This window comes from Gossypium arboreum, chromosome 8 (genome assembly GCF_025698485.1).
Source record: "Gossypium arboreum isolate Shixiya-1 chromosome 8, ASM2569848v2, whole genome shotgun sequence".
Classification (NCBI taxonomy): Eukaryota; Viridiplantae; Streptophyta; class Magnoliopsida; order Malvales; family Malvaceae; genus Gossypium; species Gossypium arboreum.
In genome coordinates this window covers 123,080,285-123,152,373 of record NC_069077.1, presented here as the reverse complement: position 1 = coordinate 123,152,373, position 72,089 = coordinate 123,080,285, and the positions used below count along the sequence as shown (strand labels likewise).

The 72,089-nt window shown below is 33.5% G+C and overlaps 1 protein-coding gene, 1 non-coding gene and 2 pseudogenes across 6 annotated transcripts; 2 read left to right on the top strand and 2 right to left on the bottom strand.

Annotated features, from left to right (window-relative positions):
* Positions 1-14,395: 14,395 nt before the first annotated feature.
* On the bottom strand, positions 14,396-55,425 carry LOC108473997 (linoleate 13S-lipoxygenase 2-1, chloroplastic-like; annotated as a pseudogene).
* LOC108457446 (cell division cycle 20.1, cofactor of APC complex-like) lies at positions 55,004-58,079 on the bottom strand. 5 transcript variants are annotated; one of them, XM_053018449.1, is made up of 6 exons: positions 57,710-58,079; positions 57,528-57,632; positions 57,020-57,244; positions 56,202-56,477; positions 55,827-56,096; positions 55,004-55,734 (listed from the first exon to the last, which is right to left on the bottom strand). In XM_053018449.1, the coding sequence occupies exons 4-6, from the start codon at positions 56,445-56,447 to the stop codon at positions 55,708-55,710; spliced, it is 543 nt and encodes a 180-aa protein (XP_052874409.1). In that variant the 5' UTR covers positions 56,448-56,477; positions 57,020-57,244; positions 57,528-57,632; positions 57,710-58,079; the 3' UTR covers positions 55,004-55,707. The 5 variants fall into 5 exon arrangements, with proteins under 5 accessions (XP_052874409.1, XP_052874410.1, XP_052874407.1 ...); XM_053018450.1 differs by having other exon boundaries at positions 57,186-57,244; XM_053018447.1 differs by having other exon boundaries at positions 56,202-57,244.
* Positions 58,080-61,755: 3,676 nt separating this feature from the next.
* LOC128279616 (small nucleolar RNA R71) lies at positions 61,756-61,862 on the top strand. The gene has a single exon (XR_008269815.1). It is a non-coding gene; the product is annotated as a small nucleolar RNA R71 (small nucleolar RNA).
* A 4,602-nt stretch (positions 61,863-66,464) lies between these two features.
* LOC128296647 (uncharacterized) lies at positions 66,465-70,682 on the top strand (annotated as a pseudogene).
* The last annotated feature ends 1,407 nt before the right edge of the window (positions 70,683-72,089 follow it).

Below are 72,089 nucleotides of genomic sequence, written 5' to 3'. Positions count from 1 at the left end.
GAGGAGGTTGTTGTGCCCGACTTCTTCCTTGTATTGTTTCATGATACCACCGATTCATTAATCCGTAAATCATATTTTTAAGTTCTTCCTCTATCATCAAAGAAATCAGGACATTACCACTTGTTCCCTGCTCAGAAGTCTGAATTCTACAATTAACTTCCTCTTCCTGACTAGCACCATCGGGTCTATCAGACATCTTTACAATCTATAACAAAAATTAGTAATTAGATCGGATCATTCACATCACACTATCACAGATTTATATGGCATGTATTTTTAAACACTTTACACATCAAATTCGTTCCGAGAATCGACTAAACCTGGCTCTGATACAAATAAATGTAACGCCCCCTTTACCCGAGACCGTCGCCGGAGTCGAGCACGAGGCATTACTAAACTTATTTGAGCACTTAAACAAATTCAAACAATTTATATCACACTTTCCAGACAAGCTGTCCAACTGTGTCATAGTTGCTAAATAATTCATATCTCGAGTTATAAAACTCGAAATCCAAATCCATAAATTTTCTCAGAATTTATACTCATATATCTACTTACCAATTTTTTTCTAGAATTTTTGGTCAAGCCAATTAGTACAGTTTATTATTTAAAATCTCCCTGTTTCAGGGTTTGACTACTCTGACCTTTGTGTATTACGAATCAGATATCTCTCTGTACAGAGCTTCAATGACTATGCCGTTTGTCTCTAATAAAACTAGACTCAATAAAGAATCTGTAAATATAAAGTATGACTTCTAATTATCTTTGTAAAATTTATGGTGAATTTCCAAAGTCAGAATAGGGGATCCAGAAATTGCTCTGGCCCTGTTTCACAAAAATTTAAACATCTCATAAAATATAGCTCATATACCTGTTTTGCTTCTTCCATATGAAAATAGACTCATCAAGATTCGATTCCATAATTTATTCATTATTTAATTCCATTTCTACTATTTTTAGTGATTTTTCAAAGTCAAACTACTGCTACTTACGAAAACTATTTTAGTACAAATATTGTTAACTAGTTTATAACATCTTTACTTCAATTCATTCAAACTCTATACATGCCATATAAATCTTCAAACATAAAACAAAAGCTACCGGAATTGATGCGGATAGTGTGCTTTGTTGTGTTGATCCGATCTACCCACTTCACTTCAAGTCAATCTACATAAAAATATTAAACACACACAAGTAAGCTTATTGAAGCTTAGTAAGTTCATAGGTTAAAAGTAATGCTTACCAAACATAATATTTCCAAACAATACCAAAACATTTACTAAAGTTTCCTGCGATTCACAACCATTGTTATAATAATTCACATAGTTGAGCTCAACAAGAACAACTACTCAATCTCTTTCATTTGGATCACTTCTCTTTTATTTCTTATAATCAAATTAGGAAAGCGGCTTACGAAATTGAGTACGTCGTTGCTCAATGCTACGATTCACAACTCAGTATGGTTTTCCTCATTGAAATGCCATACCTACATTTTTAACTCGGTATGGGAAATGCCATACCTACATTTCTTAACTCAAGTATGGATTTGATAATACCATACCTACATTTTCACATTTCAGTATGGATAATACCATACCTACATTTCACAACTCAGTATGGATGATACCATACCTACATTTCACACTTTGCCATGGAACAACCATGGTCTTATCCGTCAATTCATCACACGTCACGATACTGAGCGTACTCAATCCTGCGTTTTTCCTAATTTGCATTTCCACATTTATTCTTTCATTAACAAAATCTACACAATCCCACAACAAATTAGTATATAATAACACATTATATACTTCAATCGTTCACAAATAAACATCTAATTTCAACCATATGAACTTACCCGGCTAACTTGTAGAAGATATTGAAATTTAGGGACTATTCGCAACTTTTTCTTTTCCTCGTTCTTCTTTGGATTCTTGATCTATAATATAAAATATTTCTACTCATTAGCATTTATTTGATTTCTATTTCACTTCACAATTTATGCTGTTCAAATTTCGAAATTGCACTTTTACCCCAAAATTTCAGTTTTCACAATTTAGTCCCTACTCAATTCACCCATCAATTGAACTAATTTTTCTCAATTAACACTTTATTTTATCATTATAAACTATTTCAAAACCTTTTATATTCTGAATTTCAACAGCAACCTTCAATTCACAACTTTTTCACAATTAGGTCCTAAATATCATTTCCTATCAAAATCACTTAATTAAACCACCTTAATATGAAATTAGAACTTAAATTTCATAATAATTCATCATAAAATTCCCTTATCCATCCAGGGTAACTTCCAATTTCACCCATAAAATCAAAAACTAATGAATTCTACAAGTGGACCTAATTGTAAAAGTCATAAAAACATAAAATTATCAAGAAAAAGCAAAATTAGACTCACATGATGTAAAAATATGAAAACCAGCTTTCTCCAGACCTTCTATGGCGTTTTGGCTGAGAAATTATGAAGAAAATGTCTAGATTTTTCAATTACATCATTATTTAACTATTAACTTTTATCTATTTCCAATTTTGCCCTTGTTCACATTGTTTTCTTGCTTATTTCATACCCAAACCGTCCAGCCATTAACCTTTGGGTCTAATTGCTCTTTAAATCCATCTTTTAAATACTTAAGCTATTTACTCACAATTTAACAAATTTTGTGCTATTTTCAATTTAATCCTTTTCAATTAATTAGCCATCCAAGCGTTAAAATTTTCTAACGAAACTTTAATACTAACTCAATGACACTCCATAAATATTTATAAAAATATTTATAGCTCGATTTTCAACTTTGAGGTCTCAATACCTCATTTTGACCCGTTTGACCTAATAAATTCTTTTAATTCACTAATTTCACCATTTCACAAATTCTTCTAAATTCTTACTTGACTCATAAATATTAAATTACTATCTTGTTCAATCTTATTTGTCGAATTTAGTGATCTCAAATCACCATTTCCGACACCACTGAAAATTAGGCCGTTACAATTTGCTTGTCACAATTTCACTATGTATGCAAAATATGAGCACATTTCCCAACATGGAGAAAGTGAGTACATAAGGGATGTGACACTTGAGAGGAGGATAATATTTAAAGAAAAATAAGAAAAAATAATAAATAAATGAAGAGAGGAAGATGGAAAAATCAGTAGTGATGCAAGGTGGTGGCCACGGTAGTGATAGGGTAGCATTGGAGCAAAACAAAGAAGAGGAGCGACAACAAGGAGAAGGTTCGGTGGTGTGATGATGGTGGTTCAATGCAAAGGACTGGTGGAGGAGAAAAGAAGAACTAAAAGCAAAGGTGGAGGAAGGGTGACCAAAACAAAGATGAAAGATGAAACAAAAAGGTGTTTACTCATCTTGTCTCGGTTCAATGAACATCATATAATGTAAGGGTGGTGAAGAAGGTATATTGAGGGGAAAAAGGATCAAAAAGGGGATCATGCTTTAAAAATTAAGGCATGTTGACTTGACAAAAAGGGAAAGAATCTTCTCCATGCAAGGCAACATGTGTGGACGGCAAGAGGGGTTGACACATGCTAAAATTGTCAAAAAAAAATTAAATTAAAAAGTGGAGAGTTTGGAGACTTGAACCTTAGACCCTTAGGATATTTTTAAAACTCCTAAACACTAGGCCATATTTATTCCCTATTCTCAACTTAACAGAAAAAAAAAACAAAATAAAACATGGGATGTGACAAAGAATGAGAATGACAAGATAAAGAGAATTGCAACTTTGAACATGGTGTTGGATATAATGCTTTAAGTGTAGCACATTTATTTTGTATACTTATATTTTTTGAATAAGTTGGTTTATTAATAACATTCATTAATTACATTAATACCCATTGTATATTATACTCAATGTTTTTGCATGTGAAGCAAAATGGAAGAAAATATTGGTTCCTTAGTTATCTAATGTTTAACTGATACTAAATGGTATAGATGATTAGATCGTAATATAAAAAATACAAATTATATTAGTAGATAAATCTAAACATGTCCTTAGTCTAATTGGAAATGAGCAAAACTATTGAAACACTAATATGTCATCTATCAAGTCAAATTGGGGAAATACTTTATCTTGAGTGTTGAAGCAGATGACTCCTAAAAGGCAGAGACATAGATGTGATTGACTGGACTGACTATATATCGGGCAAGACCCAAGTAGAATGGATCCTAAATCCATTTATAGATTTATTCACTTGTGACATTTATAGTGTGTCATACCTTAACCCTGAATGGATGATGGACTGTAGCAACCCGTTTTTAGTTAAATCAAAATAGTAGTTTCGAGACCACAAATTCAAAGTCAAAAATTTATTTTATTATTATTTTATTTCCTACAGTATGATAGTGATACCGTATAAAAATTTCGTTAAGAAATTTTACCGTTTACATGCTCAATCTGATAAAAAGGACTAAGTAGCGTAAAGTGCAAAAGTTGAGTTCTAATAGCTAAATGTATTAAATAGCTATAGAACTTTAAAGTGGAAGTCCGTATATGGTAATTAGACCATTAATATTAATAGTGGACAAAGATGATCATCTTTTTAATGGTTTAAAAGTTAATTACTAAGGTTAATTTTGTAATTTAATAAAACAACTTATAATAAAATAAGTAAAAGAAAGATATCATCTATCTTTCTTTCATCATTGCCAAAATTTCACCTAAGGAAGCCATTAAAAAGCTTCAACATTCGGCCAATATTCATTCCTTTGCATGTGAGTATTTTTCGTCCCGTTTTTAATGATTTTTATGTTTTTGGAGTCGTTGTAGCTCAATCTAGCTAGTTCGGGAACTAATTTGTGAAACTGTTAAAGTATTAGGGTCTTACCATTAATGAATGTGTATGATTTTTGATTATTTTTGGAATAAAATGATTGGTTGTTGTTAGATAAACAACTTTAGTTAAGTGATTTTTGATTAAATTGTCAATTAGAAATTAAATTGAAAAATGTGATATATTCATGGCATAATTTGTGAATTTATGAAATATGTGGGCTGCTATAAGTTTGTATTATAATCAGCTAGGCTTGGGTAAGGGTAAAATTGCATGAATTTCATTTCCCGAGCCTAGGGATTAAATTGCAAAGAAAATAAAAGTATAGGGGTAAAATAGTAATTTTAAAAAAATATTTTGGATTGACTTGAATGAATTATATGTTGAATTGAGTGAAATTTATCCATATAGATCCAGTTAGACCTCGTACGAAGTTAGATAGGGGCAAAGAGAAAATCTCGAATTAGTCGCCTCTGTATCTACGTATACTCGTTGAGGTAAGTTCGTGTGATTAAACTATGCTTAGATGTTTTGTATTGAATTATTTATGAATTGTGAATTGTTATAAATTTACATGGTTGCATATCTAACGAAGTTCGAAAAATTTCGAGTCCTGTTTGAACCTTAGGAATCCGTAAGATACAAATGACATGTCGTTATGGTTACCAATTTAGCTGAGGTCGTGCATATGTTGCGAATACTCAATAGCTCATGAGAACATACCGATTTATAGCTCGTGAGAGCATATCGATCTATAGCTCAAATGAGCATACCGATTTACAGCTCGTAGGAGCATACATGTACACGAATTGACGAATTACAGTTATATGAGCTAGCACACTATGTGTGAGGTATCCTGGGTATCCAACAATATTCTAAATGATTCAACGGGAAATATTTTGATACGAAATGGTAAGATTGCAATACAGACCATTACTGAGACACATGAATTACATGGAAATCTTATTACATGATATATAGAAACATGAAATGGATGATACATGTATATAGAAATTGATAAATTCTTGTGTTCATCCATGTGTATTGGCTTATATATGTATTTCCATGGCTAACATGGTTGGTATATATGTGCTTAGGCAATTGGCCAAATTTGTGTTGGGATATGCTTTGTTTACTTACCAAGTTATATTCTATATTATACAAACTTACTAAGCTTAAATGCTTACTCTGTGTTTTTTCTGTTTTTTTTAGTAAATCAAAAGCTCGTTCGGGTTGAAAGCTTATCAGAGCTATATCACACTATCCATCGGCTCTTTTGGTACATTCGGATGATTGATTTTTGTTATAATGGCATGTATAGGTATTTATAATGGCATGTATAGGTATTTTGGCTAATGTTGGCCTATATGTTTCGTTGTGAATATGGCCATTTGGTTTGGCTTGTGATTTGGCACTTGATGGTGTTATAAGCTTAGTTTTGGCATGTAAATATTAGCCTTAATATGGTTGATAATTTGCTTAATGTGTTGGAATGATGAAAAGGGAAATGATAGTTGAATGTGCATATTATATATGTCTTATAATTTGTTATGGATTGGTATTTTGCTATAGAAAACATAGATGTATGTTAAGGCTAGTAGTTGATTGGTTATTTGTACCACTTGGTATGCGTTGGTAATGGTAACCAAATATAATGTATTGATGCTAATGTTTCTATAAGTTAGTTGAGTGTTTTGGATAAATAGAGTGCATGATTGAACATATTTACATGTTGTCATTTGAGGTGCCTAAGGGCATATTGGTTATATGAAACTATATCATATGTATATATCTTGTTTATGCTTGATTTGGTTGCCTTATTATGGCTTGGTTATTTATGCAAAGTTGGTTATAAGTACATGACAAATTGGGTAAGAAAAATGTCTTGTAAAATGGCCTATGTTCATCCACACGGGCAGAGACACGGGTGTGTGTCTCAGCCATGTGTCTTCTATAACTTTCAAAGGGGTACAAGTCCGGCTGTTACATGGCCTAGCACATGGCCTGATACATAGCCGTGTGATCCAAGTCAGTGAGTTACACGAGCACAGACACAGGCTAGGACATGGCCGTATGTCCCTATTTCAAATGCCCACACGGCCTGGCCACACAGCTGTTTGATCTTTGCAGTATTGAAAATTTTTACTATTTTCTAAAAAATTCTCTAAGTTCCCAATTTAGTCCTGACTTGTTTCTAACACGTATTTAGGGCCTCGAAGGCTCGTATAAAGGACAATATGTATGATTTGACTTGGTTTTAATACGCTTATTGATATGTTATGAAATGTTTGAATTTTTCTGTTGGTTTAAATTGTAAACATTGGTAGTGCTCCGTAACTCTATTTTGGTGATGGATACAGGTTAGGGGTGTTACATGGACTATATATGCTTGACTCGTATACTTTAATTTAAGTAAAAGCCTGAGTTCAAATAGATAAAGAACCAAAAGTTGGTTTGTTAGGTATATGACTTCTAAAGTATGTAGTATCATTCACAATAGTATAATTCATAGCTCAACTAATAGGTAAATGATATCCTCTCATCAACATTACGTGATAGATGAAAAGTAAATATGGCTATGGGTCGTTTGTCTTTGTGATAAATGACTTAATTATTATTTGGTAGTAATTGACTTTTTGTGAAGGCAGATGCAATGGTTACCATAAGATAAAATAGGAGCATATTAGGAGAACAAATGTATACCAAAAAGATTAAGGATATTTAGGGTATCACACTAATGACAAGGTCATTGGACGAATAGTGATTAAGTAGCTTTCATAATTGTATGTAATTAGGGAGAGCTCAATCACGATATTATAGTGGAATGACTTTATGACTAAATAAGTTTATAATTAATAGGCAAAAAACTGGAACTTAATTAAAAATTATTTAAGTCCTAATTATTTATGTCTAGGTGGTCCCTCCGCTAGCTTGTTGAAACCATAAATGAATTACATGTAGAACCAAATGAACAGAAATGATGAAGTTAGAGAAATGGGTCGTATTCACAAATGAATGCGTTTTTTCACTAAGTATAGAAATGACTTGAGAATTAATTTAAGGTTTCAAATTATTAATTATAATTAAATAATTACATTTTAAAATGGAATTAAATTAATTAGTCATTATGAATTCATTGAATATGAAAATTAAATATATTCCTTCATCGATTTTTTACGATAAAGTCATCATGACTTTAATGTAATTAGAATTTGGATAAGAAAATTATTTAATTAGAAAATTAATTTAGTTAGTTTAATTAATTGATTAAATAATATTTATTTTGGGAATAGAAAACAAATATTGGGTTGGATTAATTTATAAAGTTCTGGGTTAAAAGTCTTGGAAATACATATAGTTGGACTCAATATGTAACACCTCACACCTGACTTGATGTCGGATCCAGGTATGAAGCGCCACAGGTCGACCCATTGGAAACACGCTATTCCTCATTTTAATATAACTATTCATTTTGGCAGGTACCCTTTTTTACTAGCACGGTGTTCCGTTAATTTAAAACTATATTTATTTGGGAGAAAAATTATAAAATGGTATCCTGTTACACTTAAGGGTTTAAAGATACAAGAAATAGCCTTTGGCAGCTGCTTAAATAACATTTATAAAACACAAATAACGATATGCCAAAGAGGCTACCGATCAACATTCAAAATATTCAAAATAACATTTCAAGTACATATTAATAGTTTCAAAATAACGGTATCTAAAAGTTGTCATAGCACCCCCATCAAATACATGTTAACCATTAAAATAGGAGGCTCACAAATGACCCTAAATCTGGCTATATCCCTTTGATCACCACGCTCAACCTGAGAACCAGAAAGTAAGAAGAAACTGGGTAAGTTTGTGAGAACTTAGTGAGTTCCTGAAAAAAAATCCCACTATAATTACTATCAAACATTAATAAATGGGACTTAATGTGACAGATTAGTTTGTCATATTTGGCGGATAGATTACTTGAATTCGTAGATCATGTAACGGATACTATTGTGATCAAACTCAATCTTTTGGCAGATAACATTGGTTTCTAAACTCAAATATGACAGGCACGGGTATAACTGCTCCGCGGATATGCCTCCGGCATGGACTACTCTTTCATGAATGAAAGGCTTACTATTTACTTTTCATGCAACGTGCATTACCACATGCACCTTTTTTCTCACGTACTCCCTTTCTTATGCTAGCTTCTAATCCTGGTTCCAAAGAGCCCATTTTTCCTGTATCTTCATATCCACTCATCAGAGCTATTTAATAAACATCACCTCCGTATGCTCATAACTTACCTCCTTGTTTGAACACATAGGTGTTCTCCCGCAAGGAAGAGTTTTCACCAATCACAATTTGCATCAAAATGTCATACTAGAGGGAAAACATTTTATCATATGTTTTCTTTATCATTATACACAACATCCCTCAATTGCCTCCTTACACCAGTCTGGATACGAAGCTTGTACACCAAGGAAAGAGTATTCATACCATGTATATATCAGGTTTTCTTGGTCTGTTTAATCGTATATAACCATCCATGCATTGACTCTTTGAATATGTTTTCTAAGATGAGAACACTAGAAACAAAGGACAAAGCCACTTACCTGATTGTACTGTGAAAAGGATTAAAACAAATTAACACAGATACCAAACTCAATGTACGAAGAAACTCACAAAAATACTTTACTTAGAGCTTTATCTACTCTACTGGTTCATTCCATTTACTACTGTGAATTCCCCTATTTATTTAACTAAAACAATAAAACAACAAAACAACTTCTTTAAACATAAAAAATGACCAAAACTTTGTGATATAGCAAGAATCTATAGACATGAAAACAATTTTTGGATAGAAGTTTCTTTTTTACCTAGTATCCAAAGAAATCCTACCAAACCTCTATTAAGTTAGCTCCTATCTATCTGGTAAAGTTCAAAGAAACATTTAATAATTTACCAGTAGACAACTAGCACAGAAGCTCTCTTAAGCTTTAACAGTCAACACCTTCATTAGCAAAGAAAAACTCTCCTAGTTTCTTCAATGATAACAATGTCTAATAGAGAACATGAATCAGAAATCTTCTCTCCATTATCACATTATCCTATTTATAGATAACTCACGTCCAAATCTCTATCAGGATTATCTCAATTATTACTCATTCTCACACATTTCCACTAATTAATCACATCCTACGAGGCTCTCCAAGTGTCCAAATTTCTGACATGTTGCCTTCACTAAAATACCAAGTGACTTAAATGTATCCCACAAGCTATCATATTTACTTTAGTAGCGACACTAAAAACACAAGTGTCGATCTTATTAGTGAGAAAGTCCGCCTAATCAGGTTATTGCCATAGTTAGAACTCGTTAACCCACAAAGTGGAATTTCATAGTGTTGGCGAAGTTTTACGAAGAACTTTACCATCTGGTCTAAGTTTCGCAACTTAGACAATGTTTGTCAGTGTAGTCTCTAGAACCAATCTAGTTCGTCGAACCAAGGTGTGACACAATACACGAATATCCAAATGGTTTTTTTCCGTAAACTTGAGCCCATACGCAAAACTTTTAGTTATGAAAGGGATTCTGAATGAGACAATACAATTGTTGATGATTCTATTTGCTCTTAGAGGAAAAGGGAAAGAATGGTTGGATATGTTACCTCCGAACACCATCACTTCTTAGGAAGAATTTTTTTCAACTATTTTAGAAGTGGAATATTCCGATGACTATTGTGTTTATTGCTTATGAGAGGTTGTTCGAATTTAAACAAGCATGGTGATACTTAGTCAAGTTTAGGAGAGGTTCAAGAGAATATTGTGAAGTTTGATTGGAAATTGTGTTGAGAGTGCAGCCCAGTTCAATACATCTGTAACACCCCTAACCCATATCCATCCCCGGAACAGGATTTCAGAGCTTTACCAGAACATTCAGAACATTTTCCCATTAATCTATGTAAGTTACTATTCATTTATCGAGACCAACCATAACGTCCCTTGATCGGGCCTTCAAGGCCCAATATGAGCATTAGAATCGAGTTGGGACTTAATCGGGTCCTCTAAGATTTTCGCGAAATTATAAAAATTTTCCAAGGTGTAGGGCTCACACACCAGTGTGGTCCATGGGACACGCCCGTATTGGAGGCTGTGTTCGACCTCGTGTAACTCTTTAACTTGCACACATGGCTATGCCACATGCTCGTGTGCTTGGCCGTGTGGTTAATTAATTTAATTCGAAATTAGGTGTAGGTTTCACTCGGCCAAAACACATACTCGTGTACTACACGGCTGAGACACACGCCCTTGTTCTAGGTCGTGTGGTACACACGGCTGAGACACACACCCGTGTCTCTACCCGTGTGCCCAATTCTGAGCATTCTGTTTCTCAAAATTAAGTTGCAAGGGACACACAGCCTAACCACATGTCCATGTAACCAGGCCGTGTGTCACACACGGTCTAAACACAGGCCGGTGTGTCTACCCTTGTGTCATCATAGTATACAATTAAAGTACATCAATATAAATCACATTACATACAAACACAACATTCAATTAACATAAGTACATGCTCGATTAAGTTACACGAACTTACCTCGACACTTATTCGCGTTAGAAATCTACTAATCCAAAACCTTTTCTTTTCCTCGATCTAACCTCGAATTAGTGTTGTAGGAATTTATATAAATGAATTTAACCATCAATTCACACATTTCATATTTAAATGGACTCAATTTATGTCCTAGGCAAAATTACCATTTTGCCCTTAACTTTTCTATAAATTTCAATTTTGTCCCTAGTCTGGAAAATAAAAATTGTGCAAATTACTCCCTATTCCAAGCCTAACCAAGGCCCCATTACAAATTTTCCAACACATGTATTCATAAAATTTCAAAATTTTTCATCAAATTTTACAACTTTTCATTTTAGTCCCTAAATCATGTTTTCATCAAAAATTATGTTGTAAAAGTTGTTTATCTATCAATAATCTTTCATTTTCTACCATAAATTTCTAATTTTTAGCATATTCACCCATGACCCATTTTCATACCTTGATAACTTTTCAAATTAATCCCTCAAATAGAGAGATTGAGCTATCCTAGTTTTAAAAATACCAAAATTACTAAAAACGGGACAAGAGAACTTACCCAATTAGGCCTTGAAAGTTTTTTTTTTCTCTCCTAGGGTTTCCATGTGTTTTAGGTTGAAGATGACATAAAAAAATATGATTTCTTTTATCATCTTTTTAATTAATTAAGTATTTTGTTATTTTCAATTTAGTCCTTGCCCTTTTTCTATAATTCCATGGATGAGTCACGAAGAAAAATCTACATACTTTTTTTAATGGTCTAATTACCATATAAGGACCTTAGGCTTTAAATTTCATAGCTATTTGATCCTTATAACTACTAGAATTTAACTTTTGCATTTTATGCAATTTAGTCATTCTCGTAATTAAACACTTTATGGATAAAATTTTCCTATAAACAATTTCACACGACATGCCTATTATAATAAGGACCATATAATAAAATAAAAATAAATAATATTTTTGGGTCGAATTTGTGGTCCAAAAACCATTGTTCCGATTTTAGTGAAAAATAGGTTGTTACAACTCTCCCCCATTTAGGGATTTTTATCCTTGAAAATCTTAACAGTAAAAAGATTCGGGTATTGCTTCATTATAGTATTCTTGAGCTCCCATGTAGCCTCTTCTATACCGTGTCATTGCCAAAGAACTTTTACTAAAACTACCTTTTTATTTCTTAAGTCTTTTGTTTCCCGAGCTAAGATTTTGATTGGTTCTTCACTGTATGTCATATCAGGCTGGATATCTACCTCTGTCGGAGAGATAACATGTGAAGGATCAGATCGATACCACCATAGCATAGACACATGAAAAACATTATGAATCTGATAAAGCTCTGGCGGTAAAGCTAACCGATATGCAACTGGTCTAATTCTTTCAGTAATCTCATATGGTCCAATGAACCGTAGACTCAGTTTTCCTTTGCGACCAAACCAGAGACATTTCCTCCAAGGTGACACTTTCAAGAATACTTTGCCACTGACTTGAAATACTATTTCTTTTCGCTTCAAATCAGCATAAGACTTTTGACGATCAGAGGCAGCTTTCAAGCTGTCTCGAATTACTCACTTTTTCCTTGATCTCTTGGACCAAGTCAATTCCGTGTAACTTCTTCTCACTGAGTTCTATCTACTACAATGGAGTACTACATTTACGACCATATAAGGCTTTATACAGTGCCATTTTAATACTAGACTGATAACTGTTATTATAAACAAATTCAACCAAAGGCAAATACCTTTCCCAATTGCCTTCAAACTCAAGTATACAATACCAAAGCATATCTTCCAAGATTTGTATTACCCATTCAGATTGACCATCTGTTTGAGAATAAAATGCAATACTAAAGTGTAACTAAGTACCCAGAGCTTCTTGCAATTTACTCTAGAATCGAGATGTAAACTGAGGATCTTTATCTAAAATAATGGAGACAGGCACTCCACTCAATTTGATAATCTCAGAAGCTTACAATTTAGCCAATCTATCCAAGGAATAATCCATACATATCGAAATAAAGTGTGCAGACTTTGTCAACCAATTAACAATTACCCAAGTGACATCTTTCCTCTTTGGAGATAGGGGTAGTCCCGTTACAAAGTCCATAGTAATTTTTTCCCATTTCCATTCCGGTATTGTAACTGGCTATAATAGTCTAGAAGGCAACTAGTGTTCAACTTTTACTTGTCGACATATCAAACATTTAGATACAGACTTAGAAATATCTCGTTTCATTCCCGACCACTAATACATATTTTTCAAATCATTATACATTTTATTACTACCAGGATGAATAGACATGTTACCACTGTAAGCTTCATTCAAAATTTTCTGTACTAGTTCTAAACTTTGCGGTACACATACTCTACCTCTGAATAATAAACAACCATCAGTCCCGATCTAAAATTCTAAGTCAAGAGTCAATTCACTTTGTACCTGTTTTGCTTACAACTAATTATCATTTTTCTAAGCTTCAGAGATCTGTCACAAATACGTTGGTCTAGCTTTTAACTCAGCTAAGATTGAACCATCATCAGACAACGATAATCGGGTATTCATTGCTCGCAAAGTACACAGAGATTTTATGCTTAAAGCATCCGCCACTACGTTGGCTTTTCTCGGATGGTAGTCAATAACAAGACCATAATCTTTCAATAACTCAAGCCATCTGTGCTGTCTCAAATTTAAATCTTTATGTGACATCAAGTATTTCAGATTTTTATGATCAGTAAATATGTGATATTTTTCCCCAAACAAGTAATGCCGTCGGATTTTCAATGCAAACACTATGGCTGCCAATTCAAGATCATGTGTCGGGTAGTTCCTTTCATGTGGTTTTAGCTGTCGTGAAGCATAGGCTACTACCTTACCGTCTTGCATCAAAGCACGGCCTAAACCTTTCAATGACGCATCACTGTAAACAGTAAATTCCTTACTGATTCTGGCTGAACTAACACTAGTGCTTCTATCAATAAAGCTTTTAATCTAACAAAACTCTGCTGGCATTTATCAATGCACTTGAACTTTACATCTATTTGTAGCAAACGAGTCATCGGGGAAGCTATCATTGAAAAACTTTTTACAAATTTTCGATAATAACTTCCATTCTTGGTCTGAAGGGCCCTCGCTCGGCATTTTGGTTCTAGCAATGGTAGGTTTGTTAGGGAAATAGCCTGCATATGCATATTGCCCAAAATTCACTGCTACGTGGTGTCCCGATGCTACCCAAATTATAGTTGTGATAATATCAATAAGGTCTTGGTGGGTTCGGAGAGTAGGCCACCATGGTTCATTTTTTTTGTCACCATGACCCACTGTAAGAATTTCTTCCCACCATTCTTGAAGCACTTTATCCGACTCCACAACACTTGAATTTGGATAATAATGGGTGACATAAGCAGAAACCCATTTCTTGAGGGCATCCCATATAAGTAGACCATCATTGGCGAAAGGGTAGTCGTTGATGGTTAGTCTTAGACCATGAGGAGCATTTGGATCTTCCTCAGCCATCCCTCTACCATCAACGAAACGATTATGATGAGATAAATAAACATTTGAGAAATATTGTTAGGCACCTGAATTTGCAATTGATTACCTGCTAATTAGATCTGCCGGTAGAGCTTGATGATCAAATCGCCACTCCAAGTCATAGGCAACAGCACAAAGCTCCAACGGGTACTTGCCGGGCGAGAATGAGTTCTCAATCATCCCATCAACATTGATCAGTGATTCTCGAGCTAGTGCATTAATCTCTATTGTGTATCGAAAGTGAGGATGTAACAGCCTGTATATTGGGTGCATTACGCTGAGTTGCCTATTGGATGCAATAATATAAGGCTTGGTAACACAATGAGTCCTTAACCTGCATATAGATACCTAAAGACTTGCAATTCCGTGAGTAGATAAAGATATCCCATTCAAAGGAAAGAAATATACCTACCAATGACTAACAAGTTGATGATAGCATGCATCATGTGCAAGGACATGTGTTTTCGCAAGCCGCCAGAGCCAACGGGTTGTGGAATCCCAAGACGGTACATACACTTGCTTCCACTGCGGTTTTCCATCCATTGGTGGCCGAGTCTTGTCTTGCACCAGTTCCACCGTCATGATACCTCCGATTTCTTGATTGACATTTCATTGGTGATTGCAGACTCTACCGGGTCATAAATTGAAGGATACCCAGTTTTCTCTTCAATGGCCATTCCTACAACAAGTGAAGATGTGTTGAAAGAGCAATGTATGTATGCATCACAGAAGACTGTCGTACATATACAATGTTTTGTAGTCATACCGTAACTAGTTGAATGCTATGTGAATTTGTCCCTGCAACAACAAACAACATATTAGCTCTGCAATCAATATAACTAGTCTATGAAGATATACATGAGTAGTAGAGAGAGTTCTCACTAGCCATGGTATCAGGAGCCTTAAACGGTAGCACATCTTCACTTCCCTCAGTGATAGCCGTGAAAAGTCTAGGAAGGACAGTATTCCAAAGGCGTTGTTCCTTGAGAGGAGGCAAGTTTATTACGTCGCTGAAAAGTGAGTCGACTGCCCCAATGTGTGGAAATGGCTTATTGGGGTTAGCAATTGTGCTCTGAACTGTTGGTATCAAGCAATGCATCAATGAGTATACAGTCTTTGCTGAAAAGGTTAACTGCTTTATCTCTGAGAAGCATTCATCGGCACATAGAAATGACCATTTCTTTTCTCTGAAAATGGATCTGCATCATCACCCTTGTAGTATTAGTTTATACATGGCTACAATGTAACATCAAAAAGTTTAATTAGTTAACCTTCTTAGCCTTTCAAGTCCAGCTCTAACTTAGCAGGTATCCATGAATATAACAAAATAATTTTAAAGTTGAGAACGGATAAATTGACAGAATTTCTTGAAACAAAATGATAATATGGATGCGAATGATTAATTAATTTATATTGAATGATGAAAATTCTTTAAGAAGAAAAAAAAAAATCAAAGGTGTTATGTATATAAACACGAAAATAGAATAAAAAAAAATGTAGGAGTGGGACAAAGGAATACAAGTGGAAAAGAAGATATTAAGGCGAAGTTTTCATTATATGATAATCGAATGTCAAATTTGTTAATTTATTTTAATTTTATTGAAACCTACCATTGAGCTCTTTTCTATGAAAATATACAATAAATTTATGTTACGCTACTTCTCCAAATTTCTTGGATTTCATCATTTATATTCTACTATTCAAATATATATAATTTCTTCAATGAATAAGATTTATTAAAAATATATATACTAAGGATAAAAGAAAATATAAATCACACCAACCGATCAAGTATTCTCATTTCTTTCCCGTTAAAATTTTGTCACCCAAACCTATCTCCCTAAGACCTACTACATACGAGTCTATTTTACAACACTAATATCATATAAAGGAAGTTATGGGTACTATTGTTTAGACTTTTTTTTTCTTTTCTTTTCTTTTTTAATTCATGCTCCATATTTAGTGTTTGGCACATAAATGTGAAAATATAACCTTTCAAAATTTCACAAATAAATGAAAAAGATTAAAAAAAAGCTAACCATACATGTTCATATAAAATATGAAGCCGAGGAATATAGGTTATGGGTGCTCAAAGAAAATAGTTCCACATTGTGAGCATGAAACCACATAATACGCGTGCAGATATGTGATTTACAAGTTGGTTGGTGGCTTGTACAATTTTACTAGTATTGGTATGTGTTTGTTACCTGTTTCACAACGGGATCTTCCAGTTCTACAGCGTCGAGGGTAGGGAAAATGTTTACCACCCAGAACAAATCTTTTATGCTTGAGGTTATGATCCGGGTCACCCAAATCATTGTAAACATCGTAATCATATATCCTTTCAAATTTTTTGCATTCTTCCGTGCCATTGCCTCGTAAATACATAAGTTCTTTCTCTCTTAGTTTCTTCAATCCATTTAAAGTCTCCGATAGTAAATATGACTGCTTCACACATAATTAAAGTAGCTTCACATGGTTTAATATCTTATTGTATGATTAAGATAAAAATTTTAACAACCTGATTGTTATATTTCATGTTTTACTAACATAAATCATATAAATCTGAGTAAATTATTTCTTTAATATAAAATACTTTCAATTGTTATGTATTGATAATGATGCTATTATTAATTGATATGATAAATATATCATAACTTTGTGTATATAACAATAAATTCAAGTTAAATTATTAAAATATTTCAGGAAGTCATGAAATGTTTTAGTTTTACACTATAATTAATGAAACCCCAAATGTTACCTTATCATACAACTGCGTTTTTGATCTATGAAAGCATTTTTAATAGTTACAACTATAAATATGCATGGTTAATTACTCAAATAAAACAGATAAACAAGAAATATTTAACAAGATAAAACCAATATAAAATGGATAAAATCTAGTAATAACACCTGCGGTTCAACTTAATAATAACAAGTTTGTCGATGTTTATGGCTAAAATCGGGTTGAATTTATACATGATATCAATATTATGTATAACTATTTAAATTGATTCAATTTGAAATATGGATCTCAAATTTCACTGAAGTTCATTTATATTTTTAAATGATTAATCCAAATTATGTTATATTATTTTTAAATATAATTTTTATTTAATATTTAGTAATTATGTTATATTATTGACGCTATATTTTTTTTCTTTTATTAGATCTAAATATACACAATTTAAAATTATTTTTAATATTTATATTTAATTTTCAGAGAATATATTACATAAATATATAAAATAAAATAAAATAATATATCATAAACTTGAAAACTAATTAGTTTGGGCTGTGTTCAGGCTTTGAATATTGAGCTTAAATTAGTTATATTTTAAGTAAGTCTAATTTTTTTGTTTAAATTCATTATTCAGTTATAATATTTTTATCCGAACTCTTACAAGTTTCGAACAAACCTTTAATTCTTAATTTGAATTTACAAAATTCCAAATTAGGATCCACTCCATATATATTGTGTAGTGTATTTTTTTCCTTTTTGGGCGAAAGCACTTAACAGGTTTAGGTGTTTGAATTGTTTTATTTTTGAGTTTTTTTCCTAAAAGTTACAATTATATTAATTTCAATTAAAACTAATTACAAGTACTAAACTAAATAATTAATTCAATAATTAATGAACTAGCCATAATTTAAATAAATTTAAAGGAGTACTCATACCTTTACATTGGATGAATCTCATATTTTCAAAATATCCCAATCTTACTATTAATCCAAAGCCTTCTTATTTTGAAAAAACAACTTAGCCTTTTGGGGTGTATAGATGAGGTTTAGATGTTTGGTGTTTGTCAGAATTAATTGATGTTTTGTTGGAGCCATGAGCGGTGGTGTTTAAGCGTTAAGGTCGGGGTGTGGGGATTCATCTTAACCATGGAAATTATAGATATATTTAATGTGACAAATAGATTGAATATAGGTTTGATTGTTTGGATATACTCATGGTTTGGTGGTTTTTAAATTTTTTAAGAGGGATTTGATTGCCTCCAATGAGGTGAAAATAGGTCTTATTTTATTTTTAGCTGAGAAAAAAAATAGGGGTTATTATAATATTTGGATATGTGGATATTAGAAAAAATTGTATGAAACTGTGATTTCACGTTATTCTTATCCCTTTTTAATAGGAGAATGACAAATTAGATTTTTCCTCCCGATTTTTAATATTTTTAGTTGGCTTTGAAATTTTTCAGGAGGAAAAGGAAATCAAGAGGAAAAATCTGATTTTCCTCCTGGGTTTTAATATTTTTAGTTGGATTTAAATTTTTTCAGGAAGAAAAAAAAATCAAGAGAAAAAATCTAATTTGTCATTCTCCTATTAGAAAAGGATAGGAATGACGTGGAATCACAGTTTCATACAATCCATTCTCGTGTGGTTATATATTACTTTATTAATTTTATATAATAATCATGTATTAAACTAGGGATATAATTTTGTCCATCAATCTTGATCAAATTTTATTGGATTCATTTTCTGACTTTGAAATGGAATTCAACATAAAGATGAACTATTAGAGACCATACCACAAACTAAAAAAAATAAAAACTCAATTTTATGCTCAACTTCAAGTTCAGATTCAATTCCAAATTTACATAAAAGATTTTAATTTAATTAAAAAGAAATAAATATATATTATAAATAAAAATTTTAATTAAAAATATGAAGCATTCAATTAAGTATTAAGATATTACAACGTGAATTTGAGTGCATTAAAGCGCATTATTCTCCTATTTAAAGGATGGAGGATTATGAATAATTTTATGTGTCGTATCAAAAGAATAGATGTTATAAGAATATTAACTAGATTAATGTTAAAAAATATTGAAATTTTGAATTGGAAAAGAAAAGGAAGTTTAAGAACATGTTTACTTGAATGGGAAAATATATGGATAAGAAAAAAATGTAAAAGAGAACTGGAAAAATAAAATAAAATTAAATAAATAAAATTTGAGGGCGGGATAAGAACTAATAATGAGAGGGGAAATCATTAAAATAGTTAATAAATTTTAAAAATTAATAATTAATTCGATAATTTTAATATATTAAAACTATAATTAATTTTATTGTACACACATAAATTAAAATAAACGTTGATATCAATTTTCAAATTTTTTTTATTTTTGAAATTTATTTTAATATATTTACATAAAGGATAATATAAATTTTTTGTCTATTAACTTGGCAATTAGGTCCACATTGGTACTTGTACTTTTCTTTAGGTCCACTTTGATCCTTAAACTTGACAACTAGATCTATTTTGGCCCCTAAACTTGGATTATATCAAGATTTGATGATGTGATCAGCGTTACTAGAACCAGATCGAAGCAAATGGATCAAGAACCGATCGATATGACGGTTCAAACGAAGGGGTTGAACCTACTAAATCAAAAACTGGTTGAAATTGGTAAAAATAGAAAACTGGGATGAAAAAAGATAGTTGAACTGATATAATAATTTTTGTATTTTAAATTATTTTAATATTTTTATGAATTTTAAATTATTTATTTAATTATTGTTGGTCTAACGGTCAAACCGATCTAACTAGTTGAAAAATGAATCAGTGGTCTAACTTATTCAACAATCAGTTCAGTTATTAAAACATTGAATGTAACACGTTAAGACTGTGCCACATCATCACTTGAAAATTAAAAAAAATATATGAATTTTGAAGTAATGATGTGGTACGATCTTTAACTTTTATATTTTTTCAAGTTCAATGTGTCGAAACCATTTTTTTTTTGAAAAACGGGATCGACTTTGATTTTGAAAATGAAAACGAAAATTGGAGTCGCCACCAATCCTTTTTGATGAGGTGTGATTGAGTCACCTCGTAAAGTGGTTGGTTTTAATAAATGATTTTGATATATTAAAACAATGCTTTTGGTCTATGAAATTCAGAAAGACAGGTTCCGGAGTCGGTTACACACGAGGAAGGATTAGCACCCTCATAACGCCCAAAATTGGTACCTAGTTGATTAGTTAATGTCTTAATGTCGAAAATTGAAAACCTGAAAAGAATTTAAAAATATGATCCCTCTTTGTACTAATATTAATTTTACGAAAAATTTGCTTGGATAAATCATAGCGAGTATTTAGGACACGTCACATTGAACCTTTGAGAATAAGCTTGTCTTTATTATTTTTTATTTTTGAAATCTCACGTGTTTTAATTTAGAAGAATATTCGGTTATTTAGATCCAATGAGAAAAATCGAAACCCCGTAAGTTAGGGCACGACTTTTTTGAGTTTCTAAATACAAAATATTGGCTTTATTTTTATTTAAAATTCATGTATTTTAAAATTTAAAAGAATATTTGGCTATTTAGGTTCGACGAGAAAAATTGAAAACCTGTAAGTTAGGGTACGATTCTATCGTATTACCAAAATTCAAACATTTTCTTATTTTTGAAAATTTTATTTTGAATAATAATAGGTGTAATATTTAAATGATGTGTATTTATCTTATTTAAAGTATATCATAAAGACAACTAATTATCTAAACATAATGCATGATGTAGTGATGACGAATCAATATAAAATGACCATATAGACGGAATATTGAAATATTAAAATATAAATGAAGAAGAGTATATTTTAATGATAATGCCACATCCAAATAAATAGATAAAATAATGTAAAATAAAATAAACGAGAAAAACATGATTAAAAAGACACGACTTTAAAAAAAGAGTAATGAAAGAATAATAAAATAAGAGATAAAATAAAAAATAAAATAAAAAGAGATGACAATATAACAATATGTACCAATATAAACAATATAGATTTTAAAATGAAAGTTAAACAATAATAAATAAATAAATAAATAAAATTAAAATAAAATAAGCTTATGAAAAGGCTAAAACTAAATAAAGGATTAAATCGAACTAAAACGAAATCGTGAGTCTAAATCATAATAAATAAATAAATAACAAAAAAATGAAAATAAGCAAATAAGTAAAGAATAAAGAAATATTAAATAAAACAATTTTTTTAAAAAAAGATGATAATAATAATAATAATAATAATAATAATAATAATAATAATAATAATAGACTAGATAAAAAAATTTTAATAGGATTTAGGGGATAGATTTTTAAAATAACAAAAGGTAGGACTAAAATAAAACGCATGGCAAGAAGAAGGGGCTAAAAGGAAAATTACTCCTAAAATTCTGAACGCGCCTTTCCCTTTTGACCAATCGAGGGACCAAATTGCGCAAAAAATAAGATAAAAGGGTCAAATTAAAAACAAAAAGTAACAGGACGAAATTGAATAGTAACAAAAATGAGGAAGGATTAAAGCAGCAAATAGTCCAATTTTCTTGAAAGCACGCAGATCCTAAGCTTTAGGTCGGGTCGAAATTAGGTCATAAGCAAAACGATGTCGTTTGGAGGGGCTATATAAGTCAAAAAGTTTAAAAAAATCATTTTTCCTTGTTTCTCCAAAAAAAAAAAAACAATCCAAACCTCTCTCAAATTCTCTCCTTCCCCTTCGAGTTTGGCCATTGCTCTAGCGTCGGACCACCGTGGCGGCTGCCGGTCACCGATGACGGTGCTGCCGCCCACGGTGGCAGGAAAAATAAAAAAAAGCCATTTTTCTGAGCTTTCGACTTCCCGAGCCTATTAATCGTTATTTTCATCGGAATCAACGGACCTTAACAGCCTACGGCGGCGCAAATGCAAAAAAATGTAAGATTTGATTCCTTTCTTTTTTTATTTTCCTTAAAAACTAGTAGAAAATCAGTAGAAAAGAAAAAAATAAGTAAATATAAAAACAAAAGAACTACCTTTTCCAAATTTTGTTTCTGATTGCTCTTTTTTTATTGATTTCGTGTGTATTAAATTCTGTGTTGTAAAAAAAACATTGATTCTTCATGAATTTTATAGCTGAAAAAGAAAGAAAAAAAATTACAAAATTTTGCCATCGTTTTTTTTGCTTGCTATCTTGCTGCTGTCCTTTTTTATCCTTTTGCAGGTGTAAGCGGCCAGCTGTGTACGAAAGCTGACGTGAAGACTTGCAGCTAGGGTTTCTTTTTCTCTTTTTTTTCTAAAAGTTAAGGTTGTGGTTAAAGAAATTGGGTTACGGGTTTTATTTTTGGGCCTCTATTTTTGTTGTGTTTGGCCCGTTAATATATTGTGGACTGTTCAATTTATTTTGGTTTTAATTGTTTTTGGGTTATGTTTCTGGTTTTGGGCCCCGAGCAAAATGCGCCTACTACAGTTGCCCCCTTTTTACTCATTATCGTGTAACGGGAATAGAGCAAAGACTTTTAAGAAGGGCCAATTTTGCCCGGTCTCGCCGAATCTTGACTTTTTGGTGCTCATCTTCTTAAAGTAGCCTCGTTTTAACCCTCTGCAATTTCAAGGGTATAGGAATTGTCGCTTCGATCCACTCCACTGCAACTTCAGGGAGATTAGGCTTGTAACTTTAATCTGCTCCACTGTAACTTCAGGGAGATCTGATTTGTAATTTCTAGCTTTAATCTGTTCCACTACAACTTTAGGGAAATGAGATTTGCTATCTTTAGTCTACTCCTACTACAACTTCAAGGAGATAAGACTCGCAACTTTTAGCTTCAATCTGCTCCACTGTAACTTTAGGGAAATAAGATCTGATATCTTTAGTCTGCTCCTCTGCAACTTCAGGGAGATAAGGCTGGTGGCTTCAATCTGCTCCACTGCAACTTTAGGAAGATAAGATCTACCATAATTTGTAGCTTTAATCTATTCCACTGCAACGTCAAGGAAATAAGATTCGCTGTTTTTAGTCTGCTCCGCTATAAATTTAGGGAGATAAGGCTGGTGGTTTCAATCTGCTCCAATACAACTTCAAGAAGATAAGATCCACCATAATTTGTAGCTTTAATCTGTTCCACTGCAACGTCAGGGAAATAAGATTCGCTGTCTTCAGTCTGCTTCGCTGCAACTTTAGGGAGATAAGGTTGGTGGCTTCAATCTGCTCCACTACAACTTCAGGAAGATAAGATCTGTCATAATTTGTAGCTTCAATCTGTTCCACTGTAACTTCAGGGAAATAAGATTTGCTGTCTTCAATCTGTTCCACTGTAATTTCAGGGAGATAAGACTGGTGACTTCAATATGCTCCAATACAACTTCAGGAAGATAGGATTCGGCATAAATTGTAGCTTTAATCTGTTCCACTACAACGTCAGGTAAATAAGATTCTCTGTCTTCAGTCTGCTCCACAGTAACTTCAGGGAGATAAGGCTAGTGGCTTCAATCTGCTCCATTGCAACTTCAGAAAGATAAGATCTACCATAATTTGTAGCTTCAATCTGTTCCACTACAACTTCAGGGAAATAAGATTTGCTGTCTTCAGTCTACTCCGCTGCAACTTCAGAGAGATAAGGCTTATGACTTTGACCTACTCTACTGCTACTTCAGAGAGATAAGATTTGTGGATTCACCGATCTTGCTACACTGTCCTCTAGGGGACATGTAATATCTTGATTTTGGGCCTAGTCGGAATAGTGGTTTCGTGACCACAAAATCCGAGATAGAAATAATTATTTTATGATTATTTTGAGGTCTATGATATGATTGCATGATTGTGTGAAAATTTTGTGAAGAAATTTTATGCATAAAGTGCTTAAATTGAAATTAGGGACTAAATCGAATAATTTGTAAAACTTGCATTCTAGAAGTTTCTAGTAAATTGTTTTGAAATATTAATTAGGAGGTCTTAAATGGAAATTTTACCAATTTCTAAGTCTATGGACAAAAATTGGACATGGATGGAATTTTTGGAAAGTTTAGTAGTAAGGGCATTTTGGTCATTTAGGGGTAAAATGAATTAAAATACAAAATTAAAAGCCAATTTTGCTCATCTTCAACCCCATGGCCGAATATATCAAGGAGAAACCATGGCTAGGGTTTTTCAAGCTTCCAAGCTCAATTGTAAGTCCGTTTTAGCCTCGCTTTTAATGATTTTTACGTTTTTGGAGTCCCGGTAGCTCAATTAAGCTTATGCTAGCAATTATTCAACCTAGGGTTCATATTTGGAAAAATACCCATAAGTGAAATTTGTGTATTTTGGTGTTTTATGATAGAATATGAGGTTTTAAATTATGTTAGACAACTTGTGCTACTCGGTTTTAAGCGAAAACTAGCAAAAGGGCTTAATCGGTAAAAATACCTAATAGTCATAAGTACATGTTAGAGTGAGAATTTGATGTTGCCATAGAAGGTAAAAATGATCAGCATGTCATAAAACATAAGAAAATAGGCTGAAGTTTAATTTACGAGCTTTGGGGTAAAAGTGTAAATATGCAAAAGTTTAGGGGCAAAATTGTAATTTTTCCAAAATATGATTTTGGGTCAATTTGAATAATGTGAGTCCTAATTAGACTATATTTTAAATGATAGAGCAAGGAAAACTGAAATTCAGGCTAAAATGGAAAAATACCAAGTTGTGGACGAAATGGTAAAAGTAGCCATTTTCGTATACGAGGTAAGTTCATGTGTAAATAATGTATCATAATTGTTATTTTTAAGTTATTAATGTTAATTATATGATATGATGATTTTTTTTATCGTGAAATATTATGCTTTGTGGTTAATGTTGAGTAATATGCAAATTATGTTTACTACTTGATAAATATGAATTGCTATCGAGTATCGGTTCCGATATTCCATGGAAGACGACAAATGTGAGATCGAGGGAAAAAGCCCGTTTGAACATTAGGAATAGATTAGGATACAAGTGACATGTCACTAGGATGGTTGAGCATCCAAACTCGTTGAGTTGAGTCCGAGTTCACTTATGGTTGCGAATGTCCGAACTCGTTGAGTTGAGTCCGAGTTCGAGAGATGTAACTAGGCATCCGAGCTAGTTGAGTTGAGTCCGAGTTCACTTATGGGCGGGTTACATGGTAGCTTGGCTACATATGTGGCACTTATGTGCAAACTTTCCATGTATCCGGATTATATTTCGATGTGTTCAACGGGTAAAGTTCTACTCAAATGGAGGAATACTCAAGATGAAAGGGACGTATTGGTAAGTGTTGTGAAATGGATACTTTGAACAGGTATGTACTTAACCCTCGGGTTGAAAACTCGATATAACAACAATATGGTAAGATGATAAATGAAAATGTGATATGAATGTCTTGGTGATGATTATGCAAATGATGTTTTATGTTTGCTTATATGGTTATGTTACTTGCTATTTGCATGTGAACTTACTAAGCATTTATGCTTACTCCTCCTTTTCATTCCTTGTAGTGTTGACAAGCCACTCGAAAATCGGAAACGGTCGGAGGCACGCCACACTATCCGTATACCATCTTGGCATAATGGCTTGTATATTTTGAGTATGGCATGTATAGCATTATAATCATTTTGTGTATATAGTCTTATGATATGGTCATTGAGTGGTATGGAAATGCTTGGTAATGATTAGCCATTGGAATGGCTAATCATGATCATATTTGGTGTTATGTATGCTAAATTGCTAGCTAATCCATGGAAACCATGAAATAGGTAAAATTTACCATAAAATAGATTCAGACAGCAGCAGTGACGTGAGTTTGAAAAATCACTAAAAATAGTAGAGATACAATTAGATGATGAATAATATATGGAATTGAAGAATTATGAGTCTATTTTCATATGGATGGAACAAAACAGGTATATGAGTTATATTTTATGAGATGTTTAAATTTTTGTGAAACAGGGCTAGTGCAATTTCTGGATCCCCTGTTATGACTTTGGAAATTCACCATAAATTTTTCAAAAATAATTAGAAGTCATGATTTATATGACAGATTCCTTATTTAGTCTAGTTTTATTAGAAAGAAACGGAATAGTTATTGAAACTCTGTAAAGGGAGATATCTGATTCGTAATACACAAAGGTCAGAGCAGTCAAACTCTGAAACATGGGAGACTTTAACTAATAAACTGTACTAATTTGCTTGACCAAAAATTCTATAAAAAAATTCGTAAATATATATGTGATTCTAGTATCAGGTAAAATTTACAGAATTGGATTTTGAGTTTTGTAACTCGAGATATGAATTTTTAAGCGACTATGACGCAGATTGTTAGCTTGACTAAAAATTTTAAAAATAAATTGTTTGAACTGTTTAAGTAATGAATTAAGTCTATTAACACCTCGTGTTCGACTCCGGCGATGGTCTCGGGTATGGGGCGTTACATTTAGTGGTATCAGAGTAGGTTTAGTCGGTTCTCGGACTAACCTAGCATGTGTAAAAGTTTAGCTATACATGCCACTGATCTGTGATAGTGTGATGTCTTCCGACGCGTATGAGTACCGTCTTATTTAGACAAGGTACTCTCCAACCAAGCTGCGCTGACCATGTTCAATGTTATACGAAGGTATTTGAGTAAGGTTATGATTATGATAAGTCTCGGTTCAGAAAAGTATGAATAAAAGTTTATGATACATATGTGATAATATGTGAGATGAAAGTTCATGTTGTGATAAATATCCATATTTGCTTAATGCTCATACGATGTAGTGTATGTGGCTTACTTGATAAGATGAACGGAATAAATAGAAAGTAGTAGAGGTATGAATAAAGGTCATAATATCATAATACGAATGAAAATGTCCTTGTCTTGATTGGACGTTGAATGTTGATGAATGTTAATGATATACAATTTTTTATGAGATAAAGGATTATAATGAAATGAACTTATCTATGTTAAATTGTTGGACTAAATTATATGATTGTAATGATATGTACACGATGATGCACGAAATGAAAGTTGTGATTGTGATACAAATATTTATGTTTGTTTGGCCTTATATGATGTCATGAGCATGAATTAAATTAATTAAATGAATGGATAAGTAAAGCTATCTAGAAAACATAGAATGTATGCATAAGTATATTGTCTAAATGGGACAATAGGAAAATTGGTGTAAGCCAACATGAATGAATGACATGATTTTGATGATGTTGCTATGATGATGGGAGTTGTGTCATATGTGTATGTATAAGAAAGTCGAGTCAGAGGTCCTACAAGCCCTCCCCCTTACCAAAGTGGTACTTATAATGGAATTTCATGAGATTTGTATTGAATAAGTTTCAGGTTGAGAACCCAAAGAGTTCAGTGATAGAATAATTATAAGTATGATCAGAGATTGAAAATGAGTGATAAGTAAAGTCGAGCCAAGAAAGTATCGGATTGATATAAAGATTATTGGAATTATGCCTTGTCTCAGTTAGAGAAGGAATTCTCTTTGGTAAATCGAATTACTCAGTGCAAGGTCAAGAAAAGTGTAAATTGAAATTTATTCGAATCGGCATTCTTTAGTGAATGGTTTAATATGAAATTTGTGACGCAGAACTAGTTGGAGAAATGATAATTGAAATGTGAACTATCCGAGTGTGACATTATGACCGGACAGATTTAGCGATCTCTTTTGAGATGTTCTATGTGTTTACCCGTTCTCGTAAATATTTCTATGGCTATTGATCTTGAAGAAATTCTTGTTATATGGGAATGTCTTTTAATCTCGGTGTTGGATGAAAGCATTGGTAGTCGACTAGTTTATAATTTATATTGCTCTATTTCATCGGGTATTCTATTTCATTTAAATCGATAAGAATTGATGAGAGAATACATATGATATTATGATTCTGCTTTCTTCTACTTGATGCTTCATCGATATATATGTATGGGAAGATATATTGATCTTGTTATATTTGATTTCAGTGGGATTAAATGATGTTTTCTTCTAGACTTTCTTTCTTTGAAGAATTATCGGGGTATTCTGTATTTTCTCTATGAGTTTGGTTTTCGATTCTCCGGCATAGTATCGTATCTTGGGTTTCTTTATTTTGGATTTCTCTATCTTGGATTTCTTTATTCGGTTTCCTTGTTATCTTTGTTCCATAATTTGTCAATTATGACTCGTGTTCGAAGTGCGCTCTTCAACTCGTGATAATCATGTCAAATATGACTATACTTCTAATTTGATCTTGGTAATATGGTGATTTTAGTATTGGGATTTTTTCTAATTTCTGTGTAAGGATTTGACATCAGTAAAGGCATAGGTGATAAAAGCGCGAGTTTCAGTCGGTATGGTGAATTATTTATTTGAAAGATTTCATGTGACAATTATGTCAGGATTATTTTTCTCAAGTCTGATAATAGAATTTCATTTTGTACAGATAAAAGAGTAAATAGTCTGAACGAGAAGTGTATATTTATTAGAAAGAGTTGGATATTAGTTAAAGTCACTACGAATGATAAGGTTTTCGTCTTGTGAAAGCTGAAAAGTTTATTACATGTTGACAGAGTTCGGATAGATGAGAATATTGGTAACCAAAGCGTCTGAACTAGACTAGTCTACATTGAGTAAAGACTTCGACTTTCAAGAATGTCTTGTTGTATGAATTGTGATGTGTTTCAAGACGGTGAGGTAATGTGATAGTTTAGAGCATTCGATGTTACATAAAATCGAGTTGTTAAAGGGGTTAAAGCCGAGCATTGGAATCTATCAAAATTATCCTTGTCAGTGTTGACATTGGGATGGAAATGAGAAAGATTATTCTTGAGGCCATATCAGAATTAATTCCATAGCAGAAAGAGGAAAATGTAATGTATCCTATTGTTAAATGTTTAGCGAGATCTATAAATCATATCTGTATTGAATGAATTCCTACTCATCAGATTCATGGAATTTTAGGTCTCTTTGATTGTTGGATTTCTTAGAATTCCGGTCTCCATTAATCAAGTTAAGATCCGAGTTTTATGTCATGATATCATGGGAAACTGAGAAGGGTTGAAAATTTAAGAACAGTTGAGAGTTGAGACTGTAAGCTTTCAGATCATATGAGAAATTAAAGAGATGTATTGGAGGTACAGTCTAAGTGAAAGTTCTTTGGCATTGAATATGAGATTAAAAGTGAAGACCACTTTTCTAGTAAGATTTTCGGGGACGAAAATCCCTAAAGGGGGGGAGAGTTGTAATATCCTGATTTTGGGCCTAGTCAGAATAGTGGTTTCGTGACCACAAAATCCGAGATAGAAATAATTATTTTATGATTATTTTGAGGTCTATGATATGATTGCATGATTGTGTGAAAATTTTGTGAAGAAATTTTATGCATAAAGTGCTTAAATTGAAATTAGGGACTAAATCGAATAATTTGTAAAACTTGCATTCTAGAAGTTTCTAGTATGAAATTGTTTTGAATAATTAATTAGGAGGTCTAAATAGAAATTTTACCGATTTCTAAGTCTATGGACAAAAATTGGACATGGATGGAATTTTTGGAAAGTTTAGTAGTAAGGGCATTTTGGTCATTTAGGGGTAAAATGAATTAAAATACAAAATTAAAAGCCAATTTTGCTCATCTTCAACCCCATGGCCGAATATAGCAAGGAGAAACCATGGCTAGGGTTTTTCAAGCTTCCAAGATCGATTGTAAGTCCGTTCTAGCCTCGTTTTTAATGATTTTTACGTTTTTGGAGTCTCGGTAGCTCGATTAAGCTTATGCTAGCAATTATTCAACCTAGGGTTCATATTTGGAAAAATACCCATAAGTGAAATTTGTGTATTTTGGTGTTTTATGATAGAATATGAGGTTTTAAATTATGTTAGACAACTTGTGCTACTCGGTTTTAAGCGAAAACTAGCAAAAGGGCTTAATCGGTAAAAATACCTAATAGTCATAAGTACATGTTAGAGTGAGAATTTGATGTTGCCATAGAAGGGAAAAATGATCAGCATGTCATAAAACATAAGAAAATAGGCTGAAGTTTAATTTACGAGCTTTGGGGTAAAAGTGTAAATATGCAAAAGTTTAGGGGCAAAATTGTAATTTTTCCAAAATATGATTTTGGGTCAATTTGAATAATGTGAGTCCTAATTAGACTATATTTTAAATGATAGAGCAAGGAAAACTACAATTCGGGCTAAAATGGAAAAATACCAAGTTGTGGACGAAATGGTAAAAGCAGCCATTTTCGCATACGAGGCAAGTTCATGTGTAAATAATGTAGCATAATTGTTATTTTTAATTTATTGATTTTAATTATATGATATGCTGATTTTTTTTTATCGTGAAATATTATGCTTTGTGGTTAATGTTTAGTAATGTGCAAATTATGTTTACTACTTGATAAATATGAATTGCTACCGAGTATCGGTTCTGATATTCCATGGAAGACGACAAATGTGAGATCGAGGGAAAAAGCCCATTTGAACCTTAGGAATAGATTAGGATACAAGTGACATGTCACTAGGATGGTTGAGCATCCAAACTCGTTGAGTTGAGTCCGAGTTCACTTATGGATGCGAATGTCTGAACTCGTTGAGTTGAGTCCGAGTTTGAGAGATGTAACTAGGCATCCGAGCTCGTTGAGTTGAGTCCGAGTTCACTTATTATGACAGCCTTAAATTGACCCTAGTCGGAAGGTGGTTTCGGGACCACTAAACCGAGTTATAAAAATAATTAACCGTCATAGTTGATGCTCATTATATGTACATATGCTTGTGTGAAAATTTAATGTTTGGATTTTGTTAATTGTAAGTGAATTTTATCAAATAGGACTTATGTGAGAAAATTTAGAAATGTGCTAGGCAAATGTAAGGTGGCCTATTAATACATGTGGGAAAATGGTTGTCCTTGCATGTCAAATAACCCACTTCCTAAGGTGAGTGGCCGGCCATGACAAGGTTATGGGCAAGGGAACATGTTTCCAACATGTTTTGCTAATGGTTGATGTTAGAATTGTTATTATATTGGTGTTAGTAGGAAGAGAAACAAAAAAAAAATGTATGTGTGGTTACCCCTCCCCATTGCCGTGTATTGAACAAGGAAAACAAAAAAAAAATTTGCTCATTCTATTCTCCATTGCCGTGACTTGAAGGAGGAAGAAGAAGGGAATTCTTTTGTGCATGATTCGGCTTGGTTGATGCTTAGGAAGAGGTAAGCACTTTGAAATCCTTGGAAATTTAGATATAAATGAGGTGATTAGTTCAAGTTCTATTCATTCCATGGATTAAATTTGGGTGTTTGGAGGTTTGGTAGTTGGCCAAGTAGTTGAAGCTCTTGGTACATATACTTTTAATGGAGGTTGAAATTTGGTTGTTCATAGGGGAGGGGGGTGCCGAATGTGGCCAATGAAAGGCCTTGATGAACTATATATGTGGCTTGGGTTTATGATATTCGGTTAAGGGATATTGTGCTAGCAAGGTTGGTTTAATATATACATGTAAGTTACTTTGTATTTGATGTTTAGAAAAAAAAATAGTGAAGGGCAAAGTTAACGATGTTGGATAAATTTTTAGTAGAGTTGTGCTTAGGCATTCGATCATTGATGAGCATTGTTGTAACCTAGTTGTAGTTGCAACTCCTAATTTTGAGATGGAATTTGTACACATACGTTAAGTAAATGGTTAGGGCCGAATGGGGACAATGTGTTTGAAAGAATAAAATCGATACTATAATTGATAGTATAAGTATTCGGCCATTCAATCAAGGGTATAGGTGATGTTAGATCAATTTTAGCACATTCGGCTATATAAGTATACCCAATTATGATATTGCCTTTGATTGTATAAAATCAACTAAAATGGGTGGTTAGTAAGGGTGGTTATCTAATATACGAATATGTATATGTGTATGTGTGATTGGATTATTGATAGAATAGTAAATTGCATAAGGCTATTGGCCGAATAGCCAAGAACATAAGGTAGCAAGATAAAAATTTTACCATGTCGTTCCGTATGTTATATGATCATTAGAATGTGGATACCAACATATGTACCAAAGCGATTGAATGAGTTAATTTATTTGTTTAAGCTCAAGATCCTAAAGGAGAGGCGTCCAACAAGGGGAAATCGAAGGTCAACGAGTAGCCGACTTAGAGTTATTTGCCCAACACAAAGTAAGTCATTAAGCGTATGTTTGATATTGCTTAAATGATTGTAAGAATTCTATGCAATTGCGTTTAATGAGATGAAATATATATATATACAAGATGATATTGTTGAATGTAAAAGAGATAGTGAAATGTGTAGAAAGTTTGCTTTCGGCACTAAGTGTGCGAGAAGTAAATGTGTACGATGACGAGATTGGCACTGAGTGTGCGAGCTTGAAATGTATGGCACTAAGTGTGCGAGTTTGGACTATATGGCACTATGTGTGCGGGCTTAAATCACATGGCACTAAGTGTGCGTGATCGAGTATTAAGCATTATGTGTGCGAACTCTATATATATCTCCGATTGAATATTTATATGGAGGTGTGACTTTATCGAGTCGAGTATGGACAGCGGAAAGAGTAAGTACCTTGAGTTCATGGCTAATAGATGCTATGTTCATGCTCGGGATGGAGTTGGTAAGTTTTAAATCTATGTGATGATTTCAATTGCATTCCCGTAAATAAGGTATCGTGGAATAGATGAAAGTTCATTTGATTGCATGATTGTTGCGGAAATGAGATGATGTATGGAAATGCCTCAATTACTCTATTGAATAGTATATAAAATGTCATTGGGTGAATTGGTATGAGATTGAACCGAAAGGTCCAAGGAACTATGGTATAGTTTCGATATGGATGGAGTACCTAGCTTCGTTCATTGTTTCATGTGGTGATAATTTTATTAATGGATGGTTATGGAATGCTTATGACTTACTGAGTTATAAACTCACTCGGTGTTTTCTTGTCACCATTTTAGGTCTCTTGGACTCGTCTCCTTTTGGGTGCTCGGAACCGTCAACGAAGTCATCACACCGGCGAGCAATTTTGGTATTGTCTTCTTAGTCAACCTAGGAGAACATTTGGCATGCATGGGCTATTTTGTCTTGTTGAATTTTGGGTTGTAAACTTTAAGCCATGTGAAAATGGCCTATGTGGTCGTTTGAGTGGGATGCTAGAACCTATAGCCACGGGTCTTAGAAACCTTAATTTTGATAAGGTGGCCATAGTTTGTGTCATGTATGATGAATGATTAGTAAGGCCAAGGAAAGATTCATGAAATTGGCATAGTCTACTGCAGTAACTGTTGAGGACAGCAGCAGTGATATGAGATCAAAAAATCACCAAAAATAGTAGAAGTGGAATTAATTGCTAAAAAAATTACGTACTCGAAGCTTGATGGGTCTATTTTCATATGGATGAAACGAAACGACCATATGAGCCGTATTTTAAGAGATATTCAAGATTTCGTGAGACAGGGCCAGAACGGTTTCTGGATCCTCTGTTTCGACTTTGAAAATTTACCATAAATTATTCAGAAACAATTATGAGTCATGCCTTATATGCATAGATTCCCCTTTGAGTCTAGTTTCATTAGAAACAAACAGCATGAGCATTGGAGCTCTGTACGAGATTATATCCAGGTCGTAATGCGCAAAGGTCAGTGTAGTCAAACCCTGAAACAGGGGTGACTTTAACTAATAAACTGTACTAATTGGCCAGACCAAAAATTCTATAAATAAATCCATGGATGGATATATGAGTCTAAATTCGGGAAAATTTACGGAACTGGTTTTCGAGTTCTGGAACTCGAGATATGATTTTTAAGGTGACAGGGACGCAGTTTGCCAGCTGGACTGGAAATGTGAAAAATAGTCTGTGTGACACATGAGAGTTGGTCTGAGAACCCCTCGTGTCCGACTCCGGCAACGGTATCGGGAATAGGGTGTTACACTTATGGGCGGGTTACATGGTAGCTTGGCTACATATGTGGCACTTATGTGCAAACTTTCCATGTATCCGGATTATATTTCGATGTGTTCAACGGGTAAAGTTCTACTCAAATGGAGGAATACTCAAGATGAAAGGGACGTATTGGTAAGTGTTGTGAAATGGATACTTTGAACAGGTATGTACTTAACCCTCGGGTTGAAAACTCGATATAACAACAATATGGTAAGATGATAAATGAAAATGTGATATGAATGTCTTGGTGATGATTATGCAAATGATGTTTTATGTTTGCTTATATGGTTATGTTACTTGCTATTTGCATGTGAACTTACTAAGCATTTATGCTTACTCCCTCCTTTTCATTCCTTGTAGTGTTGACAAGCCAGCTCGAAAATCGGAAACGGTCGGAGGCACGCCACTTTGTCAAGTATACCATCTTGGCATAATGGCTTGTGTATTTTGAGTATGGCATGTATAGCATTATAATCATTTTGTGTATATAGTCTTATGATATGGTTATTGAGTGGTATGGAATGCTTGGTAATGATTAGCCATTGGAATGGCTTATCATGATCATATTTGGTGTTATGTATGCTAAATTGCTAGCTAATCCATGGAAACCATGAAATAGGTAAAATTTACCATAAAATAGATTCAGACAGCAGCAGTGACGTGAGTTTGAAAAATCACTAAAAATAGTAGAGATACAATTAGATGATGAATAATATATGGAATTGAAGAATTATGAGTCTATTTTCATATGGATTGAACAAAACAGGTATATGAGTTATATTTTATGAGATGTTTAAATTTTTGTGAAACAGGGCCAGTGCAATTTCTGGATCCCCTGTTATGACTTTGGAAATTCACCATAAATTTTTCAAAAATAATTAGAAGTCATGATTTATATTTACAGATTCCTTATTTAGTCTAGTTTTATTAGAAAGAAACGGCATAGTCATTGAAACTCTGTATAGGGAGATATCTGATTCGTAATACACAGAGGTCAGAGCAGTCAAACTCTGAAACAGGGGAAACTTTAACTAATAAACTGTACTAATTTGCTTGACCAAAAATTCTATAAAAAAATTCGTAAATATATATGTGATTCTAGTATCAGGGGAAATTTACGGAATTGGATTTTGAGTTTTGTAACTCGAGATATGAATTTTTAAGCGACTATGACGCAGATTGTTAGCTTGACTGAAAATTTTAAAAATAAATTGTTTGAACTGTTTAAGTAATGAATTAAGTCCATTAACACCTCGTGTTCGACTCCGGCGACGGTCTCGGGTATGGGGTGTTACAGGACATAACCTGTAGAATCGATTTCATGGGCCTATGCTTATGCCAAATAATTAGGATGTCATGATCAGAATAAATTAAATGCTCCTAACAAGATGCGTATGAATGATATTTGTATGAATGCAGAATGTCATGAGAATGATCCCTTATTAATGTTTGAGTTGTCATTGCTCGTTGTTCATCAAGGTTGTATCACTGACATAATGTCCTGTCTTCTTACTCAGCTGATATCTTTGACAGAAAATCTGAAGAAATAGTCACACTTTAGACTCTTATTTCTCAAATATTTCTAACCCTTAGGCTTGGTGAGTTCTAAATAATAGTCTTGTTTCTAGTTCTTGTACTGTTTAGAAGTTTCCAGAGTAACTCCTTTTGTGAAAGTATTATTAGTCCATTAATCGTTATTTCAATGCAAAATGCTTGAAAAGATCATAATGATGGACAAGAAGGAAATTGATTGAGAGCATAGCTCAAGACAAATAAGTTAATCAAAGATGGAAAATGCAATAAGAAAGAAATTGATTGAGAGCATAGCTCGAAATGAATAAATTAATCAAAGATAGCAAACTTTGCTAAAATTAAAAATGAGTAAGATGAAAACAAGTGCCCCAAATATCGTAGCATGAGCTTCTCTGCACAAACTTCTTGATGACCATTTTGAGCTTGAGATGTGTGTAGGAGACCTAGAGTACTTTGTTGATGCCCCAAGATGTAAAGTTCCTTCTCCTTGTTAATTCTGAGAGGAAAAGACTACTAACTGCCCCATCTTCGATCAAAATTTGAGTTGCCCTTTTTAGGGTTTTCAACTCAAAACTCCTTTTGTCTCAAGGCGCCCTTTGCGAGTTTTCGCCTTGGCTTCTCCCCTTTTTTTTTGTCGAAGGTCTCAAAGCGCCCGTTGCGGGTTTTTACATTAGTCTCTCCCCCCTTTTTAGGTGAAGTACTTATTGACCAAATCTGAATTTATAGTATTAAGGAAGTTTTTCCCGTCCATCTCGGTCAAAATCAGTGCTCCTCCAGAAAAGACCTTCTTTACCACATAGGGTCCTTTCTACTTTGGCATCCATTCCCCTCTAAACTCCTTTTATATGGGAATGATCTTTTTCAATACCCGGTCCCCCTGATGAAATTCTCTTGGGCGAACCTTTTTTTGCATAAGCTCGCATCATTCGTTTTAGGTGCATTTGACCATACCGGATGACTTTCAACCTCTTCTCTTCGATCAAATTTAGCTAATCATATTGAGATTGGACTCATTCTGCCTCATCCAACTTCAGCTCTGATAAGACTCGAAAGGAAGGAATCTCAACTTCAATGGGTAAAACCACATTCCTTCCATAAATCAATGAGAATGGTGTTGCTCCGGTGGAGGTCCTGATAGTCGTTCGATAAGCATAGATGGTAATTTCTCAGACTAATCTTTATGAGTCTCAATCATTTTCCTCACGAACTCTTTTTTTGTTTTTTTTTTGTTGCCTCCACTGCACCGTTCGTTTTGGGGCGATGTGATGTTAATCTTGAACAGACTGCAAACTTTTGATATCGTGCTGTTATTTAGTGCATTTCCAGTTATGATCCTTTTTGGCATTCCATATTAACATATAATTTCTTTTTTTAAGAATTTGCTAACTGTCGACTTTGTGACATTGGCATATAAAGCAACTTTCACCCACTTAGTGAAGTAATCGACGACCCCAAAGATGAATCAATGCCTGCTAGGAGCTTTTGATGAGATCGACCCAATAACATCCATGCCCCGCATAGAGAAATTCTATGCAGAAGTCATAACATGAAGAGATGAATGAGGCACATGAATCTTGTCTCCATAAATTTGACACTTACGGCATTTCTTGGTATAACTGATGCATCCCTTTCCATCGTGGACTAGCAGTACCCAAACCTCATGGTTTGCCTGGATACTGTAAATGTAATAGCCGACTTTCAATGATGTCGGGAATAGTGGTTCGAGACCACTAAATTTGAAAAATAATCTTGTAAATTTATTTATTTAATAATTATGAGCCAAATGTGATTTTTGAGAGATTTTTAAATTAGTAATTTGTGTTTTATAAAGATTTATTAAGTTAAGAAATTGAAGAAAACATGTATCGAGATCTCAATTTTATAAATCGAGTCATAAATATTTTTATAAATATTTATGGAGTATCAATAAGGTAGTACTAAAATTTCGCACGAAAATTTTAACGTTTTGTGGTTAATTAAATAAAAGAACTAAATTGAAAATGTGTAAAAGTTGCTAAAAGGATTAAATAGCTCAATTGTCAAATGAGGAAGGACCTAAAGTGAAAATAAGCCCATAGGAGAAATTTTAAGGCAATAATGAGAAAAATCAGAAATGGGTGAATTAAGGGCAAAATTGGAAAATTGCCAAAATTAACTAAATAAAAATGGGACCAAATGGGAATATCTAGAATTTTCTTCAATTCTCTTCATTTTCATCAGCTGAAAAATAGTCATGGAAGAGGGTTCAAGCTGGTTTTCATACTCTAGCTTCATGTAAGTTTAATTCTTGCTTTCTCCTTGAAATTTCTATGTTTTTGGACTTTTACAATTGGGTCCAACTTACTATTTCATTAGTTTTTGATTTCATGGCTAATTTTTAAAGTTGTTATGGATGAGTGCTGGAAGCATATGATGAATAAACATAGAATTGAAGCTTTAATTTTGATATATGATAATTTTATCAAGTAAAATTGATGGAAATTGATTTTAGGACCTAATTGTGAAAAATGTTCGGAATTAAAGTCTAGTGCTGAAATTATGATTTCCAAAAGTTGTAAAGTAGTTTAAAGTGATAGAATAAAGTGTTAATTGAGAAAAATCAGCTCAATTGAGAGGCTAATTGAGTAGGGACGAAATTGTTATTTATTAAAAGCTTAGGGGAAAAATGGTAATAAACAACTTGCACTAAAACAATATTGGATAGCAGCAGTAGACTAAATTTGAAAAATCACCATAAATTTTAGAAATCGAATTAGAAGATTAAAAAAATATGAAATTAAATCTTATTGAGTCTAGTTTCTCATAGAAGAAACGATGTAAGTAATATCTTTTTTAAATCATGAGATATAATGAATTTTGTGAGAAAAGGTCAGAATGAATTTGGGTTTCCCTGTTCTGACTTTGAAAAATCATAAAAAATTTAATAAAAATAATTATGGGCTTAAATTTATATTTATAGAATCCTGAATGAGTCTATTTTCAAGAAAAACAAATGAGAATATCATTCGAATCCTTTATGAAGAGATAATTAATTTTTAGTGAATAAGGGTCAGAACTGTCAGACAACAGAATAGGGGTGATTTTAAAGAATAAAATTTACTTATTGGATAAACCAAAAATTTTTAAAATTTTATGGTAAGAAGATATTGAGTCTAGTTTCATGAAAAATTAGCATATCTTAATTTGGAGTTCCGTAGCTCCAGATATAAATTATTTAGTGACTATGACACGAGTGGATAACTTGAATATTTGCATAAGTAATTAGTGAAAATTATGGATAAGGTTACTTACAAGTGTGTTATTTATACCAAGGATGTGGATGGAGAGGAGGAGGAGGAAAAATATATGAATGACTTGTGTATAAATTGATTACATGCCCAATTATAAACAACAAACGTTGAATTAATAATGATATAATGTTTTATTTCATATATTCATTATTAAATTTGTAAATATTGAAAAAGTATGAAAATTGAACTAAATGTTCAAATTAAGTGGAACGCAGGGTTGAGTACTTTCGTTTAGTGGCTAAAATGAATTGACAGAAAAGACCATGGTTGGACCATGGCAACATGTGATATGTGATTTTCGTATAAGACCATAGCTGGCTATGGCATCGTAGAGATGTGATTATGTGCTTCCGTATAAGACCATATCTGGGATATGGCATCGGTGTGATATATGCTACTATATAAGACCATATCTGGGATATGGCATCAGTGAGATATGTGATTCATGTAAGACCATAGCTGGCCTATGGCATCGATATGTGATATGTGATTACGTGTAAGACCATAGCTGGGCTATGGCATCGATATATGAATATGTGTAAGACAATAGCTGGGCTATGGCATCATTATGTGAAGATGTGTAAGACCATAGTTGAACTATGGCATCGAGAAAATGAAGTACTCAATTTTGTAAGACGTTCACTAATTTGAAAAAGTTTGGTAAGTGTTATATGGAACTATGTGATATAAGGAAGTACGAGCTGATATGACATGAGTATAGAACTTGGTTGATGAATGAATTCATTTGTGATTATATAATTGCTCATCTTGAGTGTACTGTCCATATGTATTGATATTTCAAATGATTTAATGAATAAATTTTTGACATGGAATAACCTAAACATGAGACAAATAATTATGAAATTGAACTCAAAATTCATGAAAATGACGGTTATTGATATATAGAGACATGAGGCATTGATATATGAATATGGAATATGTTTGATAAATGTGTTCATTCATAATTATGGAATTATGTATCTCATGCGTACTATTTGAATAAAGATGACATTTCAAATACTTTGGTTATTTAAGCTCAAATCTGAAATAGTATGAAATCAAGATAAGTTGTTATGAAAATATATTTAAATTACAAAGATATGGCTGATATATATTAATTGATTAGTCAATGTTGGCTTATGAATGGTATAACTATAACTAGCCATTGGTATGGCTTGTATTTAGTAAGTTTGAGATTCTAATTATTATGATTTTATCATGATTGATATGGCTACGCAATGAACAAACGATGATAATTATAAGGCTTGGTTGAATACCTTAAATTGATTCATAAATGTATTAAAATATTGGTGGAAATAAATGATTAAATGGTTGAGAAATATGGCTTGGAAAATAGCCTAAATGTTAGCCACACGGGTTGAGACACGGTCATATGTCTCAACAGTGTGAAGGACACGGCTTGGAGACACGAGCGTGTGGCCCGACCGTGTGGTTCGATTTGTATGCTAATGTCATAAAAAGAAAGTTACACGTCCTGAGGACACGGGGGTGTCCCTATGTCCACACGGACGTGTAACCCTGTTTCTTGGGAAAATTTCCTAAGTTTTCCCGAATCTTCTCAGAGCTTTCGGTTTAGTCCCAAATTAATCCCGATGTATGTTTTGGGCTTCATAGACCCAATTAAGAGACGACATGCATGTGTTTGAAAAGTTTGAATTAAAAGAAATTTTATGGCTCGATTTTTTCATGTATGTGTATGTTTAGGTCCTGTAATGCCTCGTACCTTGTCCCGACATCAGATACGGGTAAGGGGTGTTACAGTAAAGCCATTAGCATGTGTTCTTCAGACACCCTTATGGACCTCTTTTAAGATTTTCTTAGCCTTAACAACATCCACACGTCTTAGTAGCTCAGGCATTTCTTGATACGATCATGTTAAAACATTTTGGAATTCTTAGGATAACTCAATGATGTCTAGCTTTCTCTTTGTGGTGATACAGGCTCTGATTTTCACCTCTTTCTCTTCTCCTAGGCTCACAATGTCCACCGACTCTTTGTAATGTAGGATCTATTTTTAATCTTGTTCTACTATCCTTAACAGATCAGGAGATAGGTTACAATCTCTGTCATCTTCAAAGTCCTGAGATCCCTCTAGACACATATCTCACTCAAAAGGAAATTCTAGGTCAGTAGTAGCATCACTCATATCGTTGATATCTGGAGACCTGTTGTAGGTACGAAAGAATATTGCAAAGAATAAATGAATCTAAAAATAGTTATTAATGAGTATGAATGAAATGAAGGAATAAAAGAATATTTGCTCAAAGTGTAACACAAAAATGCATTTTACATTGAAAATAAAGTTGTTGGAATGAGCCTATTTCACAAAAGGATTCTTATTGCTTCTATGTTTAAAGCAACAAGCGTGTTTTGCACATTACCCTAAATCAGCTCTAAAAACTACAAGAATCTCTTACGCAGTCTAGTTGTTCAGAACACTTCCTGGCTCATAAGGGCAAATGTCTGGTAAATTTTCTCTTTCAATTCCTTCTTCGGATATAGCACTGATGCTCCAATTTCTGAATATTCCTTCCGGGCCTTCAGTATATTCAAAGAATTTTAGCTCTTTATTATCCATCAGGTCTTGCACCAAGGCTCTGAATTTATTGCACTTTTGAATCTCGTAACACTTTTCATCATGGAACTCACAGTAGTTCCTTGCTTCTCCAGGTTTCTCCCGTAAATCCTATGTGATTAATCCTCCTTCTACCATTTTCTTCCAAACCTCCCTCAGTGGGGTTTTTACTTCTGCTACATCTATATTGATTCTCCTCTCTACACTCTTGATTATTGCATTTTCCCCTTTGTCAAAATGGTTGGGTAACGGATTTTCTACACTAGATGGATCATCGAATTTCACAATACCCATTTTGATGAGTCTTTCAATTATCTTTTTAAAAGCGGTGCAGTTCTTGATTGAGTGTCCTGTGATCCCTGCGTGGTACTCGTATTAGGCGTTCGCGTTATGCTATTTAGGGTATGGAGGCGCATAGGTTTTAGGTAGAAAGGGGATATTATATGTGCATCAAACAAAATTTGGTACAACTCCCTATACGTGATTTGTATGGGCGTGAACCGGAGTTTATCTGAGTTTGGTCTTGGATTGGGTTCTTACCTTAAGGGGATATAATGGCTAGTAGTTTCCGTCCTTCGCTGGCTTACGGTGATTGGCTTTAAATAGCCCTTGTTATATATACTCGCATTATTCACCTCATTTTCTCTCTTCCTCAGTGCCTTTAAAGTATTGATTTGGGGGCTCCACTTTTACCTTTTTGGTTTGCAACGATCTTCAAATTACTTTGGGATCTCCACTCTCGCCTTTTCTATTTTCGCTATATCATCTAGATCAAGGACAATAGGATTGGTTAGATTACCCCCAGGTTAGAACCTGAACCTGTCTGGGAGTTTATCGGTGCCGAGGTACCAGTCTAGTATTGGGGTCTGATGTTAACGATACCCTTTTTGGATACGTGTTTGGTTGTGATTGGGTGTTTGTAGGGGTAAAGCCTAGAGGATAAGCAGGGTCCTCGTTATCGTCCTGGTATTGACCATAGGGCTCTTTCCTTTTTCTAACCCTCCAGCCAGCAACTAGTTAACTGGGTCATCATGTGTCTTTGGGATTCTAGCATCTGATCCTTAATATCTTGTTGAATTTTGGCCAATTGCTCTTGCATCAGTGTTTTTATTTGCTCTAATCTCTTCAACCTTTGGTCCATTGCTTCCGTTTTTCCTTGTGTACTGTAACGATGTTCCAAGGTAACTGCTATGATTTTAGGGTCTTTTGTGAGTTTTATTGCATATGATGCGATGAAATGCAAATGCATAGGATAAGTGCAGAAAAAAAAGGCATTGATTCTAATTCAATTCTGTTAGAATAACTTTACTAGAAGACAAATATCTTTACATAAAATGGATACATATACGGCCTTGCCTTCATACTCCAAGCAAAGACATCGATCGTTTTCTTCATAACTAGATGTTAAGATCGAATCTTGCGAATCTTCCCAAAGATGTCTCTATTATCTCCTTTTTGCTTGATCTGGGTCGCGACCCATTACTCACTTATCCCTGCAATTCTCGTTAGCTTCTTTACGAAAGTCGAGACATTGACAGCTCTCAAATAATCTTGGTTGGCTTGGATCCTCAGGCAACGAAGCAAAGTCATGTATTCCTCCACGGACTATCACCCTTCTCTCGTTGTGTTTACTTAGACCATATTCGGACGACCGTATTGTATTCCACTTTATCAAGAAATCCATTTTCCATAACAAGCTCTCTATTTAGCAATTGAACATGAATCAACACCTCTTTTCTATGATGAAAATGCAATGCACTCATTACCAAAACAAAAGAAAACACGTCAGTACAAATACATAAATAACAAATAGAGCACCTATTTGGATGACCTCTAGGGGTTTGGTGTTGTTCTACCTAGGGTAGGCTCTTCAGGCTCACTATATGCGGTTTGGTTCTAAAGTAAAGGTACCCGAACCGGCAGATTCCTCGATCCTCACCCATTATAGGCTCATACGGACTGAGTTCAGTTTAGGGGAATACATTTCCCTATAGTTATACAAAGATGAAAATCTCACAAAGACATAGGTACAGATGTATTCCGAAAGCGACCCACTATCCTATACGAAGGTGAAGACCTCACGAAGGAATAGTTTTGCACTCTCACTTAAGAAGGGCAAAATCGGACAATTATGCAATGCGATATGCAAAAACATATTAAGTGACTCGAACCAAAAGGTAAACACATTATTATATAACAAAATGATGAAGACCACAAAAATGATAGAAGAAATGTAACAAAAGGATCGTGATTTTAAATCAGATTTTCAATTTTTGAAAAAAAGATAGAAAATAATCAAATTGTGACTTGACTCTCTTATTTGTCCCCAATAGAGTCACCAAGATGTCGAAACCATTTTTTTTGAAAAATGGGGTCAACTTTGATTTTGAAAAAAAAACGAAAATGGGAGTCGCCACCAATCCTTTTTGTAACACCCCGAACCCGAGACCGTCGCCGGTGTCGGACACGAGGGGTTAACAAGCCAAAACCACTTATGGCACCGACCAATTCGACGTTCCCAGGCAAGCTGGAAAACTGCATCGCTGTCGCCTTAAAAAGCATATCTCGAGTTTCACAATTCATAAACTGATTCCGTAAATTTTCCCTAAATTTAGACTCATATATCCATTCATGGATTTATTTCTAGAATTTTTGGTCGGGCCAATTGGTACAGTTTATTAGTTAAAGTCACCCATGTTACAGGGGTCGACTACATTGACCTTCGCGCGTTACAACTTGAATATCTCTCTGTAAAGGGTTTCAATACTGATGCTGTTTGTTTCTAATGAAACTATACTCAAAAAGGAATCTGTATATATAAGGCATGACTTCTAATTCATTCTGGATAATTTATGGAAAATTTTCAAAGTCGCGACAGGGGACCCAGAAACCTTTCTGGCCCTGTCTCACGAGAACTTTAATATCTCTCGGTATACTGATCATATGATCGTTTTGTTACTTTCATATGAAAATAGACTCGTCAAGGTTCGATCACATAATTTATTCACTATTTAAAACCATTCCTACAAATTTTGGTGATTTTTCACATCCACATCACTGCAGCTGGCAGCCTCTGTTTTTAAGGTAGGCTTTACCTATATTGTAGTTCCCATGGACCAACTATAGTCTAGTCATACTTAGGTCCACATATGATCATATTTAGCCATTCCAATGGCTGATCATGTGACCAACTCTCTCATTCCAAACCATAATCACATCATGAAACCAAATATAATTACAAACCACATATGGTCAAATTCCATACTCCACTTTTACGAACCATTTTCGCATGGCCGCACACATATACATCACAAAGTACTTAAAAACAACCGAGGGTAGTCCTATACATGCCATATCCAAAACTCAACTAAAGGAGTACCAAAAAGGGCTTTGATAGTGTGGTTGACTTCAACTTCTATGATCCCGAATCCGATCGCTAACGAGCAAAATCTATAAACAGAGAAACAAAGAAACGGAGAAAGCAATTTATGCTTAGTAAGTTTCGAGCCATAATATACACACAACCAAAGCATAGCATTCAAGTAGCTAAGCAATAATTCATATGTACAATTTCTCAATGACATGCTTACTTCACAATCCCAACTCTTATATTCATACACAAATAACGGCCTAGTTAATGCCAATAGCTCATTTATCATTAGAGCGAATATTCGTACGCATTTACTCATAGTGTGCAAAGCACACACAAAACATACCTTGTTGGGAATTTCACAAATGCAATAACTGAAAATTTTCCAGCAGCTTATAAATTTCAAATCACATACCTTTGGAGTTTATCCGGATATAGCTACTGTTCAAAACACCTTCGGGACATAGCCCGGTTATGGTAACCGCACAAATGCCTTGGGACTTAACCGGATATCACAACTCGCACAATTGCCTTCGGCTTAGCCCGGATATCATAGCTCGCACAATTGCCTTGGGCTTAGCCCGGATATCTGGTCGCACAATTGCCTTGGGCTTAGCCCGGATATCACTGGTCGCACAATTGCCTTCGCATCTTTGTTTCAATTTCATAACAAACTTTTATGCACATTTTACTTAATCAAAATATCATTTCGGCTCAATGGCCATATACAAGGCACGATTTGATTGCTTATTACTTCATTCAATCGAATCAAAATCTAAGTTTCGATACTCGAAAACTTACCTCGGATGTTGTCAAATGATTCCGATGGCTATTCGACTACTTTTTCCTTCCCTTTATCGGATTTGGTCCCTCTTTGCTCTTGAGCTTAATTTAACAATTAAATTGATTCAATCATTTGAGTATCGAAAAGAGGAACTCAAGGCACTTAGCCCACATATATTCACTAGACATTAAAGTCACATAAGTACGGAATTCATGAATCAACTCAACACACAAGCCTTCAACATGCTTACTCATGGCCGAACAACACAACCTCTTAGGCACTCATTCATGGCCGATTATGCATGTTGATGTTGAGACCAATTACATGTTTAATACCACACATGAATGGCACACATTTTACTAGCTAATGCTTTACATATTGTAGCTCAATACACATCTATCATTTACTTCATAACCAAAACATAATCACAAGAAAATACATACTTTGAGATAGTATGTATGTCATACCAATACATCATGTGCAAACATATGTACACTTATAGGTGCAAGGTCGAATCTCAAGGTGTTCATATCCATTCAAAACACAAATTTTACCACTCAAGTAACAAGCATAAATCATGCTCATGAATGCACCATGGCGAATACATCACAACCATACCCTTTCAACTTCATCATGGTTAAACAAAAAAATTCAATGTTTTACTCAAGATTGCTACAAAGAAATTTCAAGAGTAGTCAATCCATCACCACATGCATCATTAGCAAGCTTCACATTTAGCATGCAATGGCTTTAACACAATATCCACCTTGGCCAAATACCATTTTCATGGCATAACAAGGATTTGAACCATGGCTAACATGCACATCAAGTTAGCAACCAAAACAAGCATGAATCTCATGACACAACCTCAAACATACCTTAATCTTGATGCAAGTATAGCCAAATCTCCTTCTGGTTCTCTTCTAAACCAAGCATGAAGCAAAAATCCTTCCTTTTTCCTTAGTATTTTCGGCCAAAGAAGAGAAAAATGGATGAACAAAAATTTCTTTCTTTCTTTCTCTACAACTCACGGCAACAAAGGGGGGCATCCACACTCTTTTTTTTTTTTTTGTTCATTATTTCCCCTTTTTTCTCCATTTCTTTATTCTTTCTAACATGATCCATTAACTAGACATGTTTGGAACATGTTCCCTTTGCCCATGCTCTTTATTTTATTATTTCTAACATCCACCATTAACAAAACATGTTCAAGACATGTTTTCTTTAGCCCATCTTCATTACCATGGCCGGCCACTTCCTATAGTTGGCTAAATTGACATGCAAATCCCTCATGTCTTTACTTCATGCATTATTTGGCCACTTAAAAATTCACCTATCACATTTTCAAGTCCTAACACATGGGTCCTTTCTTATGAATTAGCACCTAATTAATAAAATCAAGGCACGAAATATTTACGCATAAATTCCACATACAATAAGCACAGAATATAACACCTAATTATTCTTGTGACTCGGTTTTGTGGTCCCGAAACCACTCTCCGACTAGGGTCACGTTAGGGGTGTCACACTTTTTGATGAGGTGTGATCGGGTCACCTCGTAAAGTGGTTGGCTTTAATAAATGGTTTTGATTTATTAAAACAACGCTTTTGGTCTACGAAATTCAGAAAGACGAGTTTGGGAGTCGGTTACGCACGAGGAAGGATTAGCACCCTCGTAACGCCCAAAATAGGTACCTAGTTGATTAGTTAATATCTTAGTGTCGAAAATTGAAAACCCGAAAGAATTTAAAAATATGATCCCTCTTTGTACTAATATTAATTTTACGAAAAATTTGCTTGGATAAATCGCTACGAGTATTAAATACCTTCTTGTCTTGAGGTAGCAAAATGTCACATCCTGTAAGTTAGGATACGACACTTTGAACCTTTGAGAATAAGCTTGTCTTTATTATTTTTTATTTTTAAAATCTCACGTGTTTTAATTTCGAAGAATATTCGGTTATTTAGATCCAACGAGAAAAATTGAAACCCTGTAAGTTAGGGCATGACTTCCTCGAGTTTCTAAATACAGAATATTGCCTTTATTTTTATTTAAAATTCATGTATTTTAAAATTTAAAAGAATATTTGGCTATTTAGGTTCGACGAGAAAAATCGAAACCCTGTAAGTTAGGGTACAATTCTCTCGTATTACCAAAATTCGAAACATTGCCTTATTTTTGAAAATTTTATTTTGAATAATAATAGGTGTAATATTTAAATAATGTGTATTTATCTTATTTAAAGTATAGCATAAAGACAACTAATTATCTAAACCTATCGCATGATGTAGTGAAGACGAATCAATATAAAATGACCATATAGACAAAATATTGAAATAATAAAGTATAAATGAAGAAGAATATATTTTAATGATAATACCATAGTCCAAATAAATAGATAAATTAATGTAAAATAAAATAAACGAGAAAAGCATGATTAAAAAGACAGGACTTTAAAAAAACAAGAGTAATAAAAAATAATAAAATAACATATAAAGGAGATAAAATAAAAATAAAATAAAGTAAAAATGAGATGACAATATAACAATATGTACCAATATAAACAATATAGATTTTAAAATGAAAGCTAAACAATAATAAATAAATAAGATTAAAATAAAATAAAATAAGTTCATGAAAAAGGCTAAAACTAGATAAAGGATTAAATCGAACTAAAACGAAATCATGAGTCTAAATCGTAATAAACAAATAAAAACAAAAAATTGAAAATAAGCAAATAAGTAAAGAATAAAGAAATATTAAATAAAATAATTTTTTTTAAAATTATAACAATAATAGTAATAATAATAATAGTAATAAAAGACTAGATAAAAAAAATTTAATAGGATATAGGGGATAGAATTTTAAAATAAAAAAAAAGTCTGGACTAAAATAAAACGCGCGTCAAGAAGAAGGGGCTAAAAGGGAAATTATTCTTAAAATTCTGAAAGCGCCTTTCCTTTTTGACCAATCGAGGGACCAAATTGCACAAAAAATAAAATAAAAGGGTCAAATTAAAAATAAAAAAGTAACAAGACGAAATTGAATAGTAACAAAAATGCGGAAGGATTAAAGTAGCAAATAGCCTAATTTTCTTGAAAACACGCGGATCCTAGGCTCTGGGTCAGATCGAAATTGGGTCATAAGCAAAATGATGTCGTTTTGGCGTTTGTGACTTAAGCCCAAAACGACGTCGTTTGGAGGGGCTATATAAGTAAAAAAATTTAGAAAAAATTTGTTTCTATAACAGCTCGATTTTGGGCCTAGTCAGAATAGTGGTTTCAGAACCACTATTCCGAGGCCGGAGAAATTATTTTTAATGTTCTTTTATGTGTTATAGCATGATTATATGAGTGCATAAAAATTTTCGTGAAATAATTTTAGCGATTGCTAGCTTAATTAAGAAAAAAGGACTAAATCGCATAAATGGCGAAAGTTTTGTTTTACAAGCTAAATATGTTAAATAGCTAGAGAACCAAAATTTGGGGTGTTTAAAGTGAAAATAGTCCTTAAAAAGGGTGCTTGGCCAACCATATAGAGAAAGAAAGTAGAAAAGTCAAAATTTAGTGTGGTTGGTGACTTAATTTTGACCAAAAATAGAATAAAATAAAACAAAAAGGTATCATCTTTCTATCTTTCTTCTTACCCACAGAAAATGGCAGCAAACAAAGGGGTTTCAAAAGCTTAAGCTTTCAGCTACTTAGTTCTCTTGCAAGTAAGTGATTTTGATGACTTTTCTCGATGAATTTTACACTTTTGGGACCCTTGTAGCATGAACTAGCTAATGGGGGGACTATTTTACAAAATGGTTGAAAGTCTAGGGTTTTTCCATAAGACCATTTATGTTGCTTGCTGAATTTTTATGGAAGAAAATGAGTCTTGGTTGTGTAATAAACAACTTTTGTGAAAGAAGTTTGCATGAAAACACCTAAAAAGGGCTATTTTGTAAAGTTGTAAAATAAGTTGTAAATATGTGAAATAATTGAAATTGTGAGTTGCTATAGTTATAAAAAGAATTTGGCTAGGCTTGGTAAAGGAGGAAATTTGATAAAAATCAATTTACGAGCCTAAGGGCAAAATTGTAATTTTTGTAAAGTCTAAGGGCAAAACGGTCATTTTGCCAAATTGTGAATTATAGGATGCTTTAATTAACGTAATGATTAAATGAGTGAATTTAATTATGTTAGATCAAGGAAATCGAGATTTGGGCTTAAATCAGAAAGTACGATGGTATGGACTAAAATGAAGTAATTGACTGAAATTTACATTCGAGGTAAGTTCGTATGAAAATAATAGTGCAATATTATGTTTGAATTATAATTCTTTACTATTATTGCATATATTGTATGATTTAATAAATATATTGGAAAAGTTTATGAAATGGTGTATATGATGTGGAAATATGATATGGAAGAATATTGCATAAAATGCAAGAAAATGATGATCCATGACAATTGATATATGAAATATGTGATATATGTTATGTAAATTCTTAAAAGCTTATTTGCTATTTGAGTTATGCCTTATTATGCTATGAAAGGGCAATTGATACTATGGATAGTGAGATCGACACTTTGAGTAAGCTCGACAGAGATGGAGTATCGAAAAATCCCGTCTGAACCTTAGGAATAGTCTAGGGTACAAGTGACATATCACTAGGAATTAAGAAATCTGAACTTGTTGAGTTAGTCCAAGTTCGTGATATATATAAGGCATCTGAGCTCGTTGAGTTGATCAAGTTCATTATGGATGCGAGCATCCGAACTCGTTGAATTGGTCCAAGTTCATAATGGATGCGATACATGTAATTGGGTTCCAGGCAATGGTCTTGTGTGTCCTGCTGGTGGCTAGGTAATCCTTGAGTTGGTTAGATACCTGAAAACTTGTGTGAGCAGCCCGTGTAGCTACACCTTGACCGATAGCTTTTATGAGCAAACCCGTGAGTAGCTCCATTGTGAGCGTTACGTGTTATGAGGTAGCTTTGGCTACATATGTATATGTGGCACTTATGTGCAAGTTTTCCGTGTATCCAATAGTATTCCTGAGGGTTCAACTGGTAATGCAATAGATGTGATGAAAATCCCGAGGAGGGCATGTTAAAGAGGTATAGTTATATGATATATTACGATGAGTACAGGTATGTACACTAAGCTTATGGTTATTGAGGCTTTGAAATGTTGAGACATCGGTGAGCTAAGATGTATGAATTATGATTATAATTTTTTTTGCAATATCATGCTAACTTATATTGTGCATTTGAACATGGAATTCATGAAATGGTGAGTTCATGATCAGTCGAAAGTGAACTTATGATAGTTATCATTATATTGCACCAAAACAGTGTTGGACAACAGCAGTTGTATGAATTTGAAAATCCAAAAAAATTGTGGAAATTGAGTTAGAGGTTGAATAAAATATGAAATTAAATCTTAACGAGTCTAGTTTCACATAGAAAAAATGTTATAAGCAAAAGAGTTTCATATTATCAAATATTTAAATTGTTATGAGACAGAGTTAGAATGATTTCGAAATCCCCTGTTCTGATTTGAGAAAATCATTGGAAATTTTTAAAAAACATTTATAGGTTATAGTTTATATTTTTAGAATTCTTAATGAGTCTATTTTCAATATAAATAGATGAAAACTTCATCCGAGTCCCGTATTATGAGATAATTAATTTTTAGTGAAGAGGGGTCAGAGCTATCAGACAGAAAAAAAGGGTAACTTTAAGGAATAAACTGTACTTATTGGTTGGACCAACAATTCTAAAAATTTTATGGTAAGAATATATGTAAGTCTAGTTTCAGGAAAAATTATCGGATCTTAATTTGGAGTTCTGTAGCTCTAGATATAAATAATTTAATAACTATGACTCGAGAAAATAGTTTGACTGGAACATAAGTAAAAATGCAAATAGGGTTGTATTACCTTGAGAAGCAAGTTGATAAATTGTTTATTATTTTCATACGATCTTACTAAGCTATAAATCTTACCCTCTCCTTTTCATTTCCTTAGTGCTGTCAGGTTAGCTCGGAGTTGGAGATCGTCGAAGGCAGCATCACACTATCAAGTCACCTTTGGAGTATTGACATATGTGTATTAAGCACCTTCAAGTGAGTGGCATGTATAGGGACTTAATTATTTTTTTTATGATAGATGTTGTTATGATTAGCCAAATGTATTGACTTATATTGATTCATTGTATATATCCATGAGATGTGGCTTATAATTATTGTGGTTTGTAAGCCTAGTTATTCATGATAAGTTCTACTGCTTGCGATGCAATGATGTTTTTATGCTTGTGGGACATGCACGATTGGTGTTAATACATGTGTGCACGATAAATGCTTCAAGACCAATCAAAATGGTTATAGCCATGAAGTAATTGTATGGTATAGAAATAAGATGATGATGATTGAACATGAATGCTTAATATTTAAATAAGGTCACTTAACAAGGTCAAGGAATATGGATTAATGTGTCTAGGCTTGATATTATAGGAGTATGTGAAACTTGTGAATGATAGCATGTTAAAGTTAAGAATACACCTTAGTGAAGTCTACTAAATCATTAAAATGATGCCATGATGTATAACTTTGATGTGTGTAAAGATGTGAGGATTAATGGTAACAAAAGGCTTGGAAAATAGCCTAAGTGTTAGCCACACTGGCAAAGACACGACCGTGTGCCTCAGCCGTGTGTCTCAGCTGTGTGGATGACACGGCCTAGCACACGGATGTGTGGCTTGGTCGTGTGGTTAAATTTTGGTTGCTAACATCATAGTCAGAGAGTTACACGGCTTGAGGACACGGGCGTGTCCTGGGCACACGGGTGTGTCCCTGTGCTCACACGGGCGTGTGACCCTATTTCATGGAAAGAAATTTTTTAAGTTTTTTCAAAACTTTCTAAGGTTCTCGTTTTAGTCCCTAACTACTTTCAATGCATGTTTAGGGCATCGTAGGCCCGTGTATGGGACTTTATGCATATGTATGAAAAGTTTTGAATTAAAAAGAAATTTTATGGCCCAATTTTTGCAGGTATGTGTATGTTTAAGTCTGGTAATGTCTTGTACATTGTCCCGGTGTCGGACACGGGTAAGGGGTGTTACAGTTTCTCCAAAAAAAACTTCCAAACCTCTCTCAAATTCTCTCTCTCCCCTCCAAGTCCGGCCATTGCTTCGGCATCGGACCACCATGACAGCCGCCGGTCACCGACGACGACGCTGCAATCCACGGTGGCCGAAAAATAAAAAAAAGCCATTTTTTTGAGCTTTCGACTTACCGAGCCTATTAATCGTCGATTTTCATCGGAATCGACGGACCTCAACCTCCTACGGCAGCGCAAATGCAAAAAAGAAGGTAAGATTTGATTCCTTTCTTTTTTTTATTTTCCTTAAAAACTAGTAGAAAATTAGTAGAAAAGAAAAAATAAGTAAATATAAAAACAAAAGGACTACCTTTTCCAAATTTTGTTTCCGATTGCTCTTTTTTTTTATTGATTTCGTGTGTATTCAATTCTATGTTGTAAAAAAAACATTGATTCTTCATGGCTTTTATAGTCGAAAAAGAAAGAAAAAAGAAAGTACAAAATTTTGCCATCATTTTTTTTGCTTCCTATCTTGCTGCTGTCCTTTTTTGTCCTTTTGCAGGTGGAGGAGGCTAGTTGTGTACGGAAGCCGACGTGGAGGCTTGCGGCTAGAGTTTCTTTTTCTCTTTTTTTTTTTCTTCTGAAAGTTAAGGTTGTGGGCTAAAGAAATTAGGTTAGGGTTTTATTTTTGGGCATCTAATTTTGTTGTGTTTAGGTCGTTAATATATTGCGGACTGTTTAATTTATTTTGGTTTTAATTGTTTTTGGGTTATGTTTCTGGTTTTGGGCCCCAGGCAAAATGGGCCTGCTACACAAGGATTAAAATGAACTCAGTTGTCAAGTTCAAATACAAAATTGGAAAAAAAAAAAGTAAAAATACCAAAGTAAACCTAGTTATCAAGATCACGGGTCAAAATTTAAATTATCTCTTACATAAATTTTTAAGATAAAATTGCCCTTTTACCTTTGTTCAAACTTATAATAAATGTTTTGTAAAAAAAACACTCACAATAAGGTTGAAGTAATTCATCTTTAATTATATTTTTATTTTAATTTAGACTATTTAATTTAATCAATAAACAATATGTTATTATTTTATTTATATCAAAATTGTAAAAATAAAAAAGTATAGATCTGCGATATGTGATCTTTTATACATTGTAAGTATATACTTTTTAATATTATAAAAATAAATAATAAAACTGAAAACGCATATATTCACGTGAAAGGCTTATGATATTAGTATGCATATCTGATCAAATTTTTTAAGAAAATAGTGAAATAAAGCATAAGTAATTTTAAAGGAGATATTATATCTTTTCAGTGAGTCTCAAGGTTTTTTAATAAATAAAAAAGTTGCATATAATATATACAAATTTAAATCTCATAATCATGCTTAGGTTCCGTTTGTTTGTCAGTAAAATATTTTTTGGAAAATAATTTCTGGAAAATAATTTACTTTTCTAGAAATGATTTACTTTTCTAGTGTTTGGATGAATTTGTGTAAAATATTTTCTATTGTTTGGTAGATTTCCTAAAAATATTTTCCGGAAAAGCTGTTTTTACATATATTAATAAATTTATATTTTAAATTATTTTTACATATATTGCAATGATTTATTTATAAATAAATAACTAGAATATTAACCGTCATAAATTAAAAATAACCAAAGTCTATTCACACTTTTTCAGATAAACGTCAAACACAAATACTTTAAGAAGAAAAAGAGAAACCCCTGTAACATAAGTTTTCCTTGTATACATAATGGAAGTTTATTAGCTTAATATTGATGACCACAAAAACTTTATTGTTCATCAATTTAATTTAACAGAGAAATTATTTTTTCTAAACAAATGTATAATTTGAAAACATTGAAACTAGGAGCTCAAGTCAAAGCTCAAATCCTTGTATAAATATACAACCAGTCACAAGGAACCAATTAATATCCTAAGAAAGCTGTTCTATATTGGTACTGGCTTCAACTTCATGCCATGTTTATCTGTCATGTATGATGCTGCTTGTTTTGGATTAGTTAAACTAATCAATCCTTTCTAGATTAAACATCACCGTATCTTCAAGCCCTAACCGGAAATCACTTTGTGGAAGACATTGGAGACTCTTGATTGCAATATCAGCTTTCTCTTTTGCCAACTCTTGTGCCTTGGACATATCTCATATCTCATATGTATGATCCTCTAGCCTGTGTATCCATTGTGTCGGTGAATTTGAAGATGCCTTGGACATATCCCATATGTGAACAAGATTATCATTGCCTCCACTGGCCAGTTGTTGTCCAGAAGCTGACCATTTCAGCCCACAAGCTTCTTGTCGATGTCCTTTGTAGGCTTTAACAACATGGGATCTAATTCCTTACATCATTGTTAACTACATACCATCCATTCCTCCAGTTGTAAGAATGTGACTGTTCCATACCATTGAACCCACTCTTGATCAGTGACAACCTCTCAGAGTGCGCAACTGCAAGCATTAGAAAATAAAGGATTGTGACGGAATAAATGACAAATTTGGGAAACAAAAAGAAACTGCTAATATTTAGAGATTATACAAACCTGTCTGTTTGAAGCAGAATCCTGTAACTGTACTTCAGATTTGTTCAAGCCAATGGCAATATGCCGACCATCAAGAGCCCAACTCACACTTGTTACCGGGCCATTGTCATCATCAATGGTAACAAGTTTTGAGGTAGAACTATCTGAAGCATCCCAAAAATAAACAGTGTTTCCAAGTGTTATTACAAGAACATTGCTGCTACCCCAGTCCAATAAATTCAAGTAAAAGTCATCCATAAGGTCAAGAGCATCCAATGTTCTCTCAGGGCTCTGAAGAACCAAATGATGATCACAATGCATTAGCATCTGTGGAACCAAAACCTAATGTCCAATGTCCAAACTAGTTAAATTGCATATGTAGCATGTTCTACTTGCCTGGGGAATGTGTCTTCGGGGTTTCAAATGTTTCTCTGGGTGAGCAAAAGAAGTTGTGTGGCCGGAAGGGAAGAGTTCAACAGGTGTTGGTGGCTTGTTCTTGAAAGCCAAGATTCGAGTCCTATTCATGTTCAAGGCCTCAGCTAGCTGCATCCTATAGGCGTCCCTGGTTGGTGAGAAAACTATTTGGTTCTCTTTGATCTTCCTCCCTTCAGTCAGCATGTAATGTGCATAATCATAGTCCATTACTGAACGATTTGGTATGAATCTATCGAGCTGCCAGTACAAAGAAAACATCCAATTTGAATGTCATTACAAAGTGTAATTTATCAAGATATAATCTTAAGCAAATCAGTTTCCTAAAATAAAATTTTAAGACCAAGGTTTCATTACTATTTACGTATATTCCATTGTGAAATTGGAAAATCATATAAATAAAGGACAAGAAAGCATTCATGTGAATGTCATCACAAAATCTAATTTATCATGCTGTAAAATTGAAGTCTTATTTAAACAAATCTGTTTCCTAGAATCAAAATTTAAGACCCAAGGTTTCATTACTATTTACTTATATTCTTTTGTGTGATTGGAAAACCATATAAATCAAGGACAAGAAAGCATTCAAATTGCATGTTATCACAAAGTCTAATTTATCAAGCTGTAAAATTGAAGTCTTAATTTAAACAAACGTGTTTCTTAAAATCATTCAAGACCAAGATTTACTCATATCCCTTTGTGAAATTGAAAACCTATGTAAATCAAGGGCAAGAAAACCCTGTTTTGCAATAATTAAACAAAAAAGTATTAAGTTGAGATACTTATATTTTCTTTAGAATTTATTCTCTGGATAATCTGTTCCTGAAGTGGGCATCTAGATAGTCCCCTCAATTTTGAAAAAAAGGATTCAAAGATCCTGCATCCATAGTGTCAAATAAATATAATAAAAAATAACAAAAATTTAACAAACAAACAAAAGAAAAAGACCCTTCAAGAAATGAGTAAGCACAGCCCAAAAGAATTATTTGTATATACGAACCCTGAACCTGCAAAATTTAAATCAAAATTTTTTATTAAAAAAGGAAAGAATTATAGCAGAACTAAAATCAAATGGAAAAGAAACTAGAGAAATGCAGGAGTAAAGAAGCTATGGCTATAGATGTTCGAGAGAGGGATTGATCAAAGATAATTGGATGAATCAAAAATCATATACAACATTGACGATTAAGAGAACATAAGCAGATGTATTTGCCTTTGGAGTTTAGAGAAAACTTAACAAGATGCAAAATTAAGCAAAAATTCCAAAAAAAAATCTGCAATCATAATTACTACAACTTAAGCCAATTCAAGGAGTTGAGGATTATGGAAGAGGATCTTGGAGTTGAGGATTATGGAAGACAAGCCGTTGTTAAAGGTCCTTCTGTATGAGGCAATCTACAATTATAATTACTACAGCTTAAAAAAAACCATAAAAAAAGAAGAAGAAGAAATTCTTCAACAGAAAAACTTACAGAACGAATGAAGAAGAGAACTAGATGAAGAACGGAAGAAGGAGAAAGAATATGGTGAGAGTGGAGGAAGATTTTCTGGAAAATTTCTTGCGGATTAAAAATCAGTAAGAAATTTTCCCTAAAAAACTCATTATTTACCGTGTTTTGGAAAATCTTTTAACCATGTAATTTATTGTAACACTCCTAACCCGTATTAGTCGCCAGAATGGAATTATGAGGTATTGCCGGAAAAAACACATATACTAATGAAAAGTACACCTATTATTAAGCTTATGTATATTCACATATCAAATCATCTTGTTTAAAAAAATAACTTAAGTTATCATTCAATAAGTCATTTACTAAAGCTTTAGCCGAATATATATATAACATACTAAATACATATACCTATTTCATGTCAACTTCCTTTTTTTCTTTCTTTTATAACACTTAACAAGCATGAAACATATCAAAGATTTAAACCAAATAATCAAGCATATTAATTTATCTTTCACATGAACACCTCAAATATATATAAATATATAATACACAAAAATATTTGTCCAACATTCTAGCATATCAAAACCAATTTTAACATGCTATTATAATTTATTATATATAGTAACAAAAGTTATATTTTAAACTAATTTATTATTATCATATTCGGCTATGTACATATATAAACATATATATAGTCGAATCAAACCACTTTTAATCACAAATACATTTTACCCCAATTATCTAATGTCCACCTAAAGCTAATTTACCCTGTTTGCCAAATTTAAACATGGTCATTTTACAAGCTATTCATTATGTTTAACATCTCATTTATAATTAATGATCAAAGAAAATAAACTAATAACTATATCTATTTCATTTCACAACCGAATATCAACACTTCAAAACATAATTATTTACCTAATATATCCCACTTATAAATCATGTAATTTACTCAACAAAATATACATCTACAATTTCCCTTCAAATCAAATTTACCATTTACATTTACTTTGACATAACCTTATCACCATTACCACATGTATCAACCATGATTCACACACATATATATATACACAAATACCGAACCATCAAACAAGTATACTCATTACCTCAATTCAACATTTAGCCATAAAGCATGTAGAATACTAATGTAGCAACACAAATTGGAGAAATAAGGTTGAGAAAGTAAACCAAAGGTTGCTGTAGGGCGGTGCACGGGTGTGTTGGTGGCGAGCACGGGTGTGTGACGGGGGGATATAGCCGTGTGGAGGAAAAATGGAGGGTATAAAGAGGGGAAAGTGGGGATTAATACAAGGGGAGTGGATTTGAGGGTGGTTTAGGGGTTGGAGAAGTAAGAATCTGGGGAATGGTCACTGGAATAGGGATTAGGAAATAGGGAAGGGTAGATTTCGGCTAGGGTTTTGAAAAGGGGAAGAAGATAAACAGTGGTTTGCTTACATAGGGGAGGTTCACACGGCCTAGGGCCACGCCCGTGTACTTTGAGGGTGAGCCCGTGTTTTTCGAATTTTGCGATTTAGGTCGTGCCTGGCTACTATCCCACGCTAGTGTGTCTTGGGGGTGTGTTGAACACGGCCATGTCGCACGGCTGTGCCTAGCTTTGTTCGCTTCTCCCATGTCCGTGTGTTATGGTAGCACGCTCGTGTATTGTTGTACATGGCTAAACGGCACGGGCGTGTCGCACGCCAGTGTCGAAGAAACAGAATTGACCCTTGTCCCTGGCACGCCCGTGGTTTTCCATTCCCACGCCCGTGGTATCCTATCAAGTTCACCCACGGCCATGCCGCACGGCCGTGGGGATTTATCGCACCCCGTGTTTTGGGGAAATCATGTCCTGCTTCCACACGGCCGTATTGCACGGTCGTGTCTCTTCCCCTGTTTGGCCAAAGCTTTAGGCACGCCCATATGACTGGCCGTGTGTGCTGAAAAACTTTGCAATTCAAAGATTAAGTTAATGATTCAAAGTGTTAGAAATTAAAAATAAAGAAATCAAAATATGTTAGTGCTTGGGTTGCCTCCCGAGAAGTGCTTATTTATAGTTTAAGCTCGACTTACCTCTCCGTTGAATGATCATGGTGATTTGAGGAGTTCATATTCCTCATTCCTGCTGTCAATCTTAAAATAAAGTTTTAATCGGGTGTTGTTTACCTTAAAAGTGCCGAACTTGGGATGACTCACCTCCACCGTACCGAATGGAAAAATACTGAGCACCGTAAGAGGGATTTCTTCATTTGGTATGGTAATGACAATGTGGGGATCTATGGGATCTAGCAAGACTTTATCACCGACCTTAAGTTGATTAGGAGAGGTATCGGGCTTGTTTTGGCATAGTTTTGGTTTATCATGTGTTCTCGGTTTGTGTGCTCGCCATTCATCTAGCTCCTCTATTTGAAGCCTTTGTTCCTCATGGGTGCCTTTATTCACTACTTGATAATAGTGCTCTATCTCCGTTGTCTTGGTTTGAGGAGGTTCCTGCAAGGATAATTGAATATTAGTTTTATCATCGACAAGTTTCATAGCGTTATCTTAAGTCTTAGAAGTTTTGACTGAATCGCGTGCTTGGAGTGTTACTGCGTCGTCTCCTCTACAAAGTGTTAGCTCTCCTGTGCCTACATTAATAATGGTTCTGGTAGTTGCTAAAAAGGGTCGTCTTAAAATTAAAGGTACCTTGTTATCCTCATCCATATCTAAGACGACAAAGTCTACTAGGTAAATAAATTTATCAATTTTAACAAGAACATCTTCAATAATATCTTTAGGAAATCTAACTGTTTTGTCAGCCAATTGTATGCTTATCCTAGTCTGTTTGGGTTTACTGAGACCTAGTCGTTTAAACATTTTATATGGCATAACATTTATACTTTCCCCTAGATCAGCTAAAGCATTATTCACAGATAAACTACCAATTAAGCAAGGAATTGTAAAACTCTCTGGATCTTTCAATTTGTTAGGTAGCTTATTCTTTAGAATAGCTGAGCAGACTGCATTGAGTTCCATATGTGATGTAGCGTCTAATTTTCTTTTATTGCTCAGAAGTTCCTTTAAAAATTTTACTGAGGTGGGCATCTACGACAGAACTTCAATAAAGGGTAAGTTAATATGTAATTTCTTTAAGAGTTTGACAAACTTACCGAATTGTTCTTCTGTTCTGTCTTTCATCATCGCTTTAGGATATGGCACATGAGGTTTATAATTCGTACTTACCTGTTTAGGATCATCATCTTTTACCTCTTCTCGACCTTTGTTCATCGCATTGTCTTGTTATAATTCTGGCTCCAGTGCAATGAATCCTTCCTTATTTTGAGTACTAATTGCATTGAGGTGTTCCCTCAGATTAGGTTCAGTATTACTTGGTAAGCTACCTTGTGGTCGTTCGGAGATTAGTTTGGATAGCTGGCCTATCTGAGTTTCTAGTCCTTGGATCGATACTTGTTGATTCTTAAGTGCTATCTCGGTATTTTGGAAATAGCTTTCTGACACCGAGATGAATTTAGAAAGCATCTCTTCAAGGTTTGGTTTCTTCTCTTGTTGATAAGGTGGCTGTTAAAAACCTTAAAGATTTTGTGGCTTTTGATTCCCTTGACCACCCCAGGAGAAATTTGGGTGGTTCCTCCAACCTGCATTATAAGTATTACTGTATGGGTTATTTTGAGATAGGAAATTATTGTTACCCATATAGTTGACTTGTTCTTCTTCAGTTGTAGGATTGAAGGATTGGTATTCTGTATGCACAACTCCGCCACTTGAGTCACACCTCATTACTGGATGTACCTATGTAGAACCAAGTAAACCATCAATCTTTTTATTGAGAAGTTCTACCTGATTAGAGAGCATGCTGACTGAGTCGATGTTATAAACGCCGGCTGTTTTTGTTGGCTTTGTCCTCATAACTTGCCACTGATAGTTATTCAGTGACATCTCCACTATAAATTCATAGACATCTTCCGGTGTTTTATTGTTGATGGTTCCGCTAGCAGCTGCCGTCAACCATTTGCCGAGTTGAGGGATTCAGGCCATTGTGGAATGTTTGTACTTGAAGCCAAAGCGGTAACCCATGGTGAGGGCACCTTCTCAGTAAGTACTTGTATCTCTCCCATGCATCGTAAAGTGTTTCTAAATCCATCTGCACAAAAGAAGAGATATCATTACATAATTTAGCCGTTTTAGTCGGTGAAAAATATTTTAGTAAAAATTTCTCGGTCATTTGTTCCCAAGTAGTGATAGACCCTTGTGGTAACGAGTTCAACCACTGTTTAGCTTTGTTTCTCAGTGAAAAGGGAAACAACCGAAGACGTATGGCATCATCAGAAACGCCATTGATTTTAAATGTATCGCAAAATTCCAGAAAGTTCGCTAAGTGAGCGTTGGGATCTTCATCCTGCAAACCATCAAACTGAGCTAACTGTTGTATCATCTGAATAGTGTTAGGTTTTAATTCAAAACTATTTGCAGCTATAGCAGGTCTAACTATGCTAGATTCAGTTCCTGTTAAAGAATGTTTAGCATAATCATACATAGTACGTGGAGCAGGATTTTGATTAGCCGCAATTACAGGAGGTAGCTGATTGCCTTCGTTTTCAGCCATCTCGTCGGTTAAGGGTTGAGTATCGCCTTCTCGCTCGTTCTCTGTGTATCGTAAGCTACGCCTTATTTCTCTTTGATTTCTATGAACTGTGTGATTGATTTCCTCGTCAAAAAGTAATGGTCCTGACGGGTTTCTTTTAGTGATGAGTCATTGAGAGCACCAAAAATATCCTATTCCTTGTAAAATAATGAAAAAGAATAGTAAAGGGGAAGTAGGGTCGAATCCTCAGGGATCGGATTATACGAATGCTTGTTTCTCGAAATCCTGGGCAGAATCGTGCCCAAGAAAACCTGCATGGCAGAAAAAAATAAAAATAACAAAATTAAAGATTTGATTTGGAAAAGAATGAAAAACAAAATCTAAAGTTGACTGAAATTGTGATTACGAAAATAATAAAAATAATAAAGAGAGTTAAAGGAAAAGAAATTCTCATTGATAGATTCCAGCCTCGAGTTGTCTCATTCCGCCTTAGGTTCGATCCTTGGCTTTTAAATGACCCTTCTCAACTCAAGTAAGCCAGTTATAGTGGAAGAGGATGCCTACGACCACCAGCTCCAAAGATTAGACCTACGATTTTTAGGGCACCTGACTCTAACCAGTAATCTATGCTAGATCAGCGCTTCTTAATGGCGAATCCCACACCATTTTGTCTCTTTGGCTCGCCAACCTCTGACGCAGTAAGTTAACGAACTGACTATGCAATCCTTCCAAAACATACAAAGTGGCCGCCTTTGCATATGCTGAAAAGCTTACTTCTTAAGGGCTATGGACGGAAGCATCAGCCCATAGTGCGGAGAAACGATGAATACTTGGCGAGAAGGCTAAGTACGGATTCTAGGCCTCAAGAACCCTTTCTGGGGAATATGACAACTTTCGGCTAGATAGGTTTTAGTGGCTCATGATAATGGTGGAAAAGGAAATAAATATAAAAATGAAAAAGGGAATTTTGTTGAAAGAAAATATGAAGAAACAAAAGCCTAGACTTTCAGGGGGAGAGTGTTTACAGAAAAAGATGAACACAAATTGTAACGACCCAAAATCCATGGGCACCGGAAAAGTGTGTTATCGGGCCTCCGACTTAGTGAAATAAGTTCGAAAATAATTATTAAAAATATTTATAAGTCTAGTGGTGTGTCTAATTAGGTTTTAATTAAGTAAATTTAGCTTAATTTAGAGTAATTAGTAAAAAGGATTAAATTGAATAAGAGGTAAAAGTTTAATTCTAAAGCAATAAAAAGTAAAAAGGGCCAAAATGGAAAATATGCCATTAAGTAATGGTTGAGGCGGCATAAACGTATTAAAAATCTAAGATTTTATTTAGATTATATATATTATATTATATTATATAATTGATTATTATAATTATTAATTGTTATGGTTTTATATTTTATTATTATTATTAAATAAATTAAATAGTAGAGAATTGTATGGTAAAAAAATATTTGTATATTTGTAATAAATAGATACATGTGTACTTGTTATAAAATAATTTGTTTACTTAATATTAAAGTAATAGATAATTAGATTCAATTAAATTATTGATAATTAACTAATTATATCATAAGATTTTTTTATGTTAAATAAAGTATGATTATGACAAGTGTAAGGTGATAAAAATATACATATGTAATGATAATATTTATACAATTATAATATTTTATTTAAATTAGTAGATATTTATTATTTATTATTATTATAATTAAGAGATATTTATTAATTAAATAATTGTAAAATAAGATTTTTATGTGATAATTAAATAAAATTACGACAAATGTAAGGTGGTGATATTGGACAAATGTAAAACATGTGTGTGTACAATTGTTATATATATAATTGCTATTAAATAGATATTTATTAATTAAATATAATATAAGTTAAATAAAAAAGATAAAGCATAAAAATAAATAGAAACCAAACAAACAGAATAGAAAACAGAAGCATTCGAAAACAGGGAAGAAAAAGAGAAAGAAAAAGGGAAAGAAAAAGAAAAAGAAAAAGGAAAAACTAGAGATTTGAAGCTTGAAACTTTGATTGGTAAGTCAATTAAGTCCTTTTTAGTTAATTTTGATGTTTTAGAAGCTTTAGAACAAAGTTTTATTGAAATTAAGTTAAGGTTTTGAAAGTTTTTAGGTTCTTGAACATAGTTCATGTTGAGCAAAATAATGAATTAGAGATTTAATTGAATGAATTTTAAGTTAGAATTGAATAAAGGATTGAATTGTAAACTAAGCTATAAGTTTTGAGTTTTAGGGATTAAATTGAAATAAATTCGAAATTATGAAAATATGATAAAAATTAAGTGGTTAGATGTGAGTTTCGTAAGAAATTGAGTAGTAAAAAGGTATGTATTGAGAAAAAAAAATATAGGTTTACTTGGGATTAAAGTGGAATTAAAGTAAAAGTTAGATAAAAATTTCAGCATTTAAATTGTGTTATGCTAATAATTGTGAAATTATTTTAATTGTTAGTAGCTAATATCGAGCCTGAAGCATCGGCCCAAAAAGGAAAAGGAAAGATCGTCGAGGATTAAATCCGAAGAGAATTTCGTTTGTATCACTATAACTCAAGCTTTATAATTAATATATGTTTAATTTAATATGAATATGTAGTAAATATTTTAAGGTAAGTATTTAATGAACTGATAAAATTTGTGATTGGGTATTAAAATTGATATTGATATTGAACTGAATTATGGGATTTCAATATTATTTTGAATACCGAATTGAATTGTGAAATTATGAATAATGTTACGTATATTGCATTGAACTGTAAATTTTCTAATGAAGTGAATTCTTGAATTATCGTGAAAATTGATCAAAATAATAAATTATAATTAATATTGAATCGAAATGGAAATTGTACTGAAAAATGATTTAAATACCCTATTAACTAGTCGGGCTAGTCGGATATAGTTGGCATGCCATAGGATATGGAAGAGTACGGGTTTTGCCGGCTTACTGATCAGGCACTTATGTGCCGACTACCGTTATCTTATCGATTCGACACTTTGTGTGTCGAATCGTTATCATATCTTATGCATTCAGCACTTTGTGTGTTGAATATCATATCAATATCGCCATCGCTATCAATTCATCGATTCTTGATTAGGTATCGTATCGTTAAGGCACATTGTGCCGTACTAGTGTGTTGGTTGGAATCCTGTATCCGCCGAGTCCGAGTCAAGTTAATAGGGCAAATGAAATAAATCTCTTGATAAAACTAAATTTGAATAATATGGCATATGTGAAAGTTGAGAATTGAAATAAAGAAATAAGAATGGTATATATATAATTGAATGATAACATGAAAGGTTGAATTGTTCATTAAGTGATGATAATTGTAATGTAAAAGTATGTGTGTGATTTAATGTATTTAATTATAAACTAAATTATAGTGATACCACTGAGTATATGCATACTCAACAGACAGTTGTTTCCGTGCTGTGAGTTTTAGAAGTCAATCTTGAACCAAAGATCCAAAGCCGGACCGACTTCAAACAAACTTTTGGTGATTTATATTTTCTTTTGGTAATGTGGCATGTACATAGGATGTGTATAAAGGTTATTATGTTTTGAATATAAATGTTTTAAAATATTAGTATTACAAGTCTAAGAATTATAATGAAAAAGTTTATCCATTTCTATTTAATTAGTACAATGATAAATTTAAATTGATATTATGTTGAGTAAGTTGATTAGAGGTATTTAGAATAGAAAATGAATGTGTGAAATAATTTGGTTGAATTAGTTATGCTTGAAATGGATATGGTTTTAATTGCAGGGGGATTTATGTAAAAATAAGCAGAAATGCTGTCGAAATTTATAATAAAAAAAATTGGAGTACTTAAACAAGTCTCGTTTCACGTAAATGTATGCTTTAGACTTTGAGAGTTCAATATAGGAATTTAGTAATTAAATTATGCTATGAATGTTATTTTACTTGTGAATTATTCATAAGTTGTCTAATACGTCCTGTAATGCCTCGTAACTCTGTTCCGGCGATGGTTCGGGGTTAGGGGGTGTTACAATTGTTGCTATCAGAGCTAAGGTTTAGCCGATTCTTGGACTAAATCAAGCTCGTAAATGAGTCAAGAAGTATATGCCACATTTAAGTCGAAACTGAGTCGAGTTTTTGGATGCTAATATATTTATTTGATTTTATTTTATAGATAAAATGTCAGATGAAAGGATGGATAATGTTGAACAGGAAATGTATACTGGAAGTCAAGAATTTGAAGAAACTGAATCTGCTACACCTAGTGTGAATCCGTTAGATAATCAACCTCCTAACGTAGGAAGAGAAAGAGATGCCTCACAACTGTTAAGAGATATAGCTGATGCATTACAGCATATAGTGAGAACTATACCTGCTACTACATCTGTACCTACTGTCAGACAGGCCCCGATTAAAGAGCTACGAAAATATGGTGCCACGGAATTTCAGGGATTAAAAGGAGTTAATCCGTCCGCTACTGAAAATTGGATGGAAATAATAAAAAGAGTTTTGCAACAATTAGACTGCACCCCCCGAGAGAGTCTGATATGTGTTGTATCACTGTTACAAGGAGAAGCCTATCTCTGGTGGGAATCTGTGGTTAGACATTTGTCGGATGATCAGGTAACCTGGGACTTGTTTCAAAAAGAATTTCAGAAAAAGTATATTGGGGAATTGTACATCGAAGAGAAAAAGCAAGAGTTTTTAGTATTGAAACAGGGGAATATGTCAGTACTGGATTATGAGCGAGAGTTCTCTAGATTGAGCAGGTATGCTTCAGAATATGTTCCAACCGAGGCTGATAGTTGTAAACGATTTCTACGGGGACTACGAGATGAAATCAAGATTCAATTGGTAAGTCTCAGAATCACTGAACTTGTTGATCTGGTTGAGCGAGCAAAAATGATAGAACAAGTACTGGGCTTGGATAAAAAGTCAGAAATTGGTAAATCAACTGGGAAACGTATGGGAACTACCAGTTCTAATCTATTACCGAAGAGATTCAGAGAATCAAGAAGTGGTTGGAGATCAAGCTTTCGGTCTGATAGGGGTGACAGAAACAGTGGAAAACATATTACTATCTCCACCGGTAGTGTAAAAGCTCCGCCCTGGGAAAGTGAAAATCTTGAATGCGATTATTGTGGGAAAAGACATTTTGGTGAATGCTGGAAGAAAACCGGAGGATGTTTCCGTTGTGGCTCTACTGAACACTTTGTTAAAGATTGTCTGAGAACTCAGAGTAGTACACCTGCCACATCTCAGAGATCGGTATCAATTACCAGAGGTAGAGGAATGTCCAGAGGAGGTTCTGTTTCGAGGAGAGGAGGAGTTGATAGAAGCAGTGATATAGCTACACAGCAATCTGAAGCCAGAGCTCCAGTTAGAGCTTATGTAATCAGAACCCGGAAAGAAGGCAATGCTCATGATATAGTGACAGGTATATTTTTACTGTATTCTGAACCTATTTATACTTTATCCTGGATCTTCACACTTATATATTAATTCAAAATTAGTAGAGTCGGGGAAATTAAAAACAGAAATGTCTAAAGTCTCAATAGAAGTATCAAGTCCATTGGGGCAAACAATATTAGTTAATCAGGTGTGCCCGAGATGCCCGCTAATGATATATGATAAAGCTTTTCCGGTGGATTTATTAATAATGCCTTTTGAGGATTTTGATGTTATACTGGGTATGGACTGGTTAGCTGAACATGGGGTAATTTTGGATTGTTATAAAAAGAAATTTAGTGTTCAGACTGAAGATGGTGATAGTGTAGAGGTAAATGGAATTCGTACCAGTGGGTTAGCTCGAATCATATCAGCAATTAAAGTTAATAAGTTGCTTCATCAGGGTTGTACAGCATATCTGGCATATGTTATTAATTCTGATTCAGTCGGAAGTCAGTGTAGTCAGATTAGAACTGTATGTGAATTTCCAAATGTATTCCCTGAAGAGTTACCGGGATTGCCACCTGACAGAGAAGTAGAATTTGCAATTGAAGTATACCCGGGTACAGATCCAGTGTCGATACCTCCATATCGTATGTCACCTACTGAATTGAAGGAGTTGAAGATACAACTGTAAGATTTACTGGAAAGAGGTTTTATACCACCTAGTACCTCACTGTGGGGAGCTCCAGTGTTATTTGTTAAAAAGAAAGATGGTTCGATGCGATTGTGTATTGATTATCGACAATTGAACAAGGTGATAATCAAAAATAAATATCCATTACCATGTATTGATGATTTATTTGATCAATTGAAAGGAGCTTCAGTATTTTCAAAGATTGATTTAAGATCGGGCTATTATCAGTTAAAGGTGAAAGAAAGTGATGTACCAAAGACAGCATTCTGTACAAGATATGGTCATTACGAGTTCTTAGTGATGCCATTTGGGTTAACAAATGCCCCAGCTGCTTTTATGGATCTTATGAATCGAATTTTTCAGCCATACTTAGATCAGTTCATGGTAGTTTTTATTGATGATATTTTGGTATATTCAAAGTTCGAATCTGAACACGAGCAGCATCTCCGAATTGTTTTGCAAACGTTACGAGAGAAACAGTTGTATGAGAAATTGAGTAAATATGAATTTTGGTTATCAGAGGTGGTATTTCTTGGTCACGTGGTATCAGCAAATGGAATTAGAGTGGATCCAAAGAATATTGAAGCAATCGTTCAGTGGAAGACTCCCAAAAATGTGTCAGAGGTACGTAGTTTTCTTGGATTAGCGGGGTATTATCGAAGGTTTGTGAATGGATTTTCAAAAATAGCTTTACCGATGACAAAATTATTGCAAAAGAATGTTCCGTTTGTTTGGAATGATCAATGTCAAGAAAGCTTTATGAAATTGAAGCAGATGCTGACAGAGGCACCAGTTTTAACTTTACCAGAATCAGGAAAAGATTTTATTGTGTATAGCGATGCTTCTTTAAATGGGCTCGGGTGTGTACTGATGTAAAATGAGAAAGTGATAGCTTATGTTTCTCGGCAATTGAAACCACATAACGTAATTATCCGACACATGATCTGGAATTAGCAGCCGTGATATTTGCTTTGAAAATATGGAGACATTATTTATATGGTGAAAAATGTTACATTTATACAGATCATAAAAGTCTCAAGTATCTTCTATCACAGAAAGAGTTGAATTTGAGGCAGCGTCGATGGATGGAACTTCTAAAAGATTATGATTGTGCTATTGATTATCATCCAGGTAAAGCTAACGTGGTAGCTGATGCATTGAGTAGGAAGGCAGCAATTGAATTGCGAGCGATGTTTGCACAGCTCAGTATTAGTGATGATGGAGGTTTATTAGCTGAATTAAGAATTAAACCAGTGATGTTTGAACTAATCAAGTCAACTCAATTAGAAGATGATAAGCTAATGAAGAAAAAAGAAATGGTTCAGAGCGACACAGCAAGGAATTTTAGTATTGATGAGCATGATTGTTTGAGATACCAAGATCGGATTTGTATTCCAATCAATTAAGAGATTAAAGAATTAATTCTTCGAGAAGCACATGACGGTCCATTTGCTCTACACCCTGGAGGCACAAAGATGTACCGTGATTTACAGAATTGTACTGGTGGCCAGGAATGAAAAAAGATATAGTTGAATAAGTCAGTAAATGCTTGGTTTGTCAGCGGGTGAAAGCAGAGCATCGGGTTCCTACTGGAGTATTACAGCCGATTACTATTCCAGAATGGAAATGGGATCGTGTTACGATGGATTTTATTACAGGATTGCCATTGTCTGTAAGTAAGAAAAATGCTATATGGGTAATAGTTGACCGACTCACAAAATCAACTTATTTTATAGTTGTCAAAACGGATTGGTCACTTCAGAAACTTGTAGAGGTCTATATTCGGGAAATTATTAAGTTGCATGGTATACCGGCTTCTATAATTTCTAATCGAGATCCTTGATTTACATCGAGATTCTGGAAACAGTTACATGAGTCTTTGGGTACTAAACTTAATTTCAGTACAGCATTTCATCCACAGACTGATGGAAAATCTGAGCGAGTAATTCAGATTTTGGAAGACATGCTATGAGCTTGTGTTATTGATTTTGAATCTGGTTGGGAACGTTACTTGCCGTTAGCTGAATTTGTTTATAATAACAGTTTTCAGTCCAGTATTCAGATGGCTCCGTATGAAGCTCTATATGGTAGAAAATGTCGATCACCTGTATGTTGGACGGAATTAAATGAAAAGAAGATAATTGGACCTGAATTGATTCGTGAAACAGAAGAAACAGTCAGGAAGATTCAATAGAGATTAAAAGCAGCTTTTGACAGACAAAAATCTTATGCTGATCTGAAACGTTGGGACATTGAATACTCAGTCGGGGATAAAGTGTTTCTCAAAGTTTCTCCTTGGAAGAAAGTATTAAGATTTGGCCGAAAAGGGAAGTTAAGTCCTCGGTTTATCAGACCATATGAAGTTATAAAGAGAGTTGGACCAGTTGCTTACCGATTGGCTTTACCTCCGGAATTACAACAAATTCATGATGTTTTTCATGTTTCCATGTTACGAAGGTATCGATCGGATCCATCTCATATTATCTCTACTGAAAACATTGAGATTAGACCAGATTTGTCATATGAAGAGGAACCAGTTCAAATACTAGCTCGAGAAGTGAAAGAGTTAAGAAACAAACGAGTTCCTCTGGTAAAAGTACTGTGGAGAAGCCATAGCGTAGAAGAAGCAACATGGGAGCCGGAGGAAACTATGAGATCACAGTATCCTCACTTATTTTCAAGTAAAATTTCGAGGATGAAATTTTTTTAAGGGGGAGGAAATGTAACGACCCAAAATCCGTGGGCACCGGAAAAGTGTGTTATCGGGCCTCCGTCTTAGTGAAATAAGTTCAAAAATAATTATTAAAAATATTTATGAGTCTAGTGGTGTGTCTAATTAGGTTTTAATTAAGTAAATTTAGCTTAATTTAGAGTAATTAGTAAAAAGAATTAAATTGAATAAGAGGTAAAAGTTTAATTCTAAAGCAATAGAAAGTAAAAGGGCCAAAATGGCAAATATGCCATTAAGTAATGGTTGAGGCGGCATAAACGTATTAAAAATCTAAGATTTTATTTAGATTATATATATATTATATTATATTATATAATTGATTATTATAATTATTAATTCTTATGGTTTTATATTATCATATTATTAAATAAATTAAATAGTAGAGAATTGTACGGTAAAAAAATATTTGTATATTTGTAATAAATAGATACATGTGTACTTGTTATAAAATAATTTGTTTACTTAATATTAAACTAATAGATAATTAGATTAAATTAAATTATTGATAATTAAATAATTATATCATAAGATTTTTTTATGTTAAATAAAGTATGATTATGACAAGTGTAAGGTGATAAAAATATACATATGTAATGATAATATTTATACAATTATAATATTTTATTTAAATTAGTAGATATTTATTATTTATTATTATTATAATTAAGAGATATTTATTAATTAAATAATTGTAAAATAAGATTTTTATGTGATAATTAAATAAAATTATGACAAATGTAGGGTGGTGATATTGGACAAATGTAAAACATGTGTGTGTACAATTGTTATATATATAATTGCTATTAAATAGATATTTATTAATTAAATATAATATAAATTAAATAAAAAGATAAAGCATAAAAATAAATAGAAACCAAACAAACGGAATAGAAAACAGAAGCATTCGAAAACAGGGGAGAAAAAGAGAAAGAAAAAGGGCAAGAAAAAGAAAAAGGAAAAACTAGAGATTTGAAGCTTGAAACTTTGA

Excerpts from the sequence above, each read along its gene's own strand:
- LOC108457446 (XM_053018447.1), bottom strand. The coding sequence starts at position 56,498 with ATGTTTTCTTTGTACTGGCAGCTCGATAGATTCATACCAAATCGTTCA. Across the intron at positions 56,097-56,201 it reads CCCGAAGACACATTCCCCAG|AGCCCTGAGAGAACATTGGA; the intron begins GCAAGTAGAACA and ends TTGGTTCTTCAG. Across the intron at positions 55,735-55,826 it reads ATTCTGCTTCAAACAGACAG|TTGCGCACTCTGAGAGGTTG; the intron begins GTTTGTATAATC and ends TAATGCTTGCAG.